At 46.3% G+C, this 72,089-nt stretch overlaps 1 long non-coding RNA gene across 1 annotated transcript; it reads right to left on the reverse strand.

Moving 5' to 3' along the window:
* Positions 1-7,404: 7,404 nt before the first annotated feature.
* On the reverse strand, positions 7,405-55,559 carry LOC137220159 (uncharacterized). Its single transcript, XR_010941504.1, has 5 exons — positions 52,516-55,559; positions 52,160-52,384; positions 43,699-43,851; positions 42,427-42,495; positions 7,405-8,881 (listed from the first exon to the last, which is right to left on the reverse strand). It is a non-coding gene; the product is annotated as an uncharacterized lncRNA (long non-coding RNA).
* Between the last annotated feature and the right edge of the window lie 16,530 nt (positions 55,560-72,089).

Here is a 72,089-nt window from a genome sequence, read left to right on the forward strand (position 1 = left end):
AGAAACTAACGTCTTTTTCTGTTCGGAAGAAGTAATTTCTTAAGGCAGCTTATATAGTCTTTAAATAATGATACTTTGTAGAAAAATCAAGTATTAGTCATACCTTGGGAAATTAGATTCGATTTGATACTATGTAAATGTAAGTGCTTTTGATTCAAGGGATGATTGAGCTCTGTGCCTTCCTGGCATGGTGCTCGGCGCCCTAAGAAAAGGACACCCAACTATCGTCTTTCAATTTTCGTGACCTTCAAGTCCAGGACTGCTCCTTCAGTCTTGTTCTCCTCCTCCAGGGCTATTTTAGGGAGGTTTGATGGGCCCCATATCCACGATCTATCTAAGCCAAAGCAAGGTTACTGATGGGATCTCCTCTTGTTATGTTTACCCTTGAGAGTTCTCTCAGGTCAGGAAAATGGGGCAGCTGCATGCTGGTGTCTATGCTGCCACCTCTGAGCCTTATAAGGAAAGACATCCCAGGGAGAGGACCGCAGACCTGTGTCACATGCTGTGTCTGTGTGGTATTCATACTTTTTACATGTGGGGAGGGGAGCTCACAGACCCTCTGGAGAGAACATTAGGAAAACCCTGGACCCTTTTCCTGGAAGAAAAACACACGCACACAAAAATTCTGACTCTGAAGCCCGTCCACGTACCCCTGTGTAGACCACACATGCAGCAGATCAATCTCATTTTTTGTGCTCTATCATAAAACTCTGTAAAATGGAAGAAAGTGAGAGTTCTGGGAAGATGATTAGAATGTGACATTCAGAAAGGAACTTTGATTTTTAGTTCAAAGCTGGCTGTGTATTGAAAGAAAAAAAAAACCTCTCCATCAACTTTTCCCTGCAGCCGAGAATGTTTGGATTTCATTTCAAAGTTCATCAATGGGAAAGCTCATTGGGAGTTCAGGGTGGTATTTCCAACAGAAACATTATGCTTTGACACCTCCCTGGTTAACCCCTCAAATCCTCCCAGAGCTGAATTTGGGTCAGATGACGATCTGGAGCTTGTAGTCTCTTTTTTTTTTTTTGGTGGGGTGGGTGCGTTGGGTCTTCATTGCTGCGCACCGTCTTTTTCTAGTTGTGGCGAGCGGGGGCTACTCTTCGTTGTAGTGCACGGGCTTCTCATTGCAGTGGCTTCTCTTGTTGTGGAGCACAGGCTCTAGGCACGCAGCTCAATAGTTGTGGCACGTGGGCTCAGTCGTTGTAGTTCTCGGGCTTCGTTCGCCGCGGCATGTGGGATCTTCCCGGACCAGGGCTGGAACCCATGTCCCCTGCATTGGCAGGCAGATTCCTAACCACTGCGCCACCGGGGAAGCCCTGTAGCCTGTAGTCGCTTCCTTGGCTTAGTTTACAGCAGTGTCGTCTGTTTCTACCAACACCTTTGCAGTCCAGGTAGCACAGAATCCTCAGCCGCCTCTACATTGTTTTGAACATATCCCAGCTCTTTCCTGATCTGGAAGCCTCCCTGGTCCAGACGGAAATGAAGCCACTGCCTCCCATTTCTACGTAGGGACGGGGAGGCGTCCTTAGAGCATCTGAGAAGCTGCTGGAACTAATCCACCCGGTCTTCCTCCCTAATGGGCGATGGGCAGACACCTAAAGAGCTATCGACTGGCCCAGACAGTCCAGCACCCTGGTCATTTTACCCGTCAGTGTGACCAAGGTATTGACCCAGGAACATTTGGGACTCTATACACATTGCCTCTGTGAAATTAACATTCTCTTTATGAGATCCCCCTCCTACCTGCTGTTTACTGAGGAAGGAAGCTATTTTTAACATCGTCAGAGACAGAACCTGATTGCTCCGTCTGCCTGAAGGACAAGTTCTCCCAATCTGCTTTTTGTTTCCATTGAGTTTGATTTTTATCTCTGCTTTGTTATGCCCATAGCTCTCAGGTAGTGTGTAATTCCATCAACATCCAGTATTTTATCTTGAAAAATAGATCATTATTTTATGGGGGGAAACGTTTTCCCAACGTGCTGCGTGTTGGCTACAGCTAACAGCGATTTGACAGACTCTTAGCTGATGAAGCCATGAGCCCTAATAATATTGCCTCTGCCTGGAGCTGGGCTGCTTCAGGAGTTTTATTAATGTAATAAAATGTAGCTTTTACAGTTATCTACAGTATGTAATTACAAATGCATATTATTGATATTATCAGTGTGATGCTTGAGGTTCCTTTTCCATTAATGGAAACTCTGCATTTCATATATTAGTTATACAAAGAATTAACGATGGTTTATACAAGTCTGTCTACAAGCAGACATTTTAGAAGCAATTATACTCATACTAGAGCAGTCCTCTCTTGAATAATGATTTTGTTCCAAAAGATGATTTTAAATGCATTTGCTCATAAACATAACGCGGTACTCTACAAGGAGTGAAATGAACACGGTCAGGAAAAGCTCAGTTTTACAAGAGAACAATAGGTGTGGAACATGGCAGCGGTTCTTGCGAAATTCCATCCAAAGATATTTTCGTTTGACTATATTCTCTGCATCCCTAAAAGTGTTGATAACAAGGACTCCGAACTCAACTTCCACCTTCCAGCCCATGCATCACAGGGGCTTCGAGGCACTAGTTCCGCCCCCAGTTGCCTGGATAACTGTACTCATCGTTCAGATCCGCAGCTCAAGCTCCATTTGCTCAAGGAAGTTTTCCCTTACTAAGTCAGAGTCTCCGACTGTGAGTTTCTTAGCACCTTGTACATTTACCCAATATTGCGATTTTATGATTACTAATATTATTATGATTAATATCTATCTCCCCCATCTCTCCGCTTTGTGAAGGCAATGTCTTCTTGTGGTCCCCTCTCTAGTCCCCAATGTCTTCAGTAACCAGCGTATAGTAGATCACGAATGATTGAGTGAATGAATGAGTGACTGAATCACAAAACAGTGCCTCATGCCAGGCACTATAAGAGTCATGGACTCTGCTGCCAGACTTCCCAGTTTTGAAATCCATTTCTGCCACCTACGGCACGAACACATTTTCCACATCTATAAAATAGGAGAAATGATCATTCTTACCTTATGGGAGTGTTATGAAGTTTAGATAAGTTAATAGGTACAGATCACGTTGAATTGTGCCGGACACATAGGGAGCATGTATATATATCATTAAATAATAATAATTATTATTATTGTTGTTTTTACCTCTGACTTTAACAGTGATAAAGAAGATTCTTAAAAAAACTAAAGACCTCTAAAACCATTATGGGGAATTCCCCGGCTTCCCAGTGGTTAGGACTCCGAGCTTTCACTGCTGGGGGCCTGGGTTTGATCCCTCGTTGGGGAACTAAGATGCCACAACCCGTGCAGTGCTGCCCTCCCCCCCAAAAAATAATTATGATGTTAAATCCCTGGAGTTCTTATCCTGACCCTTGTAGCAAATTGAATTTATGACCCAGCTGAGGACCCATCCCTTGACCAAGTACAGCACATGTCCTTGTTCACCATTTAAAAAATTTTTTTCCACTTTTACATTGCCTCTCCTTACTAGAATTTTAAACTCGCTTGCTGGTTCTGCACTTGCAGGTCGTGAAGAGGTTAATCGTGTCTGGATGACACTTCAGAAGTAAGTCCTGGCTCAGCAAGTGTCCCATAGGCTAGAGCTGAATTAACACGACCCCAGGCGCCACCGGTCCCATCGTTGGCGGCGGGACTCACTCTTGTCACTCATGCCCTGCAGGGGACCCCTCCGGACAGGCACTCAGAACAGCCTCCGCAGCTCTCCTGCTCTTTCCAACCCATTTTACTTTTCGTTTTGTTTTTAATAAGGTATTTTATTTATTAATTTATTTTATTTATTTATTTTGGCCGCGTTGGGTCTTCGTTGCTGAGCGCGGGCTTTCTCTAGTTGCGGCGAGGAAGGACTACCCTGCGTTGCGGTGCACAGGCTGCTCATTGCGGTGGTTTCTCTCATTGTGGAGCGCGGGCTCTAGGCGCACGGGTTTCAGTAGTTGCAGTACGTGGGCTCAGTAGTTGTGGCGCACGGGCTTAGCTGCTCCGCGGCATGTGGGATCTTCCCAGACCAGGGCTTGAACCCGTGTCCTCTGCATCGGCAGGCAGACGCTCAACCACTGCACCACCAGGGAAGCCCTCTGGCCTATTTTTTTTTTTTTTTTTGCGGTACGTGGGCCTCTCACTGTTGTGGCCTCTCCCGTTGGCGGAGCACAGGCTCCGGACGTGCAGGCCCAGCGGCCATGGCTCACGGGCCCAGCCGCTCCGCGGCATGTGGGATCTTCCCGGACCGGGGCACGAACCCGTGTCCCCCGCATCGGCAGGTGGACTCTCAACCACTGCGCCTCCAGGGAAGCCCTGTGGCCCATTTCTTAAAAAGCTTTTTTTTATTGAAGTATAGTTGATTTACAATATCGTGTAAGTTTCAGGCGTACAGCACAGCGATTCAGTTATACGTGTACATGTATCTATCCTTTTTCAAAGTCTCTACCCATTTAGCTTATTACAGAGTATTGAGCAGAGTTCCCTGTGCTATACAGTAGGTCCTTGTTGGTTATCTGTTTCAGCCCATGATTTTTAAAACAATGCTAACTCCAGCTTGATTACAAAGCTACCACACAGGTCATCTCTAAAATTCAACGACATTAAGGGTTTAGTCTGGACTTCTTAAGCAAGCAGAGTTAAATGGAATTGGAATAAGAACTTTTGGTTTATGGAAGGTGAAGAAACTTCTAGAACACGTTTCTTCACAAGAATGGGATGGACCCCATCGGGCTCAAGAAATCCGAGGGGAAGAAGCGGTTGGCATCCTTACTGCAGAACTGGGAAGAAGGAGGGGAGGCCACGGTGTTCTGGGGGCAGTGGGCAGGTGTCAGCCCCCAATCTGGGCCCTCTGGGGCAGTTACCTCATCTAATTCACAGTGAGCACAGCCGCTGTGGTCTCATCTTCATTCGACAGATTGAAGACTCGATGCTCAGAAGATTCACCTCTTATGCTAAAGGTACCACAGATATCAGCTGGCAGAATTAATACCTGAACCCTGGGCTGACACACAAGTGCATGCTTTTCATAAAGCAGGATGGGTGCCCTGTGAAAACTGTCCCCTCATCTGCCTGAATAGGGAGCTCTTCACCATGGAATGACGTCCACATCCCTTTCCTGTCATACACTATAGCTACTGTTAATGTTCTTTTTTTAATTCATCTTTATTGGAGTATAGTTGCTTTACAATGTTGTGTTAGTTTCTGCTGTACAGCAAAGTGAATCAGTTATACGTATAAATATATCCCCTCTTTCTTAGATTTCCTTCCCATTTAGGTCACCACAGAGCGTTGAGTAGAGTTCCCTGTGCTAAACAGCAGGTTCTCATTAGTTATCTCTTTTATATATAGTATCATCAGTGTATATATGTCAATCCCAATCTCCCAATTCACCCCATCCCCCCTTTTCTCCCTTGGGAACCATAAGTTTGTTTTCTATGTCTGTGTCTCTGTTTCCGCTTTGCAAATAAGTTCATCCGTACCATTTTTCTAGATTCCACATATAAGCGATATTATGTATTTGTTTTTCTCTTTCTGACTTACTTCACTCTTTATGACAGTCTCTAGGTCTATCCATGTCTCTGCAAATGGTACTATTTCATTCGCTACCATTAATTTTCTATCCATATTTCCCTTCTCACTTATCTTCTAGAATGCTAAAATTGACCTCACCTCTGGGTACCTCACACAGACACCCTCTTTCCCAGCTTTGTTCTCTTCTAGGTGACCTCCACCCACTAGGGACGTGGTATGACCAGGTGTGACTGTTCCCAGCCCTCTGGGAATCTGAGCACACTTACTGACCCTTCCCAGGATGCTCAGAGATCCTCTTGGATTTTGACATTTGACAGAAAAAACATGAATAAAACACATGTAAACTTGGTCTTGTTCATTGGTGACTATACAGTTATCACTCAACAACCTTCCACCCTCGGGAATCAAGCCCGGACCAGTGATGACAAATGACACCAGCATAACGACCACAGTAATTCACTGTCCTGTTTACAAATATTTAGCAAAGTCAAGGTTAAAGCCACGTAATGGAACAAATTAAGGGTTGGTATTACGGGACCCTCCACAAGACTTGGCATCCACCTCAACTAAGACGCATAGCTATATTTCATATTCATCTAAAATTAAAAAAATTTTTTTCTCTGTAACAGCCTTAAAATACCTCAGGAGAGATTGTTGGAACCCTCGTGAAAACTCTTTTCAGAACTCTTAGCCCATAGAGTCTTTACTTTTTCAACTTACTTTTAAAACCCCTGACTATGGACAATTTAAGATTAGGACAAGAGGATTGCTTTTTTCATAACTAACTACAGAATCCCATGAGAGTCTGACCAGTGTTAGCCCGATGCTACCATGTAATTCGCATTTATTATGGGGGAAAAAGTCCATTTGGACTTTTTTTTAAGAAGCCGTAGTGAGAAGGTTCGCAGACATGAGCCCCGCCCTGACTGCGCAGAGGGAAGGCCGCTGAGCTTGGAGAGCCGGCAGGGCAGCCGGGATGTGTGCAGAGACTCTGCATCCTTGGTTTTAAAGGGAAAGATGTGAAAAGAGAAAAGTTCATTCTGAGATGAACGGGGGCGCTGCTTAACCTGCCCCCTTGGTAATCACCCTGTGTACGAAACGAAGGGCAAGTGGGCGCTGCATTTTCAAGAGCTCCACCTTTGGTGACACAGAATGGTTACAAATCCCTGGAGGGGAGGGTCAGGGTCCTCAGCCCACAGCCTCTGCTGACCGTCAACGCCGCAGATCGGCAGTGATTTCACCCGATTAATAAATAACCACGGAGGTGAAAGGAACCATTTCACAATCTGCAAGTCGCCTCAGTTTTCAAATTCCTCCAGGTCAAAAGCAATCACCAGCCAGGCTTTCTCCCCACCCCGGAAATATTTATTCTTCCTCTTCAGATGCGAACCATTCCAGAAGGTGAACAGAAACTACAGCAAGCGCGGCCTGCTTGTCCACAGCATTTACGTGCCTTACGTACCCTAAAAGTACGTAGCTTATTAATGAACCAAGCTTCCATCCTCTTCAACAAGCCCTTTTATTAGCATGACACTCCTTCACTTACAAGTGTCAAGCCATCTCGCCCTGTGTGAGCTTCCTTTCTGGTATTTAATGTAAAGACAGAACAGTATTTATATCCCTCACAATAAGAGAATGGCTTGTTTTCAGGTTATACAGCCATGGTGTGATAAAGAAAGAAGGAACCTTATTTTCATTAAAAAACTTTAAAACTAAAAGTTCAAAGATATGTTCTCCTCTCTTATTTCTTGTCAAAACATGACTTAAGACCCAAAACTAATCTACTTTCAATTTTGTTCCATATTTCAGTGCTGTCATAGTACTCAGCGGAGAGTATTGGAATACGATCATTTTTTATTTTGTTGATGTTACCGACAGCTTTATTTCACAAAGCAATCTTATATTACGTCTACCAGTGGTAGGGCACGGAGGTCAAATAGTCTATCCTTACAGGTAGCGAACTTATTAAACGGCACGTCTATTAAACCCGATGGACAACATAAAGAAACATTCCAGCAAAATACTTTAAACATAGTTCAATGAAGATATGGCCCCAAAGGGTAGTAAATAATTTAAACGGAGACCAGTGAGGAATTTGTTATACTTTTTACTAGCATCTTCAAAATTATATTTCAAACAAAGTGGTTAGAATAGACAGAAACACAACAGCTGCAACGAAGGGCCCAGGTTCTATGGCAAACGTTCAAGAGTGTGGCTACTTCGATGCAAATCCCAACATTAATTGATCAACAGTTCTATTGCCAGGTTCATTTAAAATAATCTAGGTGTAAATATTACATAATCGTGAGCTGAGATAACCGCTTTTAAAAAATCGTCTTCCTGACTGTCATTTTTATTCTTGTTTTGGAAAACGGTTGATTTTTAAATTCGATGTAAGATAACATTTATTCATGACAGAACTTCGCTTCTAAGAGAAAAAACTGCGTCAGAAGAATACAGTCAAAATAATGTGAAAAATATTTTCTTAATTATTACATATTAAAATATTACATAATATTTTACATACACATCAAGTATAACATAATACCTGCTGTGAAAATAAATGTGATTACAAAGGATTAGAAAAAAAGTTTTGATAATGCAGGATTTTCTTTTTTCCCCTGGTATCTCTGGTAACTCTTCGATGATGAAAAAATTGAATCTATCGTCCTTCTAATCACAGTGTTCCCCCCATATTTGATTAACCACATTTACCAAAAAGAAAAAAGGGAATCCATGAAAGTGAACACAATTTCTTGTCCTCCTATGCAAGCTGTGGGTTTTCTACCAAAATGACCAACTGAATCAGTGCCTTTTGATAAGTTTATCATAAGTAAGAGTATTTATGACATAAATAAGAGACAGAGCCTCTTCATTTTTTTTAATAAATTTATTTTATTTTATTTATTTTTGGCTGCATTGGGTCTTCGTTGCTGCGCGCGGGTTTTCTTTAGTTGCGGCAAGCAGGGGCTAATCTTCGTTTTGGTCTGCGGGCTTCTCATTACGGTGGCTTCTCTTGTTGCGGAGCACAGGCTCTAGCCGCACAGGCTTCAGTAGTTGTGGCACGCGGGCTCAGTAGTTGTGGCTCGTGGGCTCTAGAGCGTAGCCTCAGTAGCTGTGGCGCACAGGCTTAGTTGCCCCCGTGGCATGTGGGATCTTCCCGAACCAGGGCTCGAACCCATGTCCCCTGCATTGGCAGACGGATTCCCAACCACTGTGCCACCAGGGAAGTCCTGAGTCTCTTCATCTTGATGTTGGTTACCTGGTGTCTGACCAGGCAGCTGGGTCCCTGATCTCTTACCAAGAATATAGATGACTTGATCAAGGGTCACTAGCAGATTCTCCTGGCAGGACAATTAATAAGATACAGAAACGTAAAACATGAGTTGTTAAAGTTAACAATTACCTCCCCACCCAGCATCACTCCACAGGCACCGTCCCTGCTTCAGCGCCCAGTAAATCATCTACCTAAATGCATTTGCGCCCAATCATTTTTTAAAGTCACAATCTTTGCAGTGTCAACTTGTCAAGGGTCAAAGGGAAGAGCAGGCAAGATTCCCACATCAATCTGCTTGTAGAAACCGTCTCATTTCATTTCAAATCACCTGCTGTGCTTGAAGCCGACGATGGACAAACCGTCTTCCTCCATAAAACCGTGACAGCCCAGGTCGAACTTGGGCCATCATTCATTGGGGCAAGTCAGGCCGCTTCTGTCATTAACTACTTTTAAACGGCTGTGCGGGGTTAAGTGATCTTGCAGGGCAGCCACAGATATAAATACTGTTTGGACAGTTTAATGTCGAGACCATTCCTCTGAGATGAAAACTGTGTAACCCAATAGAACAGTTGTCGATACGAGGATTAAGGTGCCTGTATTGTTACTGGGAGCCGTGCCTTTACATGGGTTTTGTGTACATGACCCCATAGGAGACTCTGAATGTTGTCCATCCACCTGACACAGCTCCTAGACAGTGTTCTGAGAATATTAAAAACGACTTCAGGCATTCAGAGGGCCACCCTCCGGTAGGCGTTCTTAGAGGGTTTACATTTGTCCTTGAGAGGCTGATGGGAAAATGAGAGCACCCTGCTGCTGTGGGCGGCTCCAGAGCCCCACGGTCAATTGGAATCTCAAAGGTCTACAGCTGGCCATAAAATCAGTGTGGGCAGTACGGTAACTTGTGCACAGAAGGGTCACGATCGAAGAAATAAGGCTGAAATGATGATCCCATCTCCTTTAGAGAGCTCTTTCCTGGAGGCAAACACTGTAATATCTAAAGGTGACAATATTTACCCAGTACTTAGCATATATGGGGCATGCACTGAGTGCTTTGCATGCATGACCTCATTTAAATCTCACGACCCAATGAGAAATCTATTTTTAGTCCCACTTTACAGGTGAGAAAGCTGTGGAGCAGAACTGGTAAAAATCTGCCCCCAGGTTGCACAGCTGGTAATGATGGAGAATAGAACAAATGTTGTGTCTGATTCAGGAACTAGTACAGTCAACTACGGCGCTAGACCACCTCTGCTATAATGATGCTCCCTGTGAGAAATTCCACTTGCTGGTCTCATAAAGTATTTATAATACACACTGGCTTAGGTCTCTTTAACATGCTTTAGCTGTGTGCAGAAACAGTCTGAATCATTAAAAGAAGAGAGTTGCTAAGTTACTCGGAGACCTCGACTGAGTTAAATCCAGCCAATATACAAATAACATGAAGACTTTCCGGGGGGGGTGTGGGCATGGATAGTTCTGAGAAAATCCATTTCGAAATCCTCAGTGTCAGTATGTTTTCTTTGCTAAAATTGGTCTACCTGAGTAAACATCGTACACATTCTAATTTTCTACCCCATTCACAACTGCAATTCTCCAACCTTACTTCAAAGGCACCCTCTCCACCCCCGGAGTCTTACCCGGCCCCCAAGGTGAAAATCTCCAAGTCACCAAAGACTATCGACCAGGTCCCTGAAGATCCCTCCACAATTTATCCTGTGAAGAAATGAATTTCAACCAAGAGGTTTCTGTGTTTAAAACTCATCTATCAGGACTTCTCTGGTGGCTCAGTGGTTAAGAATCCACCTGCCAATGCAGGGGACAGGGGTTCAAGCCCCGGTCCGGGAAGATCCCACATGCCGTGGAGCAACTAAGCCAGAGAGCCACAACTACTGAAGCCTGCACGCCTAGAACCCGTGCTCCGCAACAAGAGAAGCCACCGCAATGAGAAGCCCGCGCACCGCAACGAAGAGTAACCCCCGCTCGCCACAACTAGAGAAAGCCCACGCGCAGCAACAAAGACCCAATGCAGCCAAAAATAAATACATAAAACAAATAAACTTTAAAAATAAATAAAACTCTATCTATCGAATGTTGTAATATACACTTACGGTATTTGATCGATTTCTAATGCTACCTCAATATGGGAGGAAAGTGTTAACCTTTAGCACCTCACAGTTGTAGGAATTGAAAACAAATTCAATTTTCATGCAGAATTTTGTAGCAGAGAATTACATGGTAACTAGTAAGGCTTTCAAACATAAAGATATTTCGTCAGGATAAAATTCTGTGGGGAGTAAGAATGGAAATACAATTTCAGGGAGAAAAAAGAACAATGTTATAGAAGATGATGATGTTTTTTGAGTGGATGCCGCTGAAAAGCACCATGATATTCATATTCCTTAGGGTACATTCAAATCAAAGTTTCCCAAACCTCAGCACCATCGACATTTTGCCCTGATAATTCTTTCTTGCGCATTGCATTATAGGATGTTGAGCAGCGTCCCTGATCTACAGACGCACACACGCACGCACGCACACACGCACACACACGTGCACACGCACACACGTACGCACGCATGCCCACATACGCGTGCACGCGTGCACACACGCACACACACACACAGAGTTGTGACCACCACAAATGCCTCCAGATGTTGCCCAAATGCTTCCCTGGGAGGCAAAAGGGTCTCTGGTTGAGAATCCTTAAACAAGGGACCTAACATTTATTACACGTTTTCAAAATTTAGTATTTAAACTTATGACGAAAAATGTTAAATGTTCACTAGGAATGATGCAAGAGAGAACACAATTTTTCAAAATTATTTTTAGAGGAGTACATGGACAAACCCATTTCGAGACCATTGAGTTCAATAGAAACATTCATGACCAATGTGGGGTGAGCGGAAAGAACGTGGGCCGAGCCTGGGACCCCAGGGGACCTTGGCTGGGGCTCATCCCTGTCAACCTTAACTGCCAGGTGACCCAGACCCACAGAATTTGAAGAGTAGCCGGACCATCCTAAAGGCAGGAGCAACGCCATATTGGAACATGGCGACTTTGAATAATGAGCAATTTGAAAGAAGCAGAAATAACAACGAGTGTGCACTATTCTTCAACAATTTCAGAGGGACATCTTTTGAGAAATAAATTGAGAAGGCCAGGTCCGGGAGAACATGAAGAATTTCCCAGAAATGTTAAGACCAAAAGGTCACAGACGACATGGAATTTCTGTGACTCTGTTGTAGTGTATCATGGTTATCCATGCTTACAGTGAACTTGCAAAATCGTTTCACTATAATCGTCTGGATACAAACTTGGGAGTCGAGTGGGTAGAGCCCAGGGGACCTTCGCTTCTTGTAGGCCTGATGAACAAGCCACACACGAGAAGCCAGGCCGGATGAGGCACCAAACCACCTATCAGACTGTGGCAGGAAAACCACAACCCTTAACAAAAACAAAAAAAAATCAATGGAAACCATCCTGTTATTTTATATTAGTTATACCATCACCTAGCTACATCTATTGTATAGTATCAGATATTTACAGTAATGGTCCTCAAGTATCAACTAAATATCAAAGTGTAAGTACAACCTCCTTCTTGGATATCTTTAATGACTTGTTTTTTAATGACTCAACTAAGTTAAAAAAAAAACGTTCATAGTAGCAGAACTAGGAGATGCAGATAGGCAAAACCGAGGAGATGAAATTACCCGTAAGCTCATCACTCAGAGATAACAAAAGTAGAGTCTCGGGCATATTCTTTTGAAACTCTGTGTTAGAATTGGCACCTTGGGCTCTGCTCCAACCCCTGCTTTTTGCTAATAAACGCTCCAGATGCCCCCTTTTATTTTCATGGTCCTCTGCAATGATAATGCCCTTATGACGGGTCGTCTCTCGTGACCTTGGGGAGAGCATCGCTCCAGCTTTATAAGTGAGGCAGCAGAGGCCCGGGAAGCTCAGGGTCTCAAACCCACATCCTGTGCTCTGTCCTCTGAGCTACGAGCCTCCAAAAACGAAAGTAGCAACAGTCCTGGAAGCGGGCCGCATGTTCACTTCCAGGTGAGCTGCCAACGTGAAAACACTTTCATACATTTGACCCTAGTTAAGAAGGATCAAAGCAGAAACAGACTCAGAGACATAGAGAACAGACTTGCGGTTGCCAAGGAGGAGGGAGGTTGGAGGAGGGAAAGACCGGGAGGTTGGGGTCAGCAAGTGCAAACTACTACCTACAGCATGGATGGACAAAAGGTCCTACTGTAGAGCACAGGGAACTATATTGAATATCCTGTGATAAACCATAATGGCAAGGAATATGAAAAAGAATGTAGGTATGTGTATAAGTGAATCCCTTTGCTGTACACCAGAAACTAACACAACGTTGTAAATCAACTCTACTTCAATAGCAGAAGAGGATGAGCCAGCCAAGGGTGTATTTGGTACCTGAATCTTTAAAAGCAAAGAAAGTCAGGACGCTTCATCCTTGGATGTTCAGAGCAATCTTTCTGGAAAGTGCTACCTGGATTCTAACAGGCTGGACCTCCGTTGCTGCATGTGTGAATACATCCATCCAGCCCCGGGGTGGGGGGGAGATTGGCAACACACAAACAAAGGCTTAACAACAAGAAGGTTAGTACTGATGAGAGGGGTGTGGTACCACGCAAGCCAAATGCTGCAGCGCCCAGCAAACAAAGGAACCGGCAGGGTCAGGAGACTAGCGTTCACAGCCTCGCCTATGCGCCAGAGCGTCCTGGGCTCTGGGGACACAGCGACGGTACAGACCAGGCAGCCAGGTGCATGGAGTCAAGCCAGGCAACTGGGAGCATAAACCCTTCTGCCCTTCCCTCGGCCGACAAGGCAAACTCTGTCCTCTGAACCCCAGCTTCCTCGACGACAAAACGAAGGGAGTGTCTAGTCCATTGTATGAAATCAGGCAATATGTCTAAACTACGTGGTACATAGTAGAATGTTTGTCGGCCGTGGATGTGCTCATGACCTTGACTGAGAGCTGACCAGGTCTGAGGGGTTGTGCCGTCACGTCACACGCGTTAGTGCACTTAACCTCGTAACTCGGAGGCGTGGTAACTGGTCCAAGCACGTCAGGCACGGAGGGTAAGGTCAGTATTCAAATCCAGAGGACCAGCTCCGGAGCTGGTGCTCAGGCATGCTCGAAGTCCATTAAATGAACAGCAAATCTCTAGGGATAACAACCCGCAAAGAGCTGGCGTTACCCGAGCACCTTCAAACAGGAATGTAATAACTACAATTAATGAGACCAGCTTGGGAATTCCCTGGTGGTCCAGTAGTTACGACTCCAAGCTTTCACTGCCAAGGGCACGGGTTCAGTCCCTGGTTGGGGAACTGAAATCCTGCAAGCCGCGTGTCTCGGCCAAAAAGAAGAAAAGAAAAAAAGAGACCGATTCTATGGAACTTCTACAGAAGTAGTATTTTTGACATGGAATTAGTACAGTGCGTTTTATAGAATAGATCAACAAAATAGCGATAATGCTGATTTTATTATTATGAGTTCAATGTCTGCCTGCCAGGGTTAGCACACGGTCACTACCTGCACGGTGCACATCCCCTGGGGGTGAGGCCAGAGGGCTGCACTCTGCCCTTCTTGTCTAAGGACCGCGCAGGAGCTGAGCTTTCCCATGGGGGACTGGAAAACCAATGCTGGAAACTGAGAGGAGCCCCACCCTCTTGCCACCTGAATCCCTCACCCTGGGCGGCCAAGTCTTCCCACCCTGGCAGCTGCACCTGGAGCAGACGTGCCCCTGCACCCCATCCCATGGATGTAGCCTCTGCTTTCCTGGTCCCCAACCTCGGAGGGCTTTCCGTGCAGCGCGGCTGCTTCTCCATCCTCCTCTCCCGCCTCCCTCAGGGGTCCCCCTGCCACCCCACCTGCAGCTCCCTCTCCAAGCCCCCACCCCTCCCTCCTGCATCTTCAGTACATGGTCTTGCCTCCTTGCCTATGAACACAGACAGAGCCAGAACTCTCAGCTCTCGGGGCTCTACCTGCATCTCCCCACCTGTCCCCCAAGACCTCACCCTCTGTGGGCCAGGCACCACTGCACCGTGAGGACACGTGGAAGACACACTACGGGCTTGCCTCCGCCTGCCCCTCCTCTGTCCACGGTGAGGTCCTGTATCTGGCCTCAGAGCATCCGCTCCTGAATTCCCCGGGGCCTTTTTCCATGAAGCATCCCTTCAGCAGGCACTTCCGTTCCTAATCTCTCCTTTTCAACCGCCTCTCCTGCCTAAACACGGGCTGCAGAATTCTCCTTCTGTTTAGTTTCAAAGCATTCTTTTCATACACACACTACTATGTATAAGATAGATAACCAACGAGGACCTACTGTCCAGCACAGGGAACTCTACTCAGTATTCTGTGATAACCTATACGAGAAAAGAATCTGAAAAAGAATGACTATATGTATAGGTATAATTGAATCACTGTGCCGTACACCTGAAACTAACACAACCTTGTAAATCAACTACACTCCAAAAGAAAATTGTTTTTAATTAAACAATAAAGCGTTCTTTTAGCCCTCACTCTCCTTCTAGCAACCTTCCACATTCTCCCAACTCTCTACATTATTGAAAAAGGGAGTCTCGCCTCCCCAGGTCCCCTCCCTGCAGTCTGGCCTCTACCCGCAGTGCATGCTGGCAGAAGTCCACCCTGGAGAAGGTAACTCGGAGGACGCCCTGCAGCCTCATCCGATTTCACTACGACGGGGAGGCCTCTGTCTATGGTATCGGGCCCTTTTTGCCACTCTCTTTTCCCTGACACTATTTTCCTTGGCTCGGCCCCTTTCAGATTCCCTCCCGGACTCTCCTCCTCCTGACCCGTAAGCAGCCGTGTCCACCTGGGCACGCTTAGGTCTCCGGCTCTCACTCTGGACACACATTCCCCTTGACCTATGAACTGTCATCCCTCAGACACAGCCCGACTAGATTCTTCTGCCAGTCCTTTTTATAAGAGGAAAGGAAAACGATAGAGGGGACTTCCCTGATGGTCCAGTGGTTAGGACTCGGTGTTTTCGCTGCCGGGGCTCTGGGTTCAATCCCTGATCAGGGAACTAAGATCCTGCAGGGCCCAAGGCGCTGCCAAAAAAAGAGAAAACAGTATAAATAGCCCAAAAGATGTTCCCCAAAACAAGCACCCGTGACTCTGGTTCCCTCGGCATGTCTTTCCCTGAATGTCTCTGGAGCGTGAGTCTCATGTTTCCAGACACTCCTGCCTGGTCCCAAATGCAAGCCACGGCTTCTTCCCAGGTTCATCTCAAACTCTGGAGCAAAAGGTGTGATTGTTGGACTTGGATGTCACCCTCCAACCCACCGCCTTCTCAAGAGTTTTCGAGTATAATATACGCAATTCCACCTCATCCCTTAACTTAATCTGAAGAAGGTGGAAGGTCTAAAGTCAGCGAGACGGTGAAACTGAAATATACTCAGAATGACTCCGTGGAAAGTCCCATGCATGGTCCATAACACACAAAACACTATTCGGATAGATACAATCCTATACAATAACGCATATGGAAACAGTGAGGGCCGATCTGTGAAAAAAGAGTATGCAAACTACTTCAGAGCTGACCACTAGACGAGAGCCAGCTCACACTCCGAGGTCCTATTGCAGGGAAACTGCAGAGGCCGATTTGCACTTGTAAATTAAGTTATATTTGGCACTCCTCTGGCGGTCCAGTGGTTAAGACTCTGCCCTTCCAGTGCAGGGGGTGCGGGTTCGATCCCTGGTCGGGGAGCTAAGATCCCACATGCCTTGTGGCCAAAAAAAAAATCAAAAAACAGAAGCAATATTGTAACAACTTCAATAAAGACTTTAAAAATTGTCCACATTGGGGCTTCCCTGGTGGCACAGTGGTTAAGAATCCGCCTGCCAATGCAGGGGACACGGGTTCGAGCCCTGGTCCGGGAAGATCCCACATGCTGCGGAGCAGCTAAGCCCATGCGTCACTACTACTGAGCCTGTGCTCTACAGTCCGCGAGCCACAACTACTGAACCCGCGAGCCGCAACTATTGAAGCCTGCACACCTAGAGCCTGTGCTCCACAACAAGAGAAGCCACCGCAATGAGAAGCCCGCGCAGCACAACGAAGAGTAGCCCCTGCTCGCCACAACTAGAGAAAGCCCACGCACAGCAACGAAGACCAATGCAGCCAAAAAATAAACAAATAAATAAATAAATTTATTTTAAAAAAAGGTCCACATCAAAAAAATCTTTTAAAAAATTAATTTATATTCATATCTGATCCTTACTATGTAATCAATGCTTCTTAGCTCTCTCTAAAGGGTCCCAGAAAATCTCCCCAGAGAAGAAGGGCAGGAGTTGACCCCTCTTTCCTGCTCAATCAGTGTCATTGAATTAAACAGGAACAATATATAAAAAGATCGAGGGCTTCTCCGGCGGTCCAGTGGCTAGGACTCTGTGCTTGCACTGCAGGGGTTGCGGGTTTGATCCCTGGTCGGGGAACTAAGATCCCGCATGCTGCATGACCAAAACAAACAAACAAACAAAAATATGTAGAAAGATTTAGAGAGAAAGAAGAGCACAAGTTTTGTCAGAAAATACCAAGTATCAGTGCTGCGCAGGTGTGAAGCGTGAGGTAGGGGTGAGGGGTGGGCGGGGGGAGAGCAGGTGAGCAGTGGTGGAAGATGGTCTGGACAGGTGGGCCGGGCCTACCTGCCACGTAGCCCCCTAGGTACTGGGCTGGGACAGGACATAAGGCCTTGTGTGCCAAGCTGAGGACTAGAGATTTCACTCTGGAACCTCTGGGAAGCTTGTGCAGGGGAACAAGAAAAGAGGTGACAAGGTAGGACTGGCACTTTCGGGTCCTGGACACCGGACAGAGCGTCAGTTGGGGTGGGAAGAGAACACGGGCAAGGAAACCCCTTAGGAGTTGGTGAGAGGCGACCTCCTCTTAGAGGGAAAATAAAGACGTGGCTGTTTGACCCTCAAGGCAGTTTTAAGGAAAACAGTCTTAGATTAAAACACATCTGGTAAATTGATGATTTGCTGCTTTGCAGAGATTAAAATCATGACGTGTGTATTCCTTCCTCTCCGTGTTAAAATGTCACCATATCTGAATCCATTCTCTTTTCTCCCATTTGTGTCTCTGAGTAACTCTCTACACTCCTCACCCCAGCCCTCTTGCTGGTCCCTCCCTCTCCCCTGGCTCCCCTTTGGCTGTAAATGCAAATGCTCTCAGCCACCCAGGGGCTGATTTCTTTTTCTTCTGGAGCTTTCTGGAGCCCTCTGGAGTCACCTGAGCCCAGCACCCTACCCCTCGCCCAACGTCACCAAAGAACGAGCGGTACACAGAGCCTCACCACCCATGCAGCCTGGCCTTGACCCTCCAGGACCCGGCCTGCAGGGGCCCTGACTCTTGCAGGATGAAGCTCGTACACAAACTGCCCATCCCAGCGCAGTGCCAGTGCAAACAAAGAACCAGGGGGGAAAGAGGCAGGTGATGACCTGAGCTGGTGCGTGACCTGTGCCTTGAAAGACATGCCACCTCCTTCTCGTAAGTGACAAAAATCTAATTCAAAATAATTGAAGCAAAAAAGGGACTTGACCATCTCCAGTGGTGGAGAAGACCAGGCTGAGGCCAAGGCTCAGCTGGCACCCCAGGGCACATCTTCCCACCCTTCACCTCCTGTGCGAAGTTGTTCCTCAGGTATGTTTTTCCAAGTCCTGGAATGAATGGCCAGGCAGCCTTGGAGTCGATGGTCTCAGAGTCCCTCTCCAGGGGTCCACATCAACCCTGAAAAAGGCTGACTGCACAGCTCGGGTCACCGACCCTCTCCCCAGCTTCCAAAGGAGGACAGCCTATGACCCTGAAAGAATACTCAGCCAGTATGAAAGGATTTTAACCAACGATGACATGGAGGCAATGGTGAGATAGAGGTGATGACTGACAGGGCATATTTTGGGGAGAACACATGATCCTGTGTGCAGGGAGGAAGGTATGAAAAGACGTTGTAAATAAAAAAGAAGCTGGGGGGCTTCCCTGGTGGTGCAGTGGTTAGGAATCTGCCTACCAATGCAGGGGACACAGGTTCGAGCCCTGGTCCCGGAAGAGCCCACATGCCGCAGAGCAACTAAGCCCGTGTGCCACAACTACTGAGCCCGCGAGCCACAACTACTGAAGCCTGCACTCCTAGAGCCCGTGCTCCACAAGAGAAGCCACTGCAGTGAGAAGCCCGTGCACCGCCATGAAGAGTAGCCCCCGCTCGCCACAACTAGAGAAAGCCCGCATGCAGCAATGAAGACCCAAGGCAGCCAAAAATATAAATAAATAAATAAAATTTTAAAAAATAGGCTGTGATAAAACATGGAGTAGGGAATTCCTGCAAGTACAAGGAATCACCAGTCATGGTAGTGACCCTCCTGGACTGATCTGGGTAGGATGGGCATCACAGTCAGAGCCTCAGGTAAGTAGGCAAAATAACGCCCTCCCCAGTAGGAAAACGGGTAACTACTTCCTGTGGAAAGACAGTGGGTAAGACAGCAGACTCGTGGTCCTGAAGATTCCTGGTGACGGCTGGTTGGGGCAGGGCAGTATCAGCATAGTTTCTAGTGATAAATCCTCCAAGCCTGGCAGGACAGCCACGCTAGCTGTTAAAATATTAAAATACTTGTATGTCAGTTGGTAAATAGTCAACACCCTAACACGCCCTCCCAGGGCCACTCCTCTTCATCTGAACCCTAGGACCCTGAGACCAGCCCATGTTCCAGCAACTAGTGCATGGAGTCTGAGCCCTGGGGGGCTTCCAGAACCTTCTGCATCCTTCCCTGGCCCACATGCTCTGTGCCGACTGGCTGATGCCTGCGCCATATTGATTATTGAGTGCTTTGGGCGAGAGTAGACCCCTCGTGGAGAAGCGCCCTCGAACTATTTCCCAAAATCTAGGGAGCTGGAGACGCTGGACCAGGGAGGAGCTGGGGGGTGGGAGCTGCCCCTACAGGAATGGGCCAGCCCCCTCCTGTGAGCTCACTATGTCCCAGGCAGGCACACGCCCCAATCTTCCGCTATGTCCACTTCCACACCAGGAAGTCACCGGCCAATGTGATGCTGGGAGATCAGCAGTATTATCTGTAATCATGTTATTTCCCATCTACCTGCCCTGGGGAACCGTGACATTTAAGCAGAGTCAACATAAACTGGAAGATGAGTGCTAACTCAGACCTGCCCTGGGATTACTCTGTATTCACCCAAATCACGAAAGAGATTAGAGGGCTGCCGTCTGACCCAGAAAGTATAAAACCAAAGTGGACAGTGACAGTATAATCGATTTATAACCATCCTCTTAAGAGATGCTGGATTTTGCAAAAGGCTGAATATTGTAGGAAAAAGCCAACTCTGGCAGGAAGTAAATAAATATAAGTGGTTTGTGTTTGCTTGTTCATTTAGCAAACTATTCTGAGTGCATTTTGGCCCCAAAGAAACCTCTTAGACTTTTAATATTCAGTCTAGAAATATAACCATTCTTTAACACATCCTGTAATTTATTTTGTAATATCAATCGTGTGGTAAATTTTTATTTTAAGAGGGGCATTTAAAAAGCAAGAGAAGGACTTCCCTGGTGGCGCAATGGTTAAGACTCCACGCTGCCAATGCAGGGGTCCCAGGTTCGTTCCCTGGTCAGGGAACTAGATCGCACATGCATGCCACAACTAAGAGTTCACACGCCACAACTAAGGAGCCCACGTGCCGCAAGAAAGGAGCTGGTGAGCTGCAACTAAGAAGCCCGCTTGCCACAACTAAGACCCAGCACAACCAAATAAATAAATAAAACTTTTTTAAAAAATAAGCTATTAAAAGGCAAGAGAAAAGACAGTTTGGTGGTTTCTCAATAAGTTAAACATAGAACTACCACATGATCCAGCAATTCCACTTCTAGGTGTGTACCTGAAAGAATTAAAAACAGGCTTTCAAATAATAACTTGCACGTGGACGTTCATAGCAGCATTATTTACAACAGACAAAAGGTGGAAACAACCCAGATGTCCTCAACGGGCGAATGGATGAATGGAATGTGGTCCATCCATACAATTGAATATCATTGAGCCATAAAAAGGCATGAAGTACTGACACACACTACAACAGGGGTGAACCTAGGAAACACATGCTGTGTGAAAGAAGCCAGATCAAAAGCCGCATATTGCATGATTCCGCTTGTGGGAAATGCCCAGAAGAGGCGAATCCGAATCCACAGATGGAAGGTGGGCGCGGGGCAGGGAGAGATGGGGAAGGACTTAACGGGGCGGGTCTCCTGCCGGGGTGGAAATGCTCTGGAATTAGATCATGGTGATGGTCGCACGACATGGTGAACGTGCTAGATGCCACTGAATTGGAACACTTTAAAACGGTTAAATTGGTGAATTGTGTCATATATACTGTACCACAATTTAAAAAAAAAAAAAAAAGGGGAAGAGAAGACCACGGGGTTGTGAGGTCCTGAATACCTGGTCTGGTGCCCACAGCTCTGAGGGAGCTTGGCATCAACTCCCCACTCCGTCCCCTGCCCCCCTCTCCCTCTCGCCCTCCCCCGCCCACCCCCCACCCCCGCAAAAAGCATCAGCCTCCCCTCCCCCAGAGCGGCAGTCTCTCACTCTCCGTCCCACAAACAGCAGTGCTTCCTCCCCGGTTGGCCTTTTTTTTTTCTTCTTTTTTTAAGAACGCTCTGATTAGGTTTTGAATCTTCAGTATTTAACTTCTCTAATGACACTGCAAAGACTTTTGCAAAGTATTTATTTTCCTGACACTTTATGTAAAGAAACTAAGGACAGACTACCTCTTCCTTAAAAGAATAAGGCATGGCTCGAGCAAACCAGAAATGGTTAGCTCTGTTTTTAAGTGCAAGCTTGTCCTGAGGTCCAAGCCAGAGAAGCTTCAAGTTAAAAAACCGTTTGACGGCCACAGATTATAACCTTAAACATGCTGGGCTGACCAGCTCTCAGGACTGGGGCTCACAGAATAAGAAGGATGGCTTCTGTACCTGTAACCCGTCACCAAAATCAACATAGAGTTTCCCTCCTTCTAATGCCAGGGCATCTGCACACGTGCGTGTAGAAAATACAAACATCATCGCATTGTTCGCTACCAGGAATAGAACCTGCTCATTTCTTGTCTGTGGAAAATACGGAAAATTCTTCCACACACACACAGGCACACACATAAAAAGAAAAAAAAAAGATACAATTTTAGATTTCCTATGGATTTCTGAGTCAAAAACAACAGCTAAGACTGCTATTTTAAAACCAAATTAGAGAATTTTTTTACCACAGGAAACCGTCCTAACAATGACACCTTATTTCCTGAAAACGACAAGAAAATTCCACATATTCCCATGTTGAGTGTGCCACAGTGCAGGTGCCGCAATTCCCACATCGAGTTGCACAAGTGTGTATTTTGAATCTATCATTTGAATCAAAGCATGCTTTATATTCTGGGGTCCTGATACTTTCAGCACTATGTAGCGGATTGGACAAGCTAAAATACAGAAAACATTGACACTTGAGAAAGGTTTATATGATCCAGTTTACTTTCATTTTTACTGAGACATCACTGTAACTGTAACCGAAAAATTCTCGGGAAACTCCAAGCTAATTCTGTATTATTAATATCGTGTCTGATTATTAATTTCTACAAAACTTTCCTAACAAAGTGTTTACAGAGCCAGAAAACATGGTGTTACCCTCATCCCCTCCCAGCCTAGAAATAGCAGCGAACTGACCCGAGACGCAGACTTTTCTGTAAGTCACTCAAGTGTTTGGGACTTCTTTTTGTTGTTGTTCTTTTCTGAATACTACAGTTTTATTTAATCTTAAAAAATAAATTATTAATAAAAGTTAAAATAAAAATAAATAGATAAAAATAAAAACTCAAAAAAACAAATTATTAAAGAAGCACGTATATATGTGTAGAACCGAGTCACTTTGCTGTACAGCAGAAATTAACATTGTCAATCAACTATACTTCAATAAAAAATAAATAAAATTATCTTCTTTTACTAATTCTTAAAATTAAAGAATATTTCATTTTTCTTCTAAAACCTTCTAGGGCTGGCCTATATTCGTTTGTTTGTTTTAAATGAAGTATAGTTGATGGACAATGTTTCAGGTGTATCGCAAAGTGATTCAGTTTTATATCTATTCTTTTTCAGATTCTTTTCCATGATGTTATTGCAAGATATTGACTATAGTTCCCTGTGCTATACAGTAGGTCCTTGTTTATCTGTTTTACATTTAGTGGTGTGGATCTGTTAATCCTAAATTCCCAATTTATCCCTCCTCCCTGTTTGGGGCTTAAACTAAAATGGAAAGAACGAGGCCCGAGGCAGCATTACCCAGGAGCACCTGTCCTGTCCCCTGAGGTGGGCAGGGACGTGGCTGAGTCTGGTCACCGCTGTGTACAGCATCCCCTGTCCCTGCCTGAGGGCCACGGGCGTCTCTGTCAAGAATCCTGCCTGGCTTTGCCGGCCTCCACATTCCCCATCCTTATCTGACCACTCCCCCTTTTCTGGAAATGTGATTAACATTCCACAGACACCTCAGGCATTGCTGGGCTGGTCGGTTCTGCTAAAGGTATGGTCCCCTGATATTCTGGACAATCAGGGTTCGAGTGGAGAAACATCCTGGGTTGTCGCGATGTCTTAATTTTACAAAGTGATGACAACCCCACCCCAGCAGAAAGCACGTCTGTCAGTCCTTCCATCCTTCATCCAGTTTCTGGCCTGCTAGGACTTTCAAGTCCCTTTGGTAGATGATGGTCAGCCTGAGCGACCAATTTTCTCCTTGGCACGTACCTGAGGGCGTGGCCAAAAATGCCATTACAGAAAAAAGAGCCACAGTTCCTACCCACACAGCTTTCAGGTCACAGGATATGCCCACGTGCTCGGCCTGTCCCCATGAGATCAAACCGCCTGTGTTCAAATTCCAGGCTCCCTGCTTCACAGTCATGTTCCCTTGGGCCAATTCCTTCACCTCTCTGAGCCTCAGTTTTGTCACCTGGAAAACAGGAGCACAATAAAAGTACCTACCATTTAAAGAAAAGATTTTAATGAAAAGATTAAAAACGGCGGTGCCTGTAAAAGCAAGGATGCTTGTCCTGGGCACCTAGCTGACTGCTATAATTTCTTGTTCCTCCAAGCTCCTCCTTAGCTAATGTAGTTTTAACAGCTGGGACAGGGGACAGGAAGTGGAAACCATGGCGGAAGAGGAAAAAGGGGCCTCTGCGGCTCCTTCAGATGTATTTACAACCCCAGGTGGAGACAGAGAGGCACAGGCAGAGAGCAGGGCTGCTGAGCCTCGCCCAGTGACAGGTGAGCCCAAACTGAGAAGGGTTAGAAAATCCTCATCTCAGGAGCAGAGCCGGCCCACCTGCTTCAGGGCCAATCCTGCCCGAGGTGTAGGGTCAACCCCATGGATGCACGAGCCTTCTTCCTATCGACAGCGACCACCCCCCTTGACAGAGAGTTGTGGGGCTGAGGGGACCGTTCAGCCACTGGGGCCCCTTGTCCCCAACGCTCTGGACACTCTTCCACCAGCTTAGGGGGACAGTCAGGGCTGAGCCCCTTGACCTATTTGGTGGAAGAAGTAGATGCTCAATAAATATTTGCCGAATAAATAAATGTTTGAGTGAAGTGGAGTCAAATGCGCACATGAATAGCTGAGGGTAAGGAAGCAGAGAGGCTTATGTCCAAGCAACTTCTGTCCATCCTGGAGGACAGGGGTGGGCAGACTTTTTCTGTAAAGAGCCAGAGAGTGAATATTCTAGACTTGGCTGTCCAAACGGGCTCCCTGCAACGAGTCGAGTCTGCAATGTTGCAGGAAAGCAGCCAGAGACAACGTGTACGTGTGCGTGTGGCTGTCCTCCCATAAAGCCTTGTCTGGACGCAGAAATGGGAAGTGTGCCTCATTTGCGCATGTCACGAATTCTTCTTTTAATTTTTTCCAACCGTTTAAAAATGTAAACACCACTTTCAGTTCACAACCTCCATAAAAACAGGTGACGGTGGATCCGACCCCTGAGCTGTAGTCGCCAGCCCCTGCTTTAGGAAACACAAGAGCCAGGAAGGTGAGGAACTAGAGGTGACAAAGTTCTTCCCCCTTGGTGGCCACACTACCTCTTCCTCTGTGTCTTCTCCTCTGTCTCAAATCTCCCTCTGCCAAGGACACTGGTCCTTGGATTTCAGGCCCACCTGAATAATCTCCTCATCTCAAGGCCCTTGACTTAATTATATCAGCAAAGAGCCTTTTTCCAAATAAGGTAACAGTCCCAGGTTCAGATAATTCCTGAATTATCTTTACTTGGTTATACAGTCACAGGCCACCAACAAATAAATGTAGATCTATTGGAAAACCACCCCTGGAACAATTGACCTGGGCAAGGATCAGCTTAGATGTTAAAGCCACGGGGTGAAAGGTCCCCGGAAGAAAGGATAATCACACAAACTCTACAAATCATCCAACGGATTACTTATTAGTTACGAAGGAGACCGCTACCTGGCTGGCGAAGAAGCCTGGTGGGCACCTCTGGGCCAGGTGACCAGGTCTTGCACTGACATCACCTGACGTGTTGCTCAGAGAGGACCCACAACACCCGTGTAGGATGTCAACTGTCCCCGACTCTACCCACGAGGACCTGGCCGCAGCCAGATCAAGGCATATTCTGCAGAATAACTGATCTGGATTTTTCAAAACTGACAATATCCGAGGTCCAAAATAAAGGCAGGGGTGGGGTGTTCTTGATTAAAGGAGACTAAACATGGCAAACAGATGCAATGCCTAAACTTCAGTTACATCCTGGATTTTTTTTTTTTTTTCGCGGTACGCGGGCCTCTCACTGCTGTGGCCTCTCCCATTGCGGAGCACAGGCTCTGGACGCGCAGGCTCAGCGGCCATGGCTCACGGGCCCAGCCGCTCCGCGGCATGTGGGATCTTCCCGGACCGGGGCACGAACCCGCGTCCCCTGCATCGGCAGGCGGACTCTCAACCACTGCGCCACCGGGGAAGCCCTGGATTTTTTTTTTTAAGCCATGAAGAGCATTAACAGGAAAACTGGAGGAAATGAATATAGACTGTATACTCCATCGTAGTATTGTATCAATGTTAGATTCTTTCATGGGATGATTATATTATGGTTATGTGGAAAATTATGCTTATTTTTAGGAGTTACTAAAATGTAAGTGTCATGATGTCTGCATCTTACTTTCAAATGGTTTAGAAAAGAGAGATTCAGAGACAGCACAGGGAACTCTACTCAGTACTGTGTAATGACCTATATGGGAAAAGAATCTAAAAAAAGAGTGGATATATGTATATGTATAACTGCTTCACTTTGCTGTACAGCAGAAACTAACACAACATTGTAAATCAACTCTACTCCACTAAAAATTAATTACAAAAAAAAGAAAAGAAAGGTAACGTGCCAAAATGTTAACAATTGCTCAGTCTAGATAAAAAGAATACTGACGTTCATGGTATTATTTGTTCAACTTTTCTCTAGATTTGAAATTTTTCACAACAAGTGGGGTACAACTTAAGCTAATACAATGTTATATGTTAATTATATCTCAATAAAACTGGGGGCGGGGGGAGGGATCATGAAGGGTATCAGAAAAATGACCCCAGGGCCATTCTTAAATATCAGAAACAAACTAAAAAGAGAATTTTTGAAAAAACATCTGAATGATGGAAGCCTGAGCTTCATGTAATAAAAAGAGAAAATGGGTTGAAAGGGTCTGCGTATATAGCAGTGGGCTGACCACAAACTATGGTGGAGACAGAAGAGCCTCTAGCCAAGGACGGCCATTTCTAGTCCTTGCCTTGCTGCGCGAGACCCGGAACCTTAGCGTTCCAGGCCTTGGTTTCTTCACGTTCGTAATGATAGAGTCGCGCTAGGTGTGCTCTAAGTTCTGTTCTGTGCACAAAATGACATGGTGTAGGTACACAAAAGGGAGACTGCTTCTGGCCTGGCCTATACACTACGTAATGCACGCAAAGCTAGAAGACATGAAACCATGGCTGTATTCTGTTGCAAAATAAGAGAAAAAAGAAAAAAGTAACACGTTGGGGGAGGCATGATGTCACAGCACATGAATACCATTTCCTTATCAGGGAGCTTCACCATGACTTGAAAACAGAGGCTGCTTTACTCGATCCCCTTTACCCACGCTACCCTCTCCCAGCTGCCAAAGCCACCCCGATACCCCCCACCCCCAGTACCCTTCCCACCCTCGGCAACAGAAACACAGAGAACGTTCACACCGGATGTGCCCGGCCGGGCCCGCCAGTCACTTTTCTCAAAAATATTGCAGTTCTGCAAATCATTCTGTGCATATAAACCACTGGTTCTCAACCTTAGCTGAGCCTCAGAATCACCCTGGGAGCTTCTGGAAATGCAGACACCCCAGAGCCAACGGTGAAGATTCCAACTTACTTGGTCTGGGGCTGGGCTAATGTGTCTGCATGTAAATGTTTAAAGATGTAAAGAAAAATCTGAAGAGCTGTCACGACGTGAGCCCCAGAACAAACACCCCCACCTGAGTTTCTGTCTGTTTATCCACTTTTTTCGGACTAAGAATTACCATTTCACAGTTAAGAAATTCTAAAATTGAGGGACATTTCCGTGGTTGCCTTACCACACTTGATCGCCTGTACTCTATACAAACCTGGACATAAATCTTGTTGTAAGAGGTAGTAGAATTAAATCAGACACATACATTTAATAGAAGGAATATCAGTCATTTACAAAAATCCATCATACAAAGTATTCAATTGCCAACTAATTCAGGAAAAAAAAATACTGAACTATCTGAGAAAAAAATGAATTTCCATGTTTTCCTCTTTCCATTATTACAAGATAAGTGGAGTCAGAGAGCTGTGGGTTGCAGGCAGACGAGCTCTGGGGTCTGAGGGTACCAGGTACCTGTCTATGGTCTAGCAACTGCTTAGGCCCTGGGTACCTTCCGTGGAAAAGTAGGGATAGCAGAACCTATCTTTGGCGATAATCAGAATGACATATACTGACAAGTGTTGGCGAGGATGTGAACAAATCAGAATTCTTAGACAGCTGATGGGAATGTAAAACAGTGTGGCCACTTCGGAAAATAGTCTGGGAGTTCCTCAAAAGAAGAGAGTTAACGTATGACCCAGCAATTCCTTTCCTGGGGATCCATCCAAGAGACGTGAAAACACACATCCACACAGAAACCTGGACACAGATGTTCACAGAAGCATCATTTATAAGAGCCCTAAAGTGGAAACAACTCAGATGTCCATCCACTGATGAATGGATAAATAAAAGGTGCTATATACGTGCCATTGAATATTATTTGGCCATGAAAAGTATGGGGTACTGATACTTGCTATGACACGGACGAACCTTCAGATTGCATTATGTGAAAGATGTCAGTCACAAAAGACCACATCCTGGATGATCCCATGTATATGAAATGTTCAGAACGGGCACGAGTGGTTGCCTCGGGTTGGGTGAGTTGTAAAGAAACGGAGACAGGCTGCTGACGGGTGGGTACAGAGTTCCTTGGTAGGGTAATAAATGTGTTCTCAAATTGACTGTGGTGATGGTTGCAAAATCCTGTGAATATACTAGAAACCACTGCGTTGCACACCTTCAAAGGGTGAATTACAATGGACGTGAATTATGTCTCAATAAAATTTATTTTTAAAATAAACTTATCTTGCATCATGCTTGTAAACTTTAGATAATTTATATAAAGTGCCTGGCACAGTACCTGCTAAGTAACTGAAATTCAGTAAATGGTGTTAGTATTAGTGGTTATTAATTATGAAATGCAGGTCCACCAGGAAGTGACACGGAATAAACCTGGATGAGCCAATGTTTGCCAAGCTCACTTGATTGTGTTAAACAAGGTTTTTTGGGGTTTTTTTGGACACAACTCGCAGCACGTGGGATCTTAGTTCCCCGACCAGGGATTGAACCATGTCCCCTGCGTTGGAAGGGCAGAGTCTTAACCACTGGGCCGCCAGGGAAGTCCCCTTAAACAAGGCACTCTTTATAGTGATTCCTAAATTGTGTTATACTTTTTCACATGTGTTCTTGTACTAGACAATCAACTCCTAAAGAACAACATCCCTGCACCAGGAATAGGATATTACTGAAATAATATAAAGCATGTACAATAGATACTCTTGAGCTGTTTAAAAAAACATGGAAGGGCTTCCCTGGTGGTGCAGTGGTTAAGAATCCGCCTGCCACTGCAGGGGACACGGGTTCGATCCCTGGTCCGGAAGATCTCACATCCCGCGGAGCAATGAAGCCCGTGCGCCACAACTACTGAGCCTGCACTCTAGAGCCCGCGTACCACAACTACTGAGCCCACACACCATAACTACTGAAGCCTACGTGCCTAGAGCCCATGCTCCGCAACAAGAGAAGCCACCGCGGTGAGAAGCCCACTCACTGCAACCAACAGTAGCCCCCGCTCACCGCAACTAGAGAAAGCCCGCGTGCAGCAACGAAGACCCAATGCAGCCAAAAATAAATAAATAAAATAAATAAATTTATTTTAAAAAAACATGGAAGATTAGTTAATAACTTGAAAATATGATCAGATATATTAAATGAAAAAAGCAGTTCATACAAGAGTATGATCATTTGTGGTGTGTTTTCCAGAAAAAAGTGAAAGGATTTTCATGAAAATATTAATAGCAGTCACCTCTGGGCGGGGAAGATTGTCGGTATTTTCTTTGCTTCTAGTTGATCTTCTGTATTGTCTACATTTTCTAGAGTAGGCATTGCTTTTGTAATTATGATGTCTAATCATTGACCACACCCGTCTAGCCTAAGAAGTAAAAGAGGCAGCAACTCCTGCCATCCCAAGTTAACTAAAACACATTATTGTACCTACATGCACACTAACATTTTATAAAGCAGGGGTACCTCTCAGATCACGTGTGCTTTTTCAAAATACAAATGTCTGGGCCCCACCTAAGACCTAAGGAGTGAGAGTCTTCAGGGAAGCACCTGGGCATATGTCCTGGATAAAAGTACCAGTGTTGCTTGCTTGCTGTGTCATTCCTGAATGAAGAACCAATGTTAAGGATTTCCCTGGTGGCGCAGTGGTTAAGAATCCGCCTGCCAATGCAGGGGACACAGGTTCAAGTCCTGTTCTGGGAAGATCCCACATGCCGCTGAGCAACTAAGCCCGTGTGCCACAACTACTGAGCCTGCGCTCTAGAGCCTGCGAGCCACAACTACTGAGCCTGTGTGTGTGTGCCACAACTACTGAAGCCCGTGTGCCTAGAGCCTGTGCTCTGCAACTAGAGAAGCCACTGCAATGAGAAGCCCATGCACCACAACGAAGAGTAGCCCCCGCTCACTGCAACTAGAGAAAGCCCGCGTGCAGCAACGAATACCCAACGCAGCCAAAAATAAATAAAATAAATAAATAAACTTATTTTTTTAAAAAAAGAACCCATGTTAAAAATCTAGGTTCCAAAGGAAGGAGGGAGGGGGGAAGGGGAGAAGGGAGGGAGGGGAGGGGAGGGGAGGGGGAGGGGAGGGGAGGGGAGGGGGGCGGGGAGGGGAGGGGAGGGGAGGGAGGGAGGGAGGAACGGGGGAAGGGATTTAAAAAAAAAAACCCGAGGCTCCACTGCATAACCTGCAAAACTTCATTAGTGCGTGTTTCCAGGACCGTCCTCAAGACTCTCCCTCCCCGACACCAACCGAGCTCCTGGAGGTGGGAGCTTTGCCTGATTCATCTTCATGTCATACAGGCTGATGTGTCAGCGTTAGTGGGATAGCTGGACACTCGCATGCAAAAATGATAAACACCGTCCACCTGACTCCTTATTTCAGCCACTGCTTTGTCATCCAAATCCAGCTGCTTATCTGTAGAATCAAGTTAGGCAGCTTGAATTGTAACCCCACCAATGAAAAGCAAACAACTTCAGAAAAATGAAGTAATTCTAGTCGGTAGATGTTTTCCTTCGAAGTGACAATGAAGCATGAAGATATGGAAAGGCTTCGTGCATGAGGTATTCTTAAAATGCAAACCAAACCTCTGTAGCTTTTTATGCACCCCAGGCGACAGCCCAATAATACTAGGCTTTGGTCATCTGTTTTAACTAATTCAGTTCTACATTGAATTCAGTATTCTTCAAGAACTCCCTTTTCCAAAAATGCATTTGAGGTACTGATGTTGACATTTTATTAACAGCTCTGCAGTAGCTGAGCTCTGCATAACACTAATATCAAAGATCCAAAAATAAGATGACCTGGAAAGAGAAGTTCAGTTTTTTCTACGCGTGCTTTGACCCTATTTGCAAAATAAATATAATACGTATACATGTGTATAAGTGGCCAATAATTTATCCAAAAATCCAGATTTCTGGTAAGTGCCTAATATCTATCAGATACTGCGGAATTCCATTACCAGTGAGGTAGTTTGTAAAAACGACCACAAATTCTTTTCCCTACATCCATATTCTTGCAATCATAGCAAGGTCCTTCCCATCAAAAGGCAGAGTCTCTTTCCCCATCCCTTAGCATCTCTGTTGGTCCTGTGACTTTTGAAGCAAATGTGATGCAAGCAGTGGCTTTAATCCCCTCCACTCCTGGGGGCGGGTGGTTACTGCACCTGGGGCCCTAACACCACCATGTGAATGAGCCCAAGCTAGCCTGCTGGAGGAGAGACACATGCCTATTGCCAGGCACCTCAGCAGGGCCCACCTGGGTTATCTGGCCACCATCTAACCCACTGCTGGCTCTAGATCAGCCGCCCGCCCAGAAGAAATCAGCTGAGTTGCCCAGACCAGAACAGTCTGACCTCAGAATCACAAGCTAGAGACTCGGTTGTTTGAAGCCACTAAACTGGGGAAAAGGGGGAGAGATTGTGTTCCTAGCAAAAGCTATCTGATTACAATGGGGCAACAGTTTAACAATTCAGAACACTATATTGAAACGAATTCTAACTCACGGACTTAACGCGGTACATTCTTATAACGTCAGAGATACAAAGTCTCAAGCCCACTTGCTCCGCGTGGCAGACAGAGCAGCTATCCTACTGAGCACACGGAAGCTCGGGGACAACACCGTGATTCCCAACCACCTGTCAAGTCCACAGGAACACGAAGACTATTGAGTGAGTCAGGCTCCGCCCTCAAAATCCTTACTCGGGGAAATGGGAAAGCAAATAGGAATCAGATGAGAATACAATCTGGTCATCACTGGAGGTGGTGGGGAGAGTGGGGAAGAGAAGAGACTAAGACCTCCCGGTCCTGACACCCCAGAGTTAGCCGAGAAACTGGGGTGGGAGTTTACAGGACAGAGAAGCAGAGAGACCTAGCCGGGATCCCACACTGACAGACCAGGCGGGGGATGCCTTCAGATAGGGGTATCCCCTCGAGGCTGGAGGATGGAGACCAACACCAGACTTAGGCACAAAGCCGGGTGGGGTGAATCAGGAGAGTAAAGACATCATCAAGGGTGACCTATGGGCTCAGTGATGTCATGGGGGCAGGCTGGTGGTCAGAGTTGTTAGGCGAGTGTGGACAGACTCAGTTTGGTGTCCATGGAAACCCCAAGTGGAATTTGTGCTGATGACGCGATGGCTGTCCTGGAGCTGGGTAGAGAGAGGGAAGCTACAGTTGCAGACCTGGGGAGACGGACCCAGAGACGTCCCCTTGGGAAAGCAGCTTTCGGCTTTGAGTCCGCATCTGTGAAAGGAAGATACGAATCCTTATGCAACAGGAGTGTGTTGAAAATTATGTGTAATATTGTTAAACACAATGGTTGGTGCATGACAGGCACTCAACACAGGCTGCCTGATCATCAAGGAAAATCAGGAAGAGAATGGATCAGTGTAAAGGCCCAGGAGCGGCGGGGGGCTGGGGGGGCTCCAGTATCTAAGAAATGGGCTAAGAAGCAGACACAGGACACCAAGAGGAAAAAAGTAAATAAGCAAAATAAACAGAACAAAATCCGATAGCAGGTAGCCAACCCTCCAGAAAGCTACTGACTCAGGCTTCTACAGAAGTTTATATACACTGACCCAATAATTCCCCCTCTAAGCATCTATCCTAAGAAATAGTAAATGTTTTAAAAATTAAGAAATATCTGGGGGCTTCCCTGGTGGTGCAGTGGTTGAGAGTCCGCCTGCCCATGCAGGGGACACGGGTTCGTGCCCCGGTCCGGAAGGATCCCACGTGCCGCGGAGCGGCTGGGCCCGTGAGCCATGGCCGCTGAGCCTGCGCGTCCAGAGCCTGTGCTCCGCAACGGGAGAGGCCACAGCAGCGAGAGGCCCGCGTACCACAAAAAAAAAAAAAATCCTTGGATATAATGTTGAGCCTTAAATAAACGTGAAGAACACCAACAGACGAGTAATCTAAATTGTGGTAAATTCACAGGATTTATTTTCTGTCTGGGGTGGCGGCTCGGAGCTGGGAGAGGGATAAGAATGTTCGCTGACTAGAACAAAGTACGTCAGCTATTAATAGGGATCAGATTATAGTATACGAGAATTTCTGATTTTTGTCAACATCCTTAATTTGTGACAATAAATATGTATTATGCACCTATACACACCCCAAACCTCCACCTGAAAAATAAATAAATAAATAAAAGACATGGTAAAGCAATTATACTCCAATGAAGACGTTAAATAAATAAAAGGAATTACAGAATATTTTACGGGGAGTCGGGGGGGGGGGCAGGGAGGAGTACTCACCTTGCTTTCAAGTTCACCCACAATATGACCTCTCCCTCCTTTTCTATTGTTGCTTCTGACAATTCCATAGTCTTCCGCCAGTCAAACTGGGCATGTCGGCTCCCTGGAGCTTTCCTACTTCCACTGTCCCCCACCCCCACCCCCAGACATCCCCCTCTGCCTGGAATCGTGCCTCCCAGAGACTAACGCCCCACCCCAATCGGGTATTAGTTGGGGGATGGGGGTGGGTATTAGTCCTATTTGATAGAGAGGACTGTGTATCCAAACACTACCCAACCCACCAGTCCCACCCAGCCTTTATCTGTAATCGCTGTCTCATCAGTGACTACGGCTTTGTGTTTCCCTGAAGGCATGACTATTTCGCTTCAGGCCAAAACTACTCACCCCGAGGTCATTCCTACAGACCAGCTCTCAGGAGTCTAAACATTGAAATCATTGCAAAATCATGTGCGTGCATGTCTGTGCATTTTTCTGGGAAAGAGGACCCACGATTTCACCAGATTCTCAAATCTTCCATGACCCAGAAGAGGGTAAGACACACCGTTTGATTCTCATTTGGTCCTTCCGTCCTACTCACTCCAGGGAAACCTCCAGGATTTACGCAGCGCGGCATCCCCCTGATGTTTGGAAAAGAGCCTCGCTCCACACAGGCACTGGGCTGTGGAATCCTCGACACATGCCGGCCCTAACCCAGTGGAAAGGGGAAAGTTTTAAGAAGAAAGGGGGAGAAGAAAACCTTAGCTCCTCCAGTATAAAGATCCTATCACAGCTCCAACACGGACAAAAGTGAAAGTGAAATGATTGCACTTTTCTTTCCAACATCAGCCAAGCCTCCAGCAAGGCTGGGACTGGGGAGCAGGCAGCCCAGTCAGCCCCTAACTCGCTTCTGTCTTGAGTAACAATCCTCACACGCTCCCTGAACCTCATTTCCTATTTGTGCAACATGGATAATAGCTCTTGCCCCTTATCTACCAAATGAGGAGGTTGTGAGGACAGCAGAAGACACACGGAATGCTTCTTAGACACTCCATCAGGCAGTTTCTTCATTAATCCTCTCATCAGAGAGCCTGTGGTTGCAGAGACAGCTGAGTGCTTGTTTCCACGTCCTGCGGGGCTGCCTGCTTGCAGGTCTAAAATATTTCCAAATGTGCTCAAATTTAGCAACGGTGGTAAGAGAACCCAGCGCTGAAATGCACTCTGGCCACACTCCAACGCAGCGTTTCTCAATAATCTTAAACCCACGTTCCCATTTGATAAGGATTAGGAAACTTGCTCCCTTTTTACATTTTGTTATGAAAACCAGGCTTTGGGTTTGTTTGTTTGTTTGTTTGTTTGTTTGTTTGCGGGCCTCTCACCGCTGTGGCCTCTCCCGCTGCAGAGCACAGGCTCCGGACGCGCAGGCTCAGCGGCCATGGCTCACGGACCCAGCCGCGCCATGTGGGATCTTCCCGGACTGGGGCACGAACCCGTGTCCCTTTCATCGGCAGGCAGACTCCCAACAACTGTGCCACCAGGGAAGCCCCGGTTTTTCCCTTTTTTAAAGTACACAAATTACTCGGCGGCAAGAAGGAATGAACTGGTGATTTATAACAGCCTGGCTGAATCTCAAACGTGTTACACAGAGTGCAAGAAGCCAGGCCAGAAAGAGGATGTGGGTTATGAGTCCATCACATAAAACTCTAGAAAAGCAGACAGGTCTCCATGACACAAGTGGATGAGCAAGTGCTGGGGATGGGAGGCTGGAGGGGCTGCAGGACACTCTGGGGGGGGAGGCATGATGGAGGCATTCCTTACCTTGACTGTGATGTTTTCACGGTGGATACCTACGTCACAACTTACCACATATGTGCATTGATTGCACGTGAATTACACGTCAGTGATGCTGTTCTGAAAAATTTTATTATGCCATTGAATTTCTCCAAGAAAAGTGAACGCTGTCCACCCTGCCCCATTAAAAATGGTTCTAAAAATGAGCTTAGGACTTCCCTGGTGGAGCCATGGTTAAGAATCCGCCTGCCAATGCAGGGGACACGGGTTCGAGCCCTGGTCCGGGAAGATCCCACGTGCCACGGAGCAACTAAGCTTGTGAGCCACGACTACTGAGCCTGCGTTCTGGAGCCCACATGCCACAACGACTGAGCCCGCGAGCCACAACTACTGAAGCCCGCGCGTCTAGAGCCCGTGCTCCGCAACAAGAGAAGCCACTGCAATGAGAAGCCCATGCACCGCAACGAAGACCCAAAGCAGCCAAAAATTAATTAATTAGTTTTAAAAAGTGAGCTTACCGACCCCCTCGGCTGTCTCTGAGTCATTCCGTAGCCTCCGGGACTCAGCACAGTACTCAGCACTTAGCCCCAGTACTCCTCGCTTCTCCAGAGCCCCCGCACACAATCTGCTCCCTCCCTGGAAACGACCTCCTGTGTCTCTCTCTTCTTCACTCCTCCTTCCAGGTGCAGCTCAGAGCTCTCCAGAAGGGGCCCCTGAGGCTGAGCACAGTCCCTCCTCGGGTCCCCGTGGCTCCTGGGTATTTTTCTCACCGCCACTCACCACTTCTTACGACTTTATCTGTTCAGGCTTCTGGTCCCCCTAGCCGCCGCCCCAGACTGTACACCTAAAGGGGTTCTTAACCTTTTCTGTGCCCTGGTTTCCTTCGGCAGCCTTGTGAAACCTCTTCAGAATCAAGTAAAGGGAGTTCCCTGGTGCTCGAGTGGTTAGGACTCGTCACTCTCACTGCCAAGGGCCTGGGTTCAATCCCTGGTCAGGGAACTGACATCCCACAAATTGCACGGTTCGGCCAAAAAAAGAAAAAAAAAAAGAATCAGGTAAAATACACAGGCATATGCAGAAAGTTGATTACGAACTGGTTATCAAAACATGAAAATACATATCTGATGTAATACATAACATCTGTGCCTTTTTATTCAATGCCAAGGTCTAGTGGTAGGTCAAATAACTACCATTATTTCAAAGTAGTGATACGTATGAACACTATTTCAAGAGAACTGCAAACAGCTCTAACGCGACAGGAAAATACGTGTAATTTCCCGGTGACAGTCACAGGGACAGCTGATACTACTGTGATTTTCCATCACCATTCATCTCTGAAGGAACTACGACATCACAGCTGGAGGTTACTGAACATGTAATCTTTTCGCCATCCAAGTTCACAAAGTCCCTGAATTCCAACCAAGGACAAGGATCCATGGCCGCCTGGATAAGAACTGCTGTTTAGAGAGGCCGTGTACCATTTATCTTCGTGTTCTCAAGGCTCCTAACACACAGAGGGAACTTAATATCCAGCTACAAAACACTGTAACAATAACAATGACAATACTAAGTATCAATTCAAAAACAAAGATAAGGGACTTCCCTGGTGGTCCAGTGGTTAAGAATCTGCCTTCCAAATGCAGGGGACGCAGGTTCAGTCCCTGGTAGGGAAACTTAAGATCCCACATGCCGCAGGGCAACTAAGCCGGTGGGCCCTAGAGCCCACACGCCACAACTGGAGAGAAGCCCACACGCCGCAACTAAAGGTCCCACGTGCCTCAACTAAGACCCGATGCAAACAAATAAATAAATAAATATTTTAAAAAAACAAAGATAAATAATTTCTCCTGCTAATAATTGTTACCATTACTACTAGCATGCTGACACCCAAGTAGAGCCTGGAAGACTGTTCACGGACTGCCAAGGGGCTTCAAATACATCTACCTGGAACCACATCGTTCCCTGGCCACCTTACAACACAGTCTTCAATTCTCCGAGCATTAACACAAAACCATGGAAAGAGAATAGAGAAGATTCAGGGGCCATACGGGGAGGACATCAGTTCCCTTGCCATGATCTTGCCACGTGCAAGGTGACCTTCAAATGGGCCGTGCGGCTCCAGACACGTGAGTGACAAGAGATTCCCTTTGCTCGGTCTCTTTCCTCGCGCTGCCGCGGATACTAAAGCGAGATGCCTCATCCCGACCGCACCTCTCTCTTCCTGTTCCTAAACAAACACCTCCTTTCTTCTCTCTTGTTGGGGCAGTTATTGTCGAGAGCATTTTCTAAGAGTGTAAAAATGCTGCAAGGGGGTCAAGTGAACTGGAGGGACAAAACCGCACCGCGGGGGGCCCTGTGTGTCTTCACAGGACGCCTAGTCTCGGGCTGCACACTGGACCATGATTCATGTGGCCAGAGGGTTGGGGGATGGGGGGCGGGCTCGGCCGAGGGCAGCTCCCATGCCTCCACCCTTGGACCATTGCCTTTAGCACTGGAGGCGGATCCGCTTCTAACTTCCAGCATCATTCAAATGAGCTAAGTGAGTAGAAGTGTTCACTTGAGCACTTCTGTTCCCTCCAACCCAAGATACTGAGGAACAGCTCTTACCCGCAGTCCAATTCAAGACTGCCGAGCAAGCGTATCACTCCTCGCGCCCCATCCGCATCCTGTCGTAGCCTAAACACCCGCCCACTGAACGTGGGCTGTGTGGAGATAGGCCGTTTGGGGAGTGGGGTGTCTGAAGTAGCGGAGAACAGGGAGATTCCCACGGGGCTCCCTTAGCGCCATGGCGCCCCAGCTGCTGGGAGCTCTGCGGTCACGGGAGGCGTCCTCTCCGCCTGGCTGACCTGCAGGACGCCCTGCACATTGCGGGGATGAACGTCTCTCCTCCACTTCACTCTCTCTCACCAGCTTCTCACCTTCCATCTGCAAACATGCTCAAATTGATTGCATCCTTAGAGTAGTAGCAACTACCTTTACCCCACTTCTCCCCAGTTACCAAATTTCTGCCCCGTTATCTGTTCCAACTTCTGAAGAGCGAGGTCCGAGGTCGAGGTCTTCACTTCCTCCAACTTTCTACCTCCTCTGACCTCCCTAAACTCTGCTTCCAGCCACCAGCTCTGCACTGGACTGCAACTAGTTTATTAAAACGGATGGTGCCAGGTCGATGACCTCATCATTGCCAACCGGTCCCCGAGGATGGCTTTGCATCTTTGGCCGGAATAATCCCAAGGGATGTCTGACACCCCCCCCCCCCACCTGGAAACTGCCCCCCTCACCCTCCTCCCCCCTCTTAGTTTCTCCTGCATGCGTCGTTTGTGGGATCTTAGTTCCCCAACAGGGATTGAACCCTGGCTCCAGTAGTGAAAGCACCGAGTTCTAACAGCTGGACCGCCAGGGAATTCCCAAGGCTGGTGTTTCTGATTCTCCTTCTTCAGTCTTTGGTCTCACTCAATCTAGCCATTGTCTTTAGGAGATCTAATCCATTGGGCTTCAAGCTCTTTCGATCGTGAATCCCCTAAAATACAAACTGCACGCCCCTAGACGATGTCTACATTTGGCATCACATTGTTTTAACCCAAGTTTCAATGGCTGCAAAGCATCTTGTTAATTGTGTTTTGCACACGCACAAATCTTTTTAGTAAAGCTAGAAATGGTACATCATTCTTTTTTCCTGTTTTAACTTCCATTTCCACTCCACTTACCCCACAGATTTTTTTAACAGTTTTATTGACAGGTAAGTCACATATTATACAATTATCCATTTGAAGTGTACAATTGCATGGTTGTTAGCATAATCACAGACTTGTGCATCTATCATCACAGTCACTTTTAAAACACTTTCATTACCCCCAAAGAAATCCCGTCCCCACCGGCAGTCACTCCCCATCCCCCGGTCCCTGCCACAGTCCTGAGCAACCACTAATCTATTTTCTGTCTATAGGTTTGCTTACTCTGGACATTTCATACACATCCGATTACACAATATGTGGTCTTTTGTGACTGGCTTCTTTCATGTAGCATAATGTTTCCAAGACTCATCCTTGTTGTAGCATGATCCATTCTTATTCCTTTTTATTTTCCAATAATATTCTACTAGACAGATAGACCACATTTTGTTTAGTCATTCATCAGCTGGTGGACATTTGGCTTGTTTCTATGTTTTGGCTATTACGAATAATGCCGCTTTAGACATTCTTCTACAAGGTTTTGTGTTACAGATTTTAAACCAAATTTATTTTTATGTTTCAGCATCTTTTATCGATAACCTTTTCATGGATCTCATCCGCAAACTGTGTACACAAGTCAAAACTAAAATTTACGAGCGCCACGACTACTGAGCCCACGCGCCACAACTACTGAAGCCCGCGCGCCTAGAGCCCGTGCTCCGCAACAAGAGAAGCCACCACGATGAGAAGCCCGTGCACCACAACGAAGAGTAGCCCCCGCTCGCCGCAACTAGAGAAAGCCTGCGCGCAGCAACGAAGACCCAATGCAGCCATAAATAAATAAATAAATATTTTTAAAATAAATAAATAAAAAGTTTCTGTGACCATAATTCATTAAGTACACACACAAAATTCTTCTGGATTGAGCAGCAGTAAATTCCAATTAATCAAATCATCATAAGTATATTGCAAACTTTGACAATTATTAAACATAAACGATAAGATCTTATTGGAAATTACATCTCTTAATGAGAGGAACTGGGTTTATTTTCCAATGATTAGCTCATGGGTCTGTGGATGCCTCATTATTACAATGAAACATTTTGGCATAACCTGGCATCACTGCTTTTCTTTTTAGAGATGCGATCCCTGAGAAACTCTTTTCAAATAAGTAAGGGAAGCAGGAATTCCCTGGCGGTCCAGTGGTTAGGACACTGCACTTTCACCGCCGGGGCTCCGGTTCACTCCCTGGTTGGGAAACTAAGATCCCGCAAGCCACATGGTGCGGCCAAAATAATAATAATAAGTGAAATAATGAAGTATTCTACTCAGAGCAGTGTTAGTCATATCTTTGAAATCTGTGTAAGTCACAGCCCCAGAATCACTTTGTCATCTCTACTCAAAAATCACATTTAGGGAATTCCCTGGCAGTCCAGTGGTAAGACTCTGTGCTTCCACTTCAGGGGCCACGGGTTCGATCCCTGGTCAGGGAAATAGGATCCCACAGGCGGCGCGGTGCAGCCACACACACACACAAAATTACATTTCGGTCCCCACAACGTGGTAAAAGCAAGCAGCCCAAACCACCTGACTTGCAAGCAAGCGCCTCCAGGCCCTCATGCATCACCCCTTTGTCTGAAGCCCAGGGGTTTTTTTTTTTTACACACGCCCCAGAACACGCCAGGCAAAGAGATGTGCCCTTTTCCTGCAAAGTGGGAGACGGACTCGTTCTCAGGGGATCCATCAGAAGAGGGTCTATACGTGGGTGATGAACATCTGGAATTGCTTCCCTCGCCCGCACCGCCGACCCCATTTCCTTCACCCACTGCTGCACGGCTCCGTCAGCCCTCAGGCCCCTCAAGAGCTGAGCTGACCTGCCCCAAATCTATCTCCCTCCCCAGCTCCCAAGCACCCTCATCGCCTCTCCCCACGCTGCTGCCACCGGCACCAGTGCATCAAAGCAAATCCCAGCAAGCCACCGTCCTGCTAGACACCATCTCCTCTGCCTGTAAAGTACCTCCTCTGGGGGACAGAGTGAAGCCAGGTGTCGCCAGGCAAAGGATGCAAGCCTCAGCTTCTGACCCTCTGACCCCTGGCTGAGAAGGGCCAGACCCAGGAGAAGACAGGCTAGTGGTTAAAAGGAGGGACCCTGGAATAGGACCACCTGGACAGTTACCAGCAGTTACTGGAAGATAACCTTGAGTGACATCTCTGATCCCTCAGAGCCAGTTCCCTCAACTACAGAAGATAAGGACACTCCCTTTCTTACAGGGCATGTATAAAGATTAAGTGATTAAAGGTACGTCATGTGCTTAGCGAAGTACCCCGCACATGGCAAATGAGAGCAAGGTCTCAGTACACCCAGCTGCCATCACCTTGAAAGAAACAACCAAAGTCTTACATGGAGCGTTCGCATCCACTGCAAGTTGGGGACGCCTGTCCTCCAGCCTCACGTCCAGTCTCCCCCCCTCCTCTTGCCCGCAAGCTCCCTGGGAGCCCCGTCTCAAGTCTCCTCTGCTGACCCCACTCTTCTTCCAGGACTCTCAGGGTTGGCGTGCCCCAAAGCCCAGCCCTTTGACCCCTTCTCTTCTCTATCCACACCCCCTTAGCAGTCTCTGTTAAGTCTCCAGGCTTTAAACATTTATATGTTGATAATTTCCAAATGTGTGTCACCAGACAGACCCCTCCCTTCCCCCCTGGATGCCCAGGGGACATCTCAACGTGGACACAGACGAAGTCCTGGTCTCCCCCCAGACCTGCATCTACATCTCCTTCCCCATTCCACGTGCTGGCACACTCCATCCCCACAGACGCTCATGCCTGAAACATCCCATGTCTAGCCCCTGAGAAATCCCGCTGGCTCTACCTTCAACACATACCCAGGACCTGATCACTTCTCACCCCCTCTGCTGTCACGAGCCCCGGTCAGATCCCTCCCCCTCTCCTGCCAGGATTACTGCCCTGGCTCCTCTCCTAACGGGCCTCCCTGCTTCAGGCTTGATTCTCAACACAAGCCAGCAGAGTGATCTTTTGAAAACCTCATCACCTCCTCAGCTCAAAGCCCAGCAGAGACTCCGTGTTGCCCTCGTAGTAACCGTCCTGGAGAGGGAACAGTCTGACCGCCTGGCCTCTCTGACCTCCCCCTCTACTACTCTCCGCCTCACTCACTCTGTTCCAGCCACACTGCGTCCCTTGTTCTCCTTAAATCTTGCCAGTAGGCAATTTCCTGTTTTGCCTCAGCTGTTTCCTCTGCCTGGAAACCTCTCCCACCGAGACCCCCGCACGGGTAAATCTCTCCACGACTTCAGCTCTTTGCTTACATCTCATCTGCTCAAGGAGCTCCGCCCTGAGCTGACCACGGACTCAGATGCAGGCGCCCGCCTCAGAGCATCCCTCCCCTCCAAGGGTCTCCCGGGATGCTCTGTCTCAGGACTGGTCATACCTGGGCCTCTGAGGATGTGAGAGGAGAACATCCACCTTGCTGCGCGTCTCCTCCAGCCCACGCTAGGACCTGTGAAGAAACCATCCAGATTTCACAGGCGTCAAATCAACTGTCCCAGCTCACCAGGCTCCTAACCACTGAGACTCAGAGCCGTGTCTGCCTGACGCCCGTCTGCACCGGGTCAGGCCCGGCTGACCGCCGGCACTCCGCGTCCTTGCCCTGCCTGCGGCAATATCGTCTGCCTGCCTCCGGTTCCAGACGGAGTCAAATGAAAGGCAGGTAGCCTAGGGTTTTTGTTTGTTTGTTCTCTTACTGCCAAGTCATTGTATTATGGCCATCAACCTAAGCTGGCAAAAAAACACAGCAGATTTTCAATCCAGTTCACGTCTTCAGCCCTGTGAATTACACACTAGCTCTGAGCAGAAAACTCACTAAGTTAGAATCTTTCTCTGAGCCCCTCCGGCCTCCTGGGTTGTTATTTGCAGCTCTTCTGCCGTTTCCCCCTAAATTGCTCACTGAGAGAAAGCAAGGATTCCAACCCACTGAGGACGTTCTTCCCATAGTTTAACGTTACTGGCCGGTGAGTAGTCACGTTTACGAGCTAGAGGCGCTCTCCACGGGGACATCAGGGCTTAGGGTCCTGCCTGGGTGCAAACTCTCACTCTACCACGGCGAGATGGTAGATTTAGTCTCTGAGTGGGTATGATTTAGTCTCTGAGTTTTCGTACACTCAGTTTGAAGGTATTAAAAGTACAAGTTGCTCGGGACTTCCCTCGTGGTCCAGTGGTTAAGACTCCAAGCTCCCAATGCAGGGGGCAAGAGTTCGATCCCTGGTTGGGGAACTGAGATCCCGCATGCCACAGGGTGCGGCCAAAAAAAAACAGGAAAAAAATGTACAAGTTGCACCTCTGTAGGTGACTGAGGCCGGGATGGAGAAGGCAGTGGACGCACCTGGCACCGTGGCCAGCGTAAGAAGCAGGCACACAGGGCAGCGCCTGTGTCACTTCACAGATGGGTTCAGGGACACTGGTCACCAGGGCTCAGCCATGCAGAGACCAGAGGCCGCTCCCCACTCGTGACGCAAACACGCTGGAGGATGACCACGTAAACTGGCCCCACAGTAAATTTCCACCTTGTGAAATGACTTTAGGGTGTTGGTTAATACCGGTGAACAGACATTTCTGACTTCCTGGAATGTGTGCACTCTCTTTAGTCCCAGATACTAACTTTAAAGGAACCACCTTTAGAGTGTGAAAATAAAATAGCACTTACAAATACAAATTATTCCGATTTTTATCTCCATCTGTAGTCCACGTTCCCATCAGGAGTTCTATAAACTTTCCTTCTGGTTCGAAGGAAACGGCAGCTTCCTGCCACTTCCGCTGTTGGTACAGTTGTAGTCATACCTGCTCACGGGCTCTCCAACTACATGATCAAAATAGGAAAACAGACTTCCGAAAAGCTCAACTACAGTTAGATATCAACTATCAATATCTGGTTCACTACTATATTTTGTTTGTTTGTTATTACTTATTTCAAACTAATTCAAGAAGCTTAATTATGCAAAACTTCAGAATAATGGCCAAGAAGAATTTTCTCCTGTTCTCTAAACCACACGAGACAACTGCTATACCATTTATATTTGTTTTCCCTTTCTAAGAACGGGAAGAAGTATTTAAAGAATTTCAGCAACACATTACCAGTCAGAAAGAGCACTTACCAGGCTGTTAGAAATCTCCAAAGACAAGTTTTAAAGTTAATACTAAGTTACTCTGTATCGATGCAATAGCCCTTTCCAGTTTTCTTACTGGCATTTAAATTAGCTACATACCAGCTCACAGTTTGTCTGCAGTACTTTCCCTGGGTGCAAAACATTTGACTCAGCAAAGACCAGGTGACTCAGCACATTCAAACTGCAGACCTCAGGTTTACAGGATGGATCCCTTCCTGTCCTCTTGCAAATACTGCTGAGAAGATATCAGGGTGGGATCTTTTGTTTTTTAATTTAAGGTTTGAAATGTCAAAGAATCGAAACATACGCCTCTCTAGCAAAAAAAAAAATAGAATAGAATAAAATAAATATAGAACGGAGAAAAGAGAAATAAGATTTTCATAAAAAACAATTCTAATCTGATTGCTAAAACGACTGTTGGACTTAACTGCATTAGCATTTAAATTGCCCCAGTAGGACACGGGGGAAATAGCCCCCTGGTGTTAAAAATGTTGGGAAGACGGTGAGGTTTGCACCTTTCCTTCTCCTATTGTTGAAGTGGAGCCAGTTTTTTCCACCAGCAGGATAAACAGTTAAGATAAAACAGGCCTGGAGAGATCGAATCTTGTTTACGAAAAGGCAAATAAACTAGTTTTGTGGGGTTTTTTTAATTACACAGACGATAAAGCCAAGAATATTGAACCCTAGGCTTTTCTAGTGGTCTGTGTGTTAGTGGTTCCCAAACCTTGCAGATGATCAAAACCACAGAGGAGATTTTTATAAATATAGATTTACGGTCCCCTTCCGGCTCCCTGTTGTGATTCAGTAGGTGTGGGGTAGGGCCCAGGAATCTCTAAAACACTCGCCCAAGTGACCCCTATGGCCGGCCGGGTCTGCGATCAAACAGAGCTGATAAAACACAAAAGTGCAGCAAAACAAGTGGTGGATCACACCCGCCACCCCCAGCCCAACTGCTAATTGTACGGTGAAAAGTCAAAGAGTACTTTAAGATGTAGTTGAATGCATCTTCTTAGGGGAAAGCTGTTGGAAATATGAGTGACATTCTTAACTGTCTTAACTTTTAAAATTCCCAATGAAATTCTCACTTTAAAAAGTTATTTTAGGACATGATCTTGTCTCCCAGGTCCTGTTTAGAGTGATGAGCTACACACATCTTTGTCTGAAACAAAGACTCCTTAGCCAGGCCCCACGCTGGCTAATATCCTTCCATTCGCTCCTATAATCTTCTCAGCCACCCCTGGAGGCGGTTCCAGTTATCCCCATTTTACAGACGAGGAAGTGGAGCCTAAGAGAAGCAAATTGTTCTAGGGATAAAGCCAAGATTTCAACCAAGGGCTTCTACTGGTCTGTTGGTTGGTTGGTTGTTTGGAGGAATTTACACCTGAGAGTTGGATCCATTCAAATCTTAGGCTCTCTGGCCTGGTGTCAGCCTTATACATTTGGCAAACACTGGTTGCGTTGGGCATCGGGCCAGCCTGGGCAGACCCGGAGAAGCCCGACAAGTCCCTGCCTGGGAAGGGCCTTCCGGGCCCCTTCACGGGGCGGAGAGGGGCGAAAGGGAACGATCTCCTGTGGTTCTCCTGGGCCTGGTCCAACCTTCTGTCTCCGGGGGCTGTGGGAACTGCCCTTCTGATTGAGAAACGGGTTCCCCCAGATGATGGGCCCCCGGCGCCTTGGTGAGACGGGCTGCTGGGAGCCCTCTTTGAAAGGCTTCGCAGAGGATGTGGCTTGCGAGCTGAATGTGGAAGGACGAAAAGATGTCAGTAGGCAAAGGGGAGGGAGGGTGCTCTAGGCCCCGCGTGGCCTGTGCTGCGCCCGCCCCTTCACCTGGTCTAGCAGGAGACCTGGGGGCAGAGGTGCAGCCGGGCAGGAGAGGGGAGAGAAGGAAAAGACCGAGGAGGGGCTTCACGCGACGTGCGGAGTTTGGACTAAAAGATGCAAAGGGAACCAACCATGGTTTCTAAGAGCGGAGTCAAAGGACTAAAGTTGTATTTCAGAAAGATACTGAAGACTTGTCACAGGGTGGAGAAGAAGGGGCCGCGTGAGAGGCACAGGGTCTGAGACATCAGGTGGAAGTTTGTTGCGACTACTGGGGCCAAACTGGGGGTCGTGACCCTGACGCTGGAGAAGAATGTCTGAGGTCAGGGCGTGAGCTCTGGAGTCAGGAGGCCGGCCAAAAGCTGGCTCCAGGCCTCCAGCCTGCATCCCGGGCACGCCTGCGTGGCTGACGGAGGAGGGAAGAGTCCAGGTTTTCTCCCAGGCTTCTCCACGGGTGGGTGCAGACCCACGTGGTCAGCCAGGCTGGGGATGGCCTGAAACAGAAGGCGGGGTGGGGCGGGGCAGGGGGGCTTGGTTTAGAACAGGCTGAGCCAGGGAGGCCTACAGGATTTTGCTTTATTAATGGTTAGCTGGAAAGACAGGGGGAAAGAGGGGTCAGGGCTAGAAGAGGAGACTCACGAGGCATTCGGGGTCATATCTGGAGCTTTGGGAATGGAGTTTCAGGGACCGGGATTTCCTAGGGCCTATGGACGGGAAACCAACACAGCAAACAGAAAGCCACTCCACAAGCACGCACTGAGGGCCAGCTGCAAGCCAGGTGCTGCCCTGGAGCCCAAGGCCCGAAGGAGCGGACGAGCCCCAGGTGCAGGGGTGGGGGGACCTCCAAGCGGCAGGAAGGCGGGGCGCAGGCGGAGGGCAGGGGTGTCCGGTGCCCGGGGGAGGCTCCTGCACCAGGAGAGGCCTGGATGTGTGAGCTGAGACCTGAGATACACAAACATCGCCTGAGAGCTCCCCAGATTCAAGGCTCCCTCTAGGCCTTTCGTGTATTATCCCCTTTAATCCTTATAAGAGCCCAAGGACGTCGCTACTGTTATTATCCCCACCTTAAAAATAAGGAAACCCAACCACAGACGTGATGAGTTACCTGCCCACACAGCCAGTGAGCTGGTACGGAAGACCTTGACCCAGGCAGTCGAGCTCCAGACAGAGCCCGTGCTCTCACCTTCTGCACAAGTTGTCTCTCACTGTCTGACAAACGGTCAGAGAAAAGGAGAGCTCGAGAAGGAAGAAGCGACCCGCAGTGTATCTTAGTGGTCAAGAGCACAAAGGCTGTGTCTAGAAATAGTAGTGGTTGGTGTTTGCTATGTTAGTATTTAAAGCGTGGCCACTTCACAGAGCCAGTTGGGTCAGAAGCCCCAAATTTAAAGGCAGGCTTACTTGTTCACTAATTCTGTAACCTGGGGACAAGTAACGACCTCTGTGAAGCTCAGTTTTTTCATCTGTAAGAGAAATCTAACACACAACTCAAAGATAGTCCTGAAGATAAAGGGACGTAACTCGTAGGAAAATGTATTTCATTCTCTCTACACAACGTTATGTTCATAGCTGGTGATGCTGGAGAAAGGTCCCCACTACAGTTAACACACCATCACTTCTTCATCACGGGCTAAACCTCAGAGTGGACACAGCATCGAAAACAAGATTGTTGATTACTGTTAAGTATAAATCACTCATTGTTATTCTGAGAACAACCCTGGGTGGCGTGGGAAAAGTCCCGTTGAGACCTACAACTGGTCTTACCGATTATTAAGGAAAATTAAATTTCTTTTATTTATCACTTTATTTGAACGTCAGCTTGGACCCACCAAAGGAAAGTTGGTTTCACCGAAACTCAGTTCATTCCAAAGTGATTCCAGGGACTGCCCTGGTGGTCCAGTGGTTAAGACTCTGCACTTCCACTGCAGGGGCCGCAGGTTCCATCCCTGGTCAGGGAACAGAAATCCCACATGCCGCGTGATGCGGCCAAAAAGGAAAAGAAAAGACACAAAGTTGACTCCAACAGAAAATCAGAAAGGACAGGCTTCCTCTGCACTGTACCTCTTCCCCCTCTACCTACTCATTCTAGGTAGACACAAAACAGCAAAACGAAAGCACACATTAGCTCTTGGGAAGAACGGACACCAAGGTCCCAAAGCAGTTTGCAAGGTGCCGTGAGAGGCACCATCCTGGGCTGTGGACGTCCAGAAGGATCCTCTGGGCCAGCACACTCAGGGATGGCTATGCAGAGGGTTGGATCACCGCTCGAGAGGGCGCTGCCTCTCCCGGCAGCTGCCACGCTCCTAGCCCGTCCAGGCACCCAGCCCCGAGGGCAGCCCTGGGCTTCCGTGCACCTGGGCCCGTGAGTGAGGCCCACGCCACATCTTAGGAGGAACAGCGCCTCCCTGAGTACCTGCCCTTCTAAGGCTCCCACCTGGGTGGGTATGGCCGCGACCCCCGACAGCAGGCCCCCAACACACACACCATACAAAATCACACTGACCTTCCTCCATTTTGCTTTCTTCACGCACTTAAAACTATGAAAAGTTATCTTGTTCGTATCTTTACTGGTTTCTTTTCTGCCCCTCCCCACCCTCTGCTCCATCACAGCCTAAATATTGTCTTTCTTGTTCGCCGTTATACCCCCAGCCCCTGGCAGGAAGCAACGAACTCAATAAATATTTATTGAATCAATAAAGAAACGCAGAAGAGCATGATCAAGTTGCAGAGGTAGAAAAGGAAAAGCTGAGTCTGGGAACGTGGTGAGCGGCTCGCTCTGGAGCAGCTGCCCAGGGGCCTGGCTGCCCTTGGACCTGGAAGGAGGGCAGGGCCCCCGGCAGAGTTTGACCAGGAGCACCTTGGAATAGAGTGGATGGAAGTGAAGCTAGAAAACCCAAGAGAAAACCACGTCCCCCCCTAAAATCAGCAACAATTAAGAAGTCTGCCGGGGATGCCACGTACAGCACAGCATTGACAGTACTGTCCTGCATGTTTGAAAGTCACTATGAGATTAGATCTTGAAAGTTCTCATTACAAGAAAAAAACTTTGTTCTAATAAATAAAAATAATTCGACCAGCATTGGAGAACATTGGGGAAAGAGCTGAACATTGATTTGGTACTATCTCTTAAAAGTGAAATTGGGAATACTCACAAGGTAGCAATTCTAGATGTAAACATCAAGTCTAAGGAAACGATTCCCTATATCTGACTTAGGGAAAAGTAATACAAGCATTATTATTATTACTTTTTTTTTTTTTTTGGGCAGTGCCACACAGCATGCGGGATGTTAGTTCCCCGACCGGGAATCGAACCCGTGCCCCTTGCATTGGAAACTCGGAGTCCTAACCACTGGACCACCAGCGAAGTCCCAACCATTATTTATATTAGTGAAAAAATTTTAACAATCTGCATATCCACTAATGAAATAATTAATAAAATGTGATATTATGCATATCACGAAATACCAGATGGCAATTAAAAACAAGTGTGTACGTACAATATATGTGTATATATAGAGATAGATCTCAAAAACAATGTTCAGTGAAAGTAAGCAAATCATAGAACAATAGGTAGGTATGGACCCATGTATAGAAATATATATATACACTCATGAAACAACGCAACGTACTAATTATGAGTACATGTAAATATATATAAGATATTTTAAAAGCACGTATCAAACTGAACATGGGCTCCGTGAGGTGAGGACAGAGGAGGGAATGGGATTAGTATTTAAAGGGAACTTGACCTTATCTCCAACACTTCATTCACTTAAAGAACTGAAACAAATGTAACAAAAAAGATAACGGTTGTTAGTTATTGATGATGGGAATATAGTACAGTTTCTACTGGGAATAAGAAGAGAGATGTTGGACACAGATGGAAAAACTAAAAGGATTTCAGGAGTAGCTGGATTAGTAGAGTAGAAAGAAGGCTGAAAGAAGAGGAGTTAAATATTATACTTTTTTTAATGATGAGAGGCTGGCTGCACCATTAAAAGAACTAAAAAACATTGAGCTCCATATTAGAAAGGTTTGCTCTATTAATGAGATATCCAGGTGATGCCCAACAAGAAGTTAGAATTCAAAAACCCAAGCTGTACTAACAGTTGTCCAGGGAAAGTGAGAAATAAAATGGTTGCCTGCATCGCTTTCCTTAACTCTCTCTCTCTCTCTCTCTCTCTCTCTCTCTCACACACACACACACATACATACACACACACACACACACACACACACACACACACACACACACACAGACAATTCTGTAAGGTCCCTAGAGAAACCCAAGGACCTTGGCTTTACTCAGCCAATGTTAGTCTCCCTCTTGGAAAGTCAGGTTCCTAAATTTTAATGTACTTTTCTAAAACGCCTGGGGGTCTGATCTCTGCTAATCAATTAACTATTCTAGTAAGGCAACTTGGCAACGGTCTCCTTTCAGTAAACAACACAATTACTAGAGCAAATAAGGACCCAAATTCACACTGTTTAAACAAAAAATTTCAAACATAAAACTCTTTTTGAAACCAAACTCCTTAGTCTTTCATAAAGATAAACTTCCACTTATCCAAAGAATGCATTTATCTTTTTTTTTTTTTATGTTGGGGGTAGGAGTTTATTAATTAATTAATTTATTTTTGCTGTGTTGGGTCTTCGTTTCTGTGCGAGGGCTTTCTCTAGTTGCGGCAAGCGGGGGCCACTCTTCATCGCGGTGCGCGGGCCTCTCACTATCGCGGCCTCTCTTGTTGCGGAGCACAGGCTCCAGACGCGCAGGCTCAGTAGCTGTGGCTCACGGGCCCAGTTGCTCCGCGGCATGTGGGATCCTCCCAGACCAGGGCTCGAACCCGTGTCCCCTGCATTGGCAGGCAGATTCTCAACCACTGTGCCACCAGGGAAGCCCCCAGAATGCATTTATCTTTATTCAAGGGTGCCCCCTCCAATTTTTCATATTTACACGTTTGCATAGTGACTTTCTACCCTTTTGTAATGTGTTTTGCAACCCCTGAAAAAGTCAATAGTCTCAGCTCTTCTGTAAAGAGGGACACACAAGACAGTGGTCAGGATGACTCACGGGCAGAGTCAATATTGGAACACAGGAGCCTGGAGCCTGGCATTCCCAGTTCCTAAAGCCGCTGGCTTCCGCTAACCCCATAGAATCTACGCCTTCACGGGACTAGGCTTCTTGGAGGCCTCGGGGACTGGAATGTTAGTTTCCAAAACTTTCTCCTTGAAAAGGTGTCAGCAGTCAGAAATAAGAGCTGGACTGCAGGTTGGAGTCCTTAATCATTTAAGAACACCTGAATGGAAGGGATTCCACCGTTCAACCTTTGCTTTTTAATAAGGCGTAACTAAACTTCACCGATACAACCTAACAATCTCCTCAATTCATGTAACATTGCTGGTGAGTTTTTTTTAGAGTCCTCTGTTCAGACTGGGTCACATTCAAATCAGGGGTACTGTTAGAACTCTCCATGTTGTGCCTTTGCTGGAGTCGGTGCTATCTTGGACGTGATGAGCTCCTCACAGCCTGGAGGCTGGTCAGCTGGGACTGACCTTATAAAGCCAACAGTTAGGGGCTGCGTATAAAAGGACTTAAGGGATTATTTTACCAGAATAAAGTTGCTATGTAGCCATCCTGTGTAAATGGCATTTCTTTCCATTAATGAATTGAAGAGTCCATAAAGCACCTGAAATTAAATGATGGCTTAAAAAAATAAACTAACATACTAAAATTGAGGTTTACCGACAAGATCGGGTGTTTTCACTTAAAAAAAAACAACAACAACAACCCGCTGTGGTTTCTGACTGTGCCCTTTTCATGGGATTTTAAAACACTTTTACAAATTTTTTTCACTATCACATATTTCTCATTCGAGTTTTATAAGTTAAAAAAAAAGGGAGCTAAATAACTTACCCTAAGTCGCAGAGCTCGATCATAGCAGAAATCAAATAAAAGCCCAAGTTTATTTAAGGATCTGATAAAGTGTATACACTGATAAAGTGTATACTTTTTGCTAGGCTGTAGTACCTCCTTATTTTATGTCCCTTAAAAAATAATTGTTTCCATAGCAGTGAGTGGTAACATCGACATAGAAAAGGGAGCCATTGTTCATTATAGCAGGTCCTTTCTTGAAGCAACGAAAACAATCAAAAATAAGCTATAAAAATAATGTCTTATAATTTTACCTACAAGTTCAAGCCTTCATCGTATTCATTCATTAAAACACCACAAATCTTCCTTTCCTTTTGCTAAAATATTCTCAAACTGGCGTGCAAAGCACCAAAATGCACGTCAGCCACAACACACACAGATCCATCACTCAACCTCGGTCCATTAGTCTCACCAAGGTCAGTATCGAGTATTCCTGAAATTTTCACTTGTAGAATGAATAGATGTTTTGTAAGGATTATCTATTCAGGCAGAAAAAAAGGGGGGGAGGGAATGAAAACAAGAAACAATTAGCTATTCAACTGGCACTGAGCAAATTCCAAGTATGAAATCCTTTGTTTGTTTTGATTTTGTTTTTGTTTTTCTTACCTACCTTGGGACTCCAGCGCGTGAAAAGAAATACATCTTGTGAGATTTTTTCTAGAGTCTTTTCCACAGACCTCTGTGGGGACGTTGATGTCAGGCTTGGCTTTATTTTGCAGCCGGGGACTGGAACCCAGAGCGGTCTATTTGCATTTCAACGCCCTTCTTTTGTTTCCTGGCCCTCCAGAGGCTCACCCCATTCAAATAACAGGTAAGGCAGTTAGATCATTCTAATGACCCTAGAAAACTCAAAGGAGGAAACGTGCAAACAAAGCGGTTATTTTAGCTAAATCTGCCTCAGAGAAGGAAGCGTGATGGAGGGGCAGAGGGGGGAGGGGGAGGCGGCAGGGCCCAGCTCTGCCTTCCTGGAATCCCCCCTCAATAAATATCAATGAGATGTTCAGATGCTCCTATAGGAGCTCACAGGTCACAGTATCGCATCTGATTCTGAGAGGAACAGCCTCTGTCCTTTCTGCTGAAGGAGCGCTCCTATAGAGCGGGAACAAGGTTGAAAAGAAAAATCCGTGTTAGGTGGAAGCAGTCAGAGAAATCAGGTAAAGACCCAGCCATCCCAGGACCTGAAGGACATTTAACCCAGATGCTGCTGGTATACCATTCCCGTCACGCCCCCTCAGATGACCGCGTGGTCATGTGACCCGGAAGGCAGCTTTCCAAGAGTTTACTCATCTGAGAGGTGTTGGCAGATAAATATTTGCAAAACAGCACATTTTAACAGGCAAATGCCTCAGGGTCCATGTTGAAGGTCAGTGTTTGGGAAAAGACTACAATCATGATGAGGCCACAGAGTCACAGATTAGAGACGGGAGGGACATGAAAGTTCATTTCCTCAAGGCCCTTAGTTATGCAGCCAGTTTGCGCCGGGCTGGGAAACTTGGGGTAGGTCTCTGGGCTCCCGATCCCATGCTCTTTGGATTTTGGTGACCAAACCTGCTTAGGTAGGATCCTAGGACTTTGGGAGAGTCTAGTATATGGATTCCAGGACTTGGCAAGTCAGCCTGCGATGAAGATGTATCTGCCTAGATTTCAAAGGCCCGACCCATCACCACCACTGGGTTGGACATCCGGCTCTTTGATAAGCATCTCTCCTTCCAACCTGCCTGACCTCCAGCGCCACCTGTTCTCAGGAATGATGGAGCCCCCGGTCTACGTTCTCCCCATTCACCAGCCCCCTGCTTCTTTCACTTTCCTCCTTCCTCAGTTCAGATTCCGCAATCTGTTATCACATCCTTCTCGCCAACCCCGTAAACTCCCTTCCCCTTTGTATTTCCTGCAAATCCATCCAGGAAGCCATCAGCCCTGGAGGAAGGCGGGCATCTCCTTTCCCTTTACCTGCAGGTGAGCAGTTCAAACTCTGCTGGAGAACCTCCAAAGGAAGGGGGGTTCATGGCCACCAAGTTCAAATGGGCCCCAGCACTGCCCAGCACCTGTATTCTGTTTCTCCCTTCAGCTCAGTCACCACCGTCCTTAAACTTCCAACACAACTGTCTTGACCCTCACCTCTTCCAGTGGGGAGGGCTCGCAGACCTCCTTCCAGCCACGGCCCTGCCTTACCTCCTGGTTCAAGATGCCTGGGAACCCCTCTGCCTGGGCTTCGCTTTCTCTCCGCACCATCACCCACGGCACCTCATCTCAAATCACACATCGGTTCTGCCTTCAAAAGCCTATTGGTTCTGCCTTCAAAATATATTCGAACCAACCATTTCTCATCATCACCAGCAGGACCATCTCATCCAAGACTCAATCGTGTCTCATCCAGACGATTAACAGCCCCCAGCTTTCACCCCTGCCCTGTTCCAGTCTATTCTCAACACGGCGGCCCCAGTGATCGTAACTTGAGCGTGTTCATCCTCTGCTTGACACCTTCCAGTGGGTAAACCTTTCCATTTACCCAGAGCAAACCCAAAGTCCTACAAAGGCCTGTAAGACTCTCTCGGCACTGTCCAATAGAACCTTCTGTGGTCATGGAAATGATCTATAGCCCACTGTCAACGCAGTAGCCACCAGCGATGCTACGTGTGGGAAGGGAGCCCCGGGAACGTGGGTGTTACAATTGAGGATATAACTTTGGGGGGTGGGGGGGTGCCCGAGCTGCACGGCTTGCAGGATATTAGTTCCCCGATCAGGGACTGAACCCACGCCCTCGCTAAGTCCTAACCACTGGACCACTGGGGAATCCCTGAGGATATTAATTTTTTTTTTTTTTTTTGGTCCCTCTGTGCGGCATGCGGGATCTTAGTTCCCCGACCCACGATCGAACCCCGGCCCCCCTGCAGCGGGAGCATGGAGTCTTCACCAAAGGACCACCAGAGAAGTCCCTAAATTTTTAATTAAAAACAAACTTAATTAACTTTCATTAAAATAGTCACCTGTGGCTACCATATTGGAGAACACAGCTCTGTGTGATCTCCCCCTTCCACCTGGTCCCCCTTCCCTGACTACATCACACCATAAAAGCCCCCTTGAAATCAGGCAACGCGCCACACCTCTGCTCAAAGTCTCCAAGGCTTCCCTTCTGACTCAAAATAAAAGCCAAAGAATGTCCTTATCTTAACCTAGGGGCTCTCTGAGGCCTGGCCACCCCACACCCTCCCTGGTCAGTCCCCACCCATTCTCCTCCTGGTCTGCTCCAGCCACAAACAACACTGGCCTGTGCAGGTGACGGTACCAAGGACACTGCTCCTGCTGCAGTTGCCTCAGGGCCTTTGCTCACGCTCTTCTCTCTCTGGGACGTCTTCCCCCAATATTCTCGTCGCCAGTTCAGAGCCCCCGCACTTCCTGCAGGACAGGCCCCGGTGTCTTCCCGTGAGAGGATCAGATCCAACCTTATTTGACCTGAAGGCCCTGCCCCAAACCCACCCTGCGCCCTTCCACTCCCTGTCTCCATGCCTTTTCTTTAGAGATCTTATCTCCATCTGATAAATAAATCATGTTTGTTTACTTGTTTATTGTCTCTCTCCCCCAGCAGGGCAGGGCCTCTGTCTGTTTTGTTCACAGCAGTATTCCTATTACCTGAAACAGTGCCTGACACTCAAAAAAAAAGCTGAATTTGAGGAAAGAACGTGGATGGCTTTATGGTGCTAAAAACTACTTCCAACTGTCTCCGTCCTTTAGGCCACCCTCCTGCAGCTATTCCCTGGGGAGAGCTGAGAACTGGGTTCCTCTCTAAATATAGTATCTTCACTATACTATATATATATGCAAGAGGGCAGCTGGGTGCTTTAACTGCATTGGTTCTAATCCACACAACAAGCAGAACCAGAGAGGTGAGATAGGCTGCTCAGGTTCAGCAGACGTAAGCCTCACCTTGCCTCTCCAGGTGGCGTTTCCATAATCAACAGAAAATCCTTCTGCGGGCAGCTACAGAGACAAACGTGTGCCAGTGACCACACAGCCTCATGCTGAAACCTCTCTTCTTACTCTATGCCTTCTTAGGAGGAAATGAGCATAATTACTTTCATAATAGACCAAATGAAAAATAATTCAGTATTGCTAACAGGAAGTGAATCCTGAGCGAACCCACTTTCACCCTTTATCCCTCCCCTAAATGGCCCAAGTCTCTCTTATCAAATTGCCTTTAGATTTTCAAAATGCTATGCTAAATAAAATATGATCGGTCTTCATTTCTGAAGATGTTGCTGCTGAGATTGCTATTTTTTATGCTAAAAATGTTTGCAGTCAGCAAACAAAGTCATGGCCAGTAAATTCCGGACCAGTCCCACAGACTGGGTCAACTTCCCGTCAACCCGCTGGACAGGAGTGAATGCTCTTTTTTTTTCTTTCTCCCTGGGTTTTATGTTTAACATATTAATGCGGAGCAGGGATGACCTAAGTATATTCAAGCCACAGGGAGTTAAAGCAGTTTTCTCTATTAGTCCTAATGCTATAGGCCGTGAAGCCTCGGAAATGGAAATGGAAAACTGTAAACACAGGTTTATGTCTCACGTCCTGTTCTTCTCTGCTGTTGCCTGACGGCAGCACCAGTGAATGGGGAAATTACATCTTTGGCTACAGAAATGCAGACACGACTGGTGTCACCCACTGGACAGAAATCCTAAAAATTCTTAAGGACTTTGGATGTTTCCACATGTTTCCAACATGCTCGCTTGTCAGAGGCGGAAACCCAGGTCAAGCAGTTTGCTGCAAAACACAGGCGCTGTGATGCACGCAGGCATCTTGACTTCCGTGCAATCTATGTGTTTTCACTGAAACCTAATGATTCCACTCCAACTGGTATAGGGGGGAGGGAGAGAGAGAGAGAGAGGGAGACAAAGAGAGAGAGAGAAGTTCCACGGAAGGGCTGCATATGACTCTTTGATGCTATTCGCAGTTATGAATTGAAAATTACTTTTCAAAACTACTTCCCTCAAAATACCCAGACACCTGGCCCCAGGCTGCCAACCTAATGCTAAAATAGGCACCTTGACCCACTCACCCCGGGACTTCAACCACTCAGCTGCCTTTGACCACAGCGACAGGTGACCCCTGCCAAGAGAAATAGGAACGACTCTGGGAACCGATTACAAAATTGGGATTGATCCAAACTTTCCAAAAGTGATGGCTCTGTTGTTTGGAATGTCCTGCAGCCAGAACATTTTTCTCAACAAGTCAGCTCTGTGTAATGAAAGCAATTAGAAGAAATTCGGACGTGCACGCATCTCTCTCTGCCTAATGTGGGAATAATAATTAACTGCCCCAGAATCTAAGCACTGGCTCACGGCTGATGATTCACCTTTAAAGTTGCGCAAAGAAAAAGGTCAAACCTTTTGTAAAGCAATTTAACAGTGTGGCCCAAGAGTCATAAAGATGTCAGTTCCCTTTGACACAGTAATCCTATTGCTGGAAACCGATCTTCAGAGATGACGCAAAAGCAAAAAAGATGTACACGACGAAATCTGAAGCAACCTAAATGCCCGATGATAGGAAATATGTTAATTACGTACGGTACACCTTCCTAGTGAAATACTACACAGCCGTTAAGAGGAATTAAGAAGAGTGTCGCGATATGGGGACGATGCCAGGGTCGGCATTACTGTCAGACACAGCGAGATCATACAGGCACGTGGCTCCACCTCTGGAAGACCCCTGACTCACGCCCTTGGTCGGAGAATCTGTATCCCAGGCCCCTCCTGCTTCCAGAGAGGACATGGCTTGTGAAAAGCTGTGGGTCCACCCCCTGAGAGGAGCAGCACCCTCCTGGACACAGCTACAGCTCTCCTCGGGTAGACGGAGGGGACGGGGAGGGGCTGCCCCTGGCGCTGGGGGCTGCTTCCAAAAGGGGTTAATCATCCCCACAGACGGTGCAGGGGAGGACCCCCGCCTACACAGCCGTTCATACAGATACTGGTCCTTGATGTTTACACGTGAAAGGAGACACAGAGTGGATCTGTTATACAAAGCATTAAGTGTATGGGGGGAAATCTACTGAATTCTACAGTTTTGTCTCATTGTTTTGAGATCGAAATGTTCCTAAGAACTCAGGAATCTGCCTAGGGAAGCAGAGCTTTTGCTCAGCTAATGCTTAGTAAACTCAGACACAGTCATCGTGGTGTGTCTGTAAACAAGAAGAAATGAAAACAGTCCCCATTGTCATTACTGATAAATGTGACTTACAGTGTTTCAAATGAATGCTTTTGTCCATAGGTCTTCAAAGGGAAAATTTTAAACTCTACAGGATTTGTTCTTATCTGTGGAGCTTTTCCTAAACCGTTGTGCCTCTGTTGCTCAAAAACTGCTGTGACCTTGGGTCAAGGAGACACTGGCTCTGGTGCTCAACAGAAAATGTGCTTCTCACACTGAAATGGCCACTTAAGCAGGAATGTGGAAATGATTTATCTCGCAGTGTTTGGAGTTGGATCTTCCCTCCAGATATGTCAGGACCGCATAATCCGTCAGGGACAACTGGTTATATGCTCCCAAACGAAGAACGCTCTGATGGCCAAAAGAGTTGAGTATCTAGCATACCAAAATCACCTTAATAAAAGTTAAATTACCCACGTCCCAAAGAACACAATCACCGACAATACAAATAATGTTTGTTTGTTTGTTTTAGCCACGCCACGCATGTGGGATCTTAGCTCCCTGACCAGAGATCAAACCCAGGCCCCCTGCAGTGGAAGCTCGGAGTCCTAACCACTGGACCACCAGGGAATTCCCTAAATATGTTTAAGGGTTAAGAGCGGCAGAGCATATTGTAAACTGCATCTATTTACGTCACATAAAGATTGCCTTCCAAATATGACATGAAGCAGTGACATTCACAGAATATTAGTATAAAGTCAGAAAGAAAAAGAAAAGGAATCAAGTGTCATAACGAGAGGCTACTTATTTGTTCACTTCAGTATCTCCAGGACCTAGTAGGTTCTCAAATAAATACGTGCTGAATAACAAATGCATAAATGCACAAATAAAGAAACAGAGCTCATCAAAATAGAAACACAGTTTGTAACGTGAGGTTATAGAGGCACGCGTACTTCCCTTCACAAGTCAGAGGAGAGGCTCTATCCAAAAATGGATGTTGGCTACATATATACTGTATTTAAAAATTGGGTGCTGAAATTTAGGTACAGAGGCTACATTTGAACCAAACTGGGGCAAAAAAGGCTGTCTCAGTAGACTCAGTCATGTTCGAGTTCCACGAGATGCTTGGTCAAATTGCCTAGCAGGTTTAGAGCACCTCACCTCAACCCCACCCCACCTTAATCTCCTCCACCCCTAATTCACCATTTCAGTTTTGCACACTAATGGGCTCAGAGGCTGGGACTGTTAGGATGAGACACCCACCGCCCAAGATGCATCTTCACTTTCTAGAGTCCCGTCTAAAGCAGCCCCATCCACACCCCACCCTGGCTCGGGGTCCCAGGTCCTTCTGCGCAGCACTTATCAAAATCCAGTTATCTTGTTTTCTCTTCTCCATCTGTTACTCGCACTAGAATGCTACTCCCAGGAGAGCAGAACCTGCACTGTCCTAGCTTATCAGTGTCTTCCAGAACCTGACACAGTGCCTGGTACGTGGTAGATATTCAAATTCTTAAGAATGAATGAAGGACTAAAAGAATACTAGATCCAAGGGCAAGGTAAATACCTTATCAGTGACCACAGGAAGAGCGCTGTAAACATGGTCTCAGACTGCTTACGCTAGGCCGCTATAGGACAATACAGAATTCTGTTTTGAAGTAAGATTTGGTAAAAGGCTTTCTGAGTAATTGACTTTATTCTCCGTGGATGAAGGATCCAAGCCTCCCCATTGCAGATAGAGTTTAAGAAAGATCTTAACAGTTCAAAGTTCAAACTGCTCTCAAATTTAAGGTATGGCCTACGTTGCTAAGAGTACATTTTTTTAACTGACATATTAACACCTGCAGGATTCCAGCTATAGCATCACCTGCAAGTCTATTCAACCTAACAAGCAACTATAAATGTCCCGTCACGTTTCTTAATTATCACCGGTATAGTAAAAATACTCAATTCACTAACTCCACAGTGAATCTGTAGAGACCCCAAATTTCTTCATTTTGCCCTAACCTAGTAACTCTAGGATACTCTAGTTTTTCATTACATCTGGATTCTCAGGAAAAGACGTTACTTAATGGGACCTTTTCTGATCAGAGGTATGAAATTGGATCTAGACCTGTCTCTAACTTTACTGCTCGTTCAATTCTAGCGTCACTCATTGCAGCGCATTCACTTTGCGTTCCCTGAATTATTGATTGATTTTACAATATGGTCAGGTTCCTTGGGTGTCCTAGGCTCATGGTCTGAGTCTACTTTGAGTCATCTTGGGGATAAAAGGGTGTATTGATACGATCCACACAATTCGTCGAACGTGGGACCCAACAACCTAGATGAACGCACACCAGCTCAACCTCCTCGCGGTACATTCAGACACGACACCCACTGATGTTTCATGGTATCACCACGGTAGTTCAAAGTCTAGCTAAAAATTAAGAAGATTGAACATTCACTTTCAGCTGTTTCTTTTGCTTTCATCACTTCTCCATACACTGGGTTTGATATAATAGATAAGATTTTTGCCTACCATAATTATTCCTAAATCAGGCATCGCATAGGTGTATGAACTCATCTGGCTCTGTTTTACTTTTGCACTGCCACATTAATGGAAATAGAGCAACATTAATGGAAAATCAGCATAAAAGGAGAAAAAAAGTATGGATGGCATAATACTGCCATTGCACCAAACCAGGTACATCATTTCTGATCCATACGCGAACATAATCTTACATTGCATTCACAGTATACATGCTATTTGGGGTTTTGTCCTTTTTGCTTTATTTATTTCCATGTTGCCAGACATTTCACATTTATAATTTTCAGTGGTAAAGATTCCACCTGATAAAATTCCATCATTTTTTTTTTTAATGCTCCTTCTGTGGGACATATCTCTTGTGTAGGGGAGACCATCAAAAATGACACCACAGATACATCTGACTAGATTCTAAAAAAAATTCTTGGACCGGGGTTACCAAGTCAAAGAATATGAACATCTCTCATCTTGCTTACATACATTTCAACCCAGATTTCACTCTGTTCTCAGAAAGAAGCATGAGTAATCTGGGTGTTCCGCGAAACGCAGAATGAATATGAAAATACTATGGTTTTTGTTTATGTCAAGAAAAGCAGTGGAGAAACAGGAAAGAAGTCATACCAGGAAATGGTCCATCCAGCCCAGGAGTTTATGGGAAGTCACTGTCTCCTGAGACAGCTTAAGAGATGTGTCCCCAAAACATCTTAGGTTTCCTTAGCACCATTTTGGAGTAATTATGCATAAAACTATCTAAATACTCATTCTAGAAGGGAATTCCCTGGTGGTCCAGTGGTTAAGACTCAGTGCTTTCACTGCCAGTGCCCGGGTTCAATCCCTGGGCGGGGTACTAAGATCCCCTAAGCCATGCAGTGAGGCCATAAATAAATAAATGAATTAACAAATAAATACACGTTCTGTTCAGAAAACAGCTAAAAGATGTTGGCTATCCACCCTGATGGCCGGGACATTACCTGTTCTGTTCATCACTGTACCCCCAGGATCTCGAACAGTGCTAGGCAGGCACTACGCACCACTTGTCCACCGGCTCTGCTGCATCAATGCTAAGAACACTGAACAAAGCCTGAACTCACTACATACGTTTAAGTTGGGCAAAATTCTTTCTTTTCCACTCAGGGAATCTGAACTTACTGACCTACCTGTTATTTGACAGATCTCTTGGTCAGAATCCATATCACGGAAGGAAGGTAACAGAAGAGGTGAGCCTCTCAGGGAAGGTCAGGTTCAGATCCTAACCCCTCTCTGAGGTCCAGCCATTCTAGCCACACTCAACTTGCTAAGGTGTGTCCCGCACAGCCCAGTACCCTGACACATGGCCACACTCTGCTAAACGTCTTATATTTTTCTGTTTCCTAAAGGACCAATCTCTATATGAGGATATTATACAAATTTAATAGGAAGAAAAAAGTGAGAAACAGCCATGGCGCCTATCAGAACTAGCCCTCTTTCAAGGAGATGGAGGGAGGGAATCACAGAATGAAAAGACCAAACCAGGGTCTTCCCTGGTGGCGCAGTGGATAAGACTCCGTGCTCCCAATGCAGGGGGCCCAGGTTCGAGCCCTAGCCAGGGATCTAGATCCCACACGCGTGTCGCAACTAAGAGTACGCATGCCACAACCAAGGAGCCCGCCTGCTGCAACTAAGACCCGGCGCAACCAAACAATAAATATATAAAAAAAAAAGACCAAACCACACATCCCGAGGGAAACAGCAGGACCCCTTCTGCAAACCTTACCATGTGCAGCTCTGCAGGGTCACCAGGGAATCAGAACTAAGGGACAGCGGAAAAGAAAGCCCAACAAAGAAGAGGCTACACAACAAACAAAAAGCTTTATTCAACTGCCTTACAATTTGTTTGTGACTTCTAGTTACTAGAATTTGGTCGGTAGTGGAGTTCAGCACAAGCCATCTTTACAATAGTGCACTGAGATTTCCTAGAACGGTTCCTACCGAAGCATTCCTCAGGACGTAAGCAGACCCCACACTTTTCTCAACTCCATGGACAACCCTGCCCAGTCACTCATCACCAGGTTTGGGGCCTCCTGTCTCCAGCCACGCTGCAGTCTCCACATTCGCGCTACCCACGTGGCTCTTGGTAACTAGCCGATGCTAATAGCTGCGCAAGGGGAAAAGAAATGGGATGCCGCAGCTCCAGCGATGACAAAAACTAGAGCGAAACTCCTCACCACGGAGGACAAGAGCACAGCCGGGAGTGTTAAAGAATGTAACAGATCACCTCTGTTAAAGACACAGGTTATAAACAACTAGAATGAGTTTCCGTCACAGTCCTTAATATTTATGTGGTTAAAGAGAAACCCGCTCAATATCATGTAGCAACCTAAATGGGAAAAGAATTTGAAAAAGAATAGAAACATGTATATGTATAACTCAATTACTTTGCTGTACACCTCAAACTATCACAACATTGTTGCTTTTTTTTTTTTTTTTCTTTTTTTCTTTTTGGCTGCATTGGGTCTTCGTTGCTGCATGCGGGCTTTCTCTAGTTGTGGTGAGCGGGGGCTACTCTTCATTGCAGTGTGTGGGCTTCTCATTGCGGTGGCTTCTCTTGTTGCGGAGCACCAGCTCTAGGCGCTTGGGCTTCAGTAGTTGTGGCACATGGGCTCAGTAGTTGTGGCTCTTGGGCTCTAGAGCACAGGCTCAGTAGTTGTGGCACACGGGTTTAGTTGCTCCGCGGCATGTGGGATCTTCTGGGCCAGGGCTTGAACCCGTGTCCCCTGAATTGGCAGGAGGATTCTTAACCACTGCACTGCCAGGGAAGTCCTCACAACATTGTTAATCAACCATACCCCAATATAAAATTAAAAGTTTAAAAGAAAAAAAAAGTTTAAAAGAAATTGTAAAAAAAAAAAAGAGAGAGAGAAAGAGAAAACCCGGTTCAGTCTCTCTTTATAATTCATTTTGCTTCAAAAGGTATAGGATTTATTTGCCAAACACAGAACCATCCTAGAACCATTCTAGACTTTAGAAAAACTCTGAACACATCCTAAGGACGCTGGATTAAGGTGTCTTCTCTGCACGGGAAAGGCAGCATCTCGGCCAGCTGACAACGCAAGTCAGAGTAGGGCCAGAAGTTGTCATATTAGCATTTTAACAAAGATCGACCGAAAATCATGAAGGTGAATTTATATTTCACATTAATTCAAGATGGAGCAAATAGTATTTCAATTAAATGATGAGAGTAAGTTTAAAGACACTTTGCATTAGCTTATTTTAAAACACATAATAATATTCCAACTAAAGCAACCATGTATCAATATACTCTATAACTCTGTGTCAAGTGTGCTTTTTGTTTTGGATAACACTGACACTTTATGAAATTTAGGCCACCTCGTTTTTGTCATTTGCAGAGCTTTAATTTTCACACATATGTGTACCACTGTAGACAAATTAGAATACACAGATAAGCGAAGACTTAGGGAAAAAACCACCCACAATCCCATCACCCTGACATAACACGTTGTTAACCATTCTAGACTTTTCCCCATGCATTTATTCTTATAAAAAGAAAACAGGAGGCATACTATATCTTACAGCTTTTTTTTTACACTGAATCAATATTGAGCATCTTTCCATTCTTATAAATTCCCTTATTTGTTTTGGTCGTGCCACGCCAGGGACTGAACCTGGGCCACAGCAGTGAAAGTGCCGAGTTCTAACCACTGGACTGCCAGGGAACTCCCCATAAAATCACCTTTAATGATGGCACTCTAGAAACAGAATGGGTTCGTCAGCTTGTCTGGACATCTAGAATGCTTCCATTTTTCACTTATAAACAGTGCTGGAATGTACATCATTGCTCATCTTGGTACACATCCACAATATTCCCATAGAAAACACCCCTAGAATTGTAACTGGGAGCTCAAATGCTCTATGAATATTTTAAGGTTTTTGACATAACCTGCCCTCCAGCAAAGCTGTACTTAAACTACCAACTGGCAGTATAGGAAAGTTTAGTCCATTTCAAAGGGAGGTTACATTAACAGTGTATTTAACTTACGTGATGTATTAAATCAAAACATAGGCAATATCCATTAACAAAAGAAAAACGGCCAATAAACATTAAGAAAACAACCTTTGAAATAATCACAAAAATGCAAAGTAAAACGACTGCATTTCCCCTCTATCTAAATGGTACCATTTCTTAGAACTACCTGGAGTTGGCAAGAGTGGGCGTTATGGGGTTTCCCTGGTGGCGCAGTGGTTAAGAATCGCCTGCCAATGCAGGGACACGGGTTTGAGCCTTGGTCCCGGAAGATCCCATATGCCGCGGAGCAACTAAGCCTGTGCACCACAACTACTGAGCCTTGCTCTAGAGCCTCAGTGCCACAACTACTGAGCCCGTGCGCCACAACTACTGAGCCCGCGTGCCACAACTACTGAAGCCCACGCGCCTGGAGCCCGTGCTCCGCAACAAGAGAGGCCGCCACAATGAGAAGGCCGCACACCACAACGAAGAGTAGCCCCCGCTCGCCACAACTAGAGAAAGCCCGCGTGCAGCAACGAAGACCCAATGCGACCAAAAATAAATAAAATAAATAAATAAAAAGAGTGGGCATCATCTGGGCACTTTCATACACTGTAGCTGAGTGAGCACACATGCACACATTTCTGGCGGTGAATTTAGCAGTATCAAAGCCTTGAGAATCTTCAAACTCTTTAACCTATATTCTACTTACAGACTTAATCGTAGTAAAATTATCAGAGAGAGGTACAAAGAATTATACACAAAGGCATTCAGAGCTTCATATATTTCATCATCACTACAGTGAAAAATTACCAACAACCAGTAACAGGGAAGTAACAAACTAGATTTTTAAAATTACACAGAAATATCATAAAAAGGACAAAAATGATACGTGCATAGGGAAAACTGAAAGGAAATATGACTAAATGTTAATTACATGGTTTTCTAAGTGTTGAATGCTTTTTCTTTTTTTTTGTATCTTCTAGCTTCTTAGCAATAAACATCATGATGAACATCTTGATAATTAGGAAAAAAACAAAAGAAACATAAAAATATATGCAGTCATTGAACTTTTTTTCTTTCAATAAAGTAAAAATGCTACCAAGTCCTCTTTACCTTCTGGAGTTTTATCTTCAGCATCTTGGCTCATACTTTTAACGGACTTTGTTCACCTAAAGGGCTGTAACTTAAAATATGTTTGCTTCTAAATGTTGTCCCATAATTTCTGGAGGCTTCATGAAAGCGTTTAAAATTTGCCTTTCTTTAGGATGATTTATATGAGCTTTTTCCTTTATTGTTTTTTTGTGTTTTTTTTTTTGGTATGCGGGCCTCTCACTGCTGTGGCCTCTCCCGTTGCGGAGCACAGGCTCCGGACGCGCAGGCTCAGCGGCCATGGCTCACGGGCCCAGCCGCTCCGCGGCATGGGATCTTCCCGGACCGGGGCACGAACCCGTATCCGCTGCATCGGCAGGCGGACTCTCAACCACTGCGCCACCAGGGAAGCCCTATATGAGCTTTTAACAGCATAGTAACTTTGCAATTAAGGCATACCTATGGCACGTTTGGCAATAAAAGATTTTTCCCTCGAATAAAAACAATTAAGAGTGACAGAAGGTGGATAAAAGGAAAAGAATTAGTCACTTGTTCTCCATTTCATTGCCCTGTGCAACAGACATTTGGAAATAGAGCAAGGAAAAGGGGATGGGATGGGGCCTTCCGAGTTATTTGTTTATTCATTCAGAAATACTCAGAACCTGACCTAAATATTGATGTAAAACCTAGAGTCACAAACAGAAGCCCATTCTCCTCCCTTTCCATCTCTCTCCCTCATTCCCCCGAAGGGGACAAAACCAAGACAGACGTGTAAGCTACTCCATCATTCAGGGGAAGGGACACTCTTCACTTTCTAGAAGTGTTTTTTTCAAGTTATAGGTTGGTTTTTAGTGGGTCCCTTCCAGCACTTTTTAAAAGATGAAATCGAATGAAATATATCAGAGGGCAATAACAAAGATTTTTTTTTTTTTAGTATTACTGTTATTATTATTATTTTTTTAAGAATGAGACTGTTTATTTATTTATTTGGTTGTGCTGGGTCTTAGTTGCAGCAGGCGGGCTCCTTAGTTGTGGCATGCGAACTCTTAGTTGCAGCATGCATGTGGGATCTAGAACCCTGACTGGGGATTGAACCCAGGCCCCCTGCAACGGGAGCGTGGAGTTTTAACCACTGCACCACCAGGGAAGTCCCAACAAAGATATTTTATGTGAAAACTTTGTATCTATTACACGATTTGTATCATAGGTGATGTAAAATGCATTTTTTAAAAATTTTTTATTTTATTTTTTTTGGCCACACCACGCGGCATGCGGGGATCGGCGTTCCCCAACCAGGGATGGAAACTGCGCCTCCCTGGCATTGGAAGCGCCATGTCCTAACCACTGGACTACCAGGGAAGTCCCTAAAATGCATTTTTGACTGTGGGGTCACAGGCAAAGTTTGAAAGCTTCTCTTCTAATGCTGTGGAGAAACAATGAAACCAACAACAAACTGTTCTTCCCCACTCCCAATCAAAATTAAATCCCCAAATCAAGTATTCCTGGAAAGTATGAAAAACTAACGTGGGGCAGGATTCCATAGTCATGCCCTAATCCAAGCCCTAAACCTGCAGAAGTTTTGAGTTGCCTGAAGCCAAGTGAAGTGTTGGCAGCTTGGCCACACTGAGTCCTCGTCCATTTGTTGACACCGAGTTTCCCTGTGACACCGTGATTACACAGCCTGTTACCCCACAAACGCCAAGCTCTCTGCACTCCCACTCTCCTCGCCAGACTGCTCTCTTCAAAGCCTGCCTTTGTAACCTCGGCAACTCACATCCCAGATTAAACTCTCCTACCCCAACCTGCTGTTCACTTCCACCTGTCTCCCCACAGCCTCTCAAGAGGAGGCTGGTCTTCACTCACTTAACAAATATTCAGTGAGCACCTTCCAAGGGCCCAGCCGCGTCCAGCACCATGAGGCTGTGATGGAGTGACCAGTTCGGGGTCCGGTCCCGCCCTACGCCCGCCTCCTGCAGGGACAAGAGGGGCAAGCCCGTGGGACAGAATCTGAGAAAGGTGACTGCCACGTGGCTGGGCGGGGTCTCGCTGGAAGTTTGGATTTTATCCAGAGGAAACGGATTGTGCAGGGGCAAAAATGACAAAGGGAGGAGAGTAAGGAAGTTCAGAGTCTCATCGAGAGGCCTGGGGGGCTCAAACCGGGTCAGGGGGCTGACAGAGAATATACTCAGGGGAATCCGTCCACCTGCTGAAATGGGGAGAATTCAGGAGCACCGTCTCAACACTTCCTGAAAGCTCTCCCCTCCTGTAAGACTCTCTTGGGCCTCAGGGCACGTCCCTTGGTGGACATCTCTTAGCCACGTCCCAGGTCCTAAGAGGAACGCTTTGGAGACGGCTCCCCTCCTTGCCCAGTCCTGCCACCTTTCTGGAAACCTTCCAGACCCAAGTGGCCTGCCACCCATCCCCTCGCCCCTCGTGTTCCCACGGCCCCTCTGCACCAGTCCGGCCCATCCCCACAGCTGCGCCCACACCGCTGAGGCCCGGGACTGCTCAGCCTCGGGACTAAAGCCCGCTGGACTTTCAGGTACCTCCTCTTCATGTCACCCCACCCCCGCTGCTCTCCAGCCCCCAGCGTCCTTCCTCCCACCACCCCACCCCCGTCCCGCCCCCTGCGTCCGACGCTCCCTGCCCACTGCGGCCCCGTCCTGCTGCCTGTCCAGGGGCACCACCTGCTCTGCGGTCACGGCCATCCTCAGGTCTGCCCAGCTCCTCAGCCCTCCCGTCCCGAGACCCCGCCCCTGGGGTGAGTTCCCAACTACAGGACCTGCAGGACGCCCACGTCCCTCTCATGACTCCTTGCGTCGGCCCTTCTCTGCCACTAGACCTTAACGAAGGTCAAGACGAAGGACCACGTCTCGTTCTGAGCTTCACCGTCAGCAGCTAGTAGCGCCTGGCACGCAGTAATACTGTTACGGAGCGATACCATAACTTTAAAACTGAAATACTAAAAGTGGAGTGACTTTTGAGTTGAAAACTGAAATCATTACATTACAGCTTACGCTAAACATACCTAGTTTGTTATTGTTTGTATGCAAAGGAAACACCGTCCCACTAGGAAAGTGATATAAAACTGGCTTACCACCAGCAGGGATTGAGTTTACATTGATCCAATCTTTTGACCTCCCCTGCGACCAGTGGCATAAATCTGCAACATACATGGCTGATGTTAGGATCTATTCAATAGCACAGAATATCTGACACTTGGACTGTTAGAAATGCTCATGTATTTATTCTTTTTTGGCAAATTTTTATTTAAAAAGCTAACACCGAAAATCACCTTTTTAAAAGCTGATGGCATTAAATCTGCTACAAAAGACTGATTAATGTGAAGTCTCATTAATCAGTGAAAATGTGAAGTCTCAACAGTGAAGCAAATCTGTTACACATAACTATGATACTATTATTCATCTTATACGGGTATCTTAAGCAATTTGCTTTGCTAAAAATCCCAAAGTGTACTAGTCAAGTTAAATCCGTAAAATGAGCTGCCTCTTAATGAGATAATAACAAAATACTGGTTTGCATTTAGAAGTGTCTATATTCTCCTAAATTAGGTGTTTTATGCTTGACATCCACCTACTTAGAATACTGAAGTGAGATCCCAGATACAAAACAAATGTTGTTTTCCTTTCTACCTATTTCTGGGGACAGATTAAACGGGCTAACTGGCTACATAGTGAGAAGTCCCAGAAAAACCAGTCATCAGATTATAAACACATGCAGTAGAAAACCACGTGACATTTTTGTTTTTTAAAAATTTCAAACTATTCTCAAATTATCTTCAATTTCTCAGTTCATCCTCTAAACAAGTTCTAAATTTAACAGCTTCAGAAAAGATTCCTCAATAGACTGTAATTCAAAAAATAGTTAATCTGTATAAACACTAGAGTTTTTACTCTTGAATATATCATTTTCTATTTTTTTCTCTAAATTAGTTATTCTGAAAACAAAACAAATCAAACTGCATGGTATATAAACAACCCTCAGGACTTCCCTGGTGGCGCAGTGGTTAAGAATCCGCCTGCCAGTGCAGGTGACACGGGTTTGAGCCCTGGTCCTGGAAGATTCCACATGCCACAGAGCAACTAAGCCCGTGCGCCACAACTACTAAGCCGGCGCTCTAGAGCCCACGAGACACAACTACCGAGCCCACGTGCCACAACTACTGAAGCCCACGTGCCTAGAGCCTGTGCTCCGCAACAAGAGAAGCCACGGCGATGAGAAGCCCGTGCACCGCAACAAAGAGTAGCCCCCACTCACCAAAACTAGAGAAAGCCCACGTGCAGCAACGAAGACCCAACGCAGCCAAAAATAATAAAATAAATGAATAAATTTAAAAAACACAACCCTGATCTCATTATACAATTCCCATTTCTAAGCAAATTATATTTCCTTTTATCTACTTATTCATATTTATTAAGTAAGAATGCTGTGACAGGATAACAAGAAGAGTCAAGTGTTTCTATAAATTGTTACATTTTGGGGAAACAAAATGAGGAAGGTGGTGATATTTATACTAAATTTCCTTTATATTCATCACGCCAATGGAAACTACAAAAATAATCTGAACATCACAGAGACAGAAGACAATTTACTTTTTCATGTTATAAAATTTGCTTTCCTCAAAAAACCTTTTCTGGTGTACAAACTGCAAATATTAGCACGATACACTATACACACTGAAAACTGCAAACCAATAGCTGAGCACAGCAGCAACACCACCTAACTGCGGAATCACAAATAGGACATGGACAGTCTGTAAAAAAGAATGGGTAAAAATAGAAACCCTTCACTCCTATACATCCAGCCAGCCCAGTTCCGCCAGTCAACGTCCTCTAAGTAAGGCCACAGGCCCTACCTGTCACAGAGCACTTTCCTGTCCCCGCTACGACAGTCACAGCACTCCTGAGACCCAGGCAGGCACCTATTTTTATATTTATGGGAAGAAGTAATCTAGAACAGTTTAACAGTAGGTCAGAAGCCCTGGAGCCAGGAGCTGCTTTGAGAACTCAAGTCTCTGGATCCCTGGGCTTGAGCTCTTTCTGTTCGTTATTCTGAAACTCAGCGCCAGGCTGGGCGTTGAGCTCTGTGGAAGGTGAAAGGGGTCTGAGCTGAGCTACGCTCGCATTCCTGGTCTGCCATTCCTGGTGCTTCTCTGGTGGAAGGGTCCTAGCCCGATCTGTTCACCTGTAAAATGAGATTATTATTATCCTGCCTTCCAGGCTTGTCAGGAGAATTAAATGAGGCAAAGTATGCCAGATTTCGCACAAAGTAGATGTTCAATAAATGATAACACCCAACCACCACAAAAGCCAGTGGAGCTGCATGAACAGGGTTCTTCAGGACGTGTGCTTGGGGTGTTAGCACATACGATCCCACCATGACAGGGCACATGACAATCAGGCTCCCTCAGGTTTATGCAGCTCCAAAAACAGACATTCTGACCTATGGTCCAGCGTTCCAGGTCACGTGTAAACCGCTTCTCCTACCGAGATAACCGGCCTCCTCCCTCCTCCATCTGCATCCGTGGCTGCCGCTGATCTGAAGCAGTAACTGCTACTCAATTCCTCAGCCCCAGCTGGAGGCCACACAAAGGCATTATCAGATAACACATACAACATAAGACTTGTCTTTAAGGGAGATTACTTTGTTAAAGAAAAGAGAGTCTTGGAATAAAAGAGAGATTAGGTATCTCTTCCTTCACTGTTTTGATGTTTTAAATATAAACATGAGGGCTTCCCTGGTGGCGCAGTGGTTAAGAATCCGCCTGCCAACCCAGGGGACACGGGTTTGAGCCCTGGTCCGGGAAGATCCCACATGCCGTGGAGCAACTAAGCCTATGCGCCACAACTACTGAGCCTGCGCTCTAGAGCCCATGAGCCACAATTACTGAGCCCGCGTGCCTAGAGCCCGTGCTCCGCAACAAGAGAAGCCACTGCAATGAGAAGCCCGCACCCTGCAACAAAGAGTAGCCCCCGCTCACCACAACTAGAGAAAGCCTGTGCACAGCAACGAAGACCCAACGCAGCCAAAAATTAATTTTTAAAAAATTTAAAAAAATAAAAATATATAAATAAGAAGTTAATATAAGGAATTTTAGTTAACTGCAAATAGATTTATTCTCATTAAAGAAATTAGGCTGATCTCAAACTCTAAATACCACATAATAATCCTAAATCTACCATCACAGTGAGCCAGAAACTATCTAGAATATACCAGAATCATTAGCGCTTTCAGTCAAATCTCCAGATGCCTCTAATATTCTCATTCATTCTTTTTTATATAAATTTATTTTTTAATTTATTTTTGGCTGAGTTGGGTCTTTGTTGCTGCGTGCAGGCTTTCTCTAGTTGCGGCGAGAGGGGGTTACTCTTCGTTGCGGTGCACGGGCTTCTCATTGCAGTGGCTT

Source organism: Pseudorca crassidens, chromosome 2, assembly GCF_039906515.1.
Source record: "Pseudorca crassidens isolate mPseCra1 chromosome 2, mPseCra1.hap1, whole genome shotgun sequence".
NCBI classification, from domain to species: Eukaryota; Metazoa; Chordata; class Mammalia; order Artiodactyla; family Delphinidae; genus Pseudorca; species Pseudorca crassidens.